General features: G+C 49.7%; 1 long non-coding RNA gene across 1 annotated transcript; it reads left to right on the forward strand.

Moving 5' to 3' along the window:
- Nucleotides 1-26311: 26311 nt before the first annotated feature.
- LOC142244321 (uncharacterized) lies at nucleotides 26312-30425 on the forward strand. The gene is made up of 4 exons (XR_012724506.1): nucleotides 26312-26391; nucleotides 28774-28849; nucleotides 29898-29945; nucleotides 30355-30425. It is a non-coding gene; the product is annotated as an uncharacterized LOC142244321 (long non-coding RNA).
- The last annotated feature ends 41664 nt before the right edge of the window (nucleotides 30426-72089 follow it).

The following is a 72089-nucleotide window of genomic DNA, read 5'->3' on the forward strand; positions in this document are numbered from 1 at the left end:
AAGGAGTCCCTAATCCCTATAGCGCTGTGTAGATTGCACTGTATGTCTATAGCGCACACAGCAGCAGCAGCAGCGGGAGCGGTTACTGTCACCCACCCACAGCAGAGAGATAATGGCGGCGACGGGGAAAATAGCCGGATCTTATAGAGCAAAGACATGTGACATGCACAGCCTATGACACATGCCCTTGCTTGTCTGGCAAAAATCCACTTTGCAGTGTGTCTCTCTGTGATTTGAGCACAAGAAGAAAAAGACATTGCACATATCCGCACAACCCAATTATAATATATATCACCTTTATTTAGTACACTTGTACACAATAAAAACAATTAAAACGTGAAAAAAACACCAACCTGGCACCCACGGATATTATAATGGAATCAGCTTATAACCATGCAGTTTAAATGTATACTGCCAAGATGAGAGAGGCCCGCGTCCCCCTGTTTAGCAACTCATTGTTTGCTAGATTTCATATACTGAGTTGCTTAACAGGGGGACGCGGGCCTCTCTCATCTTGGCAGTATACATTTAAACTGCATAGTTATAAGCTGATTCCATTATAATATCCGTGGGTGCCAGGTTGGTGGTTTTTTCACGTTTTAATTGTTTTTATTGTGTACAAGTGTACTAAATAAAGGTGATATATATTATAATTGGGTTGTGCGGATATGTGCAATGTCTTTTTCTTCTTGTGCTCATTTATAACTCTCATTGCATTTCCAGCACCCTTCTATCGTATATATATACATACATGCTGCTGTGGTGCACTCCTCTCCCTCTTTCTCTCTCTGTGATTTGTTGACAGCCTGGCCAGCCCCACTGTACGCGCGGTTAGGGGGAAAAAAAAAATGGCGATCAGCATTCTTTCAGCACTCAGCAGCAGCACTGATCTAAACCCTGTCCCCCCCGCACACTATACGCTGAATTTTTATAATAGCATGATTCACAGTGACTCACACTATTACAATGAAAAGCCAGCTAGTAAATAGCTAGGCTTTTTGTTGATCGAACCATTCTCGAACGTAACTCGAACTACCGAACTTTTACCAAATCGTTCGAGTTTGTCGAATGACTCGAACAGCCCCCAAAATCACTTGAACATGAAATTGGCGAACCTCGAACATCGCTCATCTCTAGTAGCAACACCAAAGTGACAGGACCCATAACCAAGGAGGAGCGGGTACCATGCAGAAAGGCAGATTGCACGGCACCCTTGTGACGACCTGATAGGCACAAGGCGTGGACTACAACAGAGTGATGTCAGCACAGCGGGGACATCCAGACTTCAGGTTCCATAAAACATGGGTTTATTCACAGGACACGGAAGGACGTCAGGTATATCACACAGCAGGATAACAGGTAACACAGCAGGGCTTCAGGTACATAACACGGCAGGATATCAGGGTACATCACATGGCAAGAACACAAATACGGAACACAGGACCAGGCTGGAGTACAGGGGGAATGCCAGTAACCAAATATGCCGGTCCTGAATATGCAGATGCCTAAAGAGAATGGTTAACTGGACTGCAAACCAGATACCAGCTTCAAGCAGGTGACCTGACTCAGGGAGTTAACTGGACTCAGGAACAGACGACACCAGCCCTTCAAGAATACATAGCAGGTTACAAAGACACAAACAAACCCATAAAAAATGCGCTTCCCCACCTATCAGGAGGAGGAGCCTTAAATATCTGGTGCCTCCCAGCAATAGGCTGGGGACACATTAGCAAAGTGCACACATCTCTGTAGAAGAGATGAGGAAGTGTTTGCGCGTGCCCCCTAGGCTGGAGAGCAGGAAACCCCACACAACATGTGCAGAGCCTGCAGCCTAGGTGGGAGCAGAGCTGAGCATCACATGGGCAACTGTACCACCCCCGCGTCAGCAGCCTGCCGCCACTGCTCGGATCCGGATCCTTGGTGGCTCGAGAGGTCTCTGGACCCGGGGGTCGGGGTCGCGCGGCCACTCGGAATAAAGGGGGGAAATATTTGCAGGGGATTTTATGGACAGTTTGTGACGCCACCCGTGGTGCGTGGTAAGGTGTAGTACCTCCGCTGCAATAGGGAGTACCCGGTGGTGATGGTGTAGGCAGCCAGATGTTTAACCCCTCCACGGGTAGGGGGAAATGCCCCGGGACTCGGTGTTGGTGGCAGGGAGGTGCCGTCGGGACGGTCAGGGAACGTTTTAGTACTCACTCAGTCCAATAATGCTGACACCGACAACCGTGGTAAACCAAAGTTCGTAGTACAGCTGCAGTAGGGAGGGAGCTTGCCTGGATCCTGTGCCTCATGGTGTTGCTTGTTAGCCTGTGGCCTTTTCCGTGGCACCACTCTTCTAAATGGTCCCTTTAGCTTAGCCATACTGGTGAGCGGGACCCGATAGTTCTAACTAGGTGAGCTTGCTCTCAGGGTTCACGCTTGGGATTTTCTGGACTATGTAGTGGGAAAGTCCTATCCCCCTCATTGTGCTAGTACCCCGATTTTGGAGCGGGTGGAGAACGGATCTTGAAGGCTCCGTCCTCGTCGGGTAAATTGTCAAGACGCTTGAAGCTCTTTCTCGACCTAGGGTCCACGTACCCCGTCGTGCCCTGACCCCTGCCTGGTGATGGCACAAGGTCCTCCTTGACAGTCCGTGCCCCTTGTCACGATCCCCCTGCGACTGGGGTCAGGCTCCTACCAAGCACAGACCAAAGTCTGCCACCTAGTAAACCAAGGAGTCCAGCTCCTGACCTCTCCTCTTGAGAGTCACTCCACAACTCAGTTGTGACCTTTCCTCTTGAGAGTCACTCCACAACTCAGTTGTGACCTCTCCTCTTGAGAGTCACTCCTCCACTAACTGTCTCCTAACACTTCTGACCTCCCCTTACTAACCCCCCAAGTGGGCGACCCTATTCCCTTCAAGTCAGCCACTGGTGTGTCTGGTGGCTGCTCCTAGGATTTTTATTTGCCTGTTCTTAGCAACACCAAAGGTCAAGGACCCGTAACCAAGGAGGAGGTGGATACTGTGCAGAAGGACAGATTGCACAATACCCTGTGACGACCTGATAGGCCAGGGCGTCACACATCCACCGAGAATAACAGCTTGGGATTGCACTTTTACGCGGCCTGCAGCGAAGAGAGAAGCTGGTACACTGCACAAGGTAGAGAATGACGCCAGCATCCCTACTATGCCGGCATGACACTGGACAGGAGATGCAGTATAAAAGTATGGAGTATACCAGAATCAAATGGCCAAGAAAATCCCAAACTAATGCTCGAAATGATCTTCAGCTCAATCCTGAGGGACCCTCCATTCTCAACCATTGTAATGCTTGCAGGTGCGAGCAGGGAGTGTACCTACTGGGCCAAAGCACACAGAAAACCTAGAGGGGCTTTACTATGGAATCTCACCAGGTTTGCACCAGAGCCTCTAAAGGTGTTGGTGTTGCATTGCAGATGAAAAACAGGTTCCTCTAAGTAAGACTGCAGCTGTGACAGCTGGTCCCAGATATGCACACGGATAATCACTGATATTATAGGTGCAGCAGACTTGGCCGACAGGGTATGATGCAGTAGCAGCAGATATGTCAGGTACTGAAACACAGAATTAGCAATGTGGAACACAGCAACATATAGACCCCCTTGCCCATCCACTTCACATGAGTGGAAGTTGCCTTAAAAACCTGATGCCTTACAGCCATTGTGTTAAGGCCGCTTTACACACTGCGATATCGTGACCGATATCGCTAGCGTGCGTACCCGCCCCCATCGGTTGTGCGACACAGGCAAATCGCTGCCCGTGGCGCACAACATCGCGCAGACCCGTCACAGTACTTACCTGCCTAGCGACGTCGCTGTGACCGGCGAACCGCCTCCTTTCTAAGGGGGCGGTTCGTTTAGCGTCACAGCAGCATCACCGAACCGCCACCCAATAGAAGCGGAGGAGCGGAGATGAGCGGGACGTATCATCCCACCCACCTCCTTCCTTCCTCATTGCGTGCGGCTGCCGGTAAGGTGAGGTTCCTCATTCCTGCGGTGTCACACATAGCGATGTGTGCTGCCGCGGAGTGATGAACTACTTCGTACACCAAGCAGCAGCGATATTCGAGAATAGGGGGCATGTCACCAATGAGCGATTTTGACCGTTTTTGCGACACTTCAAAATCGCTCATAGGTGTCACACGCAAAGACATCGCTAAAGCGAACGGATGTGCGTCACAAATTCCGTGACCCCAACGAGATCGTTTGAGCCATGTCGCAAAGTGTAAAGCGGCCTTTACTCTTGGTATGGGGAATTACCAGATGAATGGCAAAAGTGAGGGGAAGACGGAAAACCTGTCTCTAGGGAAGGGGAAGACGGTGACCCCCAGAAAACCGAGAAAAAGGAGATATCCCCGGCACACTGTTATGTTTCCCAAATGAAGTCCAAGAAAGAGTCTTGATATATATTCCAATTTTTATTTTTCAGAGAAGGGAATGATAGTACAATTTGCAGAGAGTCCGCCTAAAAACGTTTCGGCCTAACCTCGGCCTTCATCTGGTCGGACAGATTGACTAAATATGTGGGAGATCCCTGGGGCAGAATGCTAAATACGTGGGAGATCCCTGGGGCAGAATGCTGGTATGAGCGAGGATATCTAGTTATAAGGATAGATAAGGATAGTCAGTAATAGAAATTTATCATAGTTATCATGATTCTGTATATGAGAAAGGGCTACCGCCTCTGCTTATGTGCACGTTTTCGTGTCCGTCAAGGTAAGGCAGGATAACAATCTTAGCATGTAACTAAATACCTTTGCAGGAAAATGCAGAAAAATGAATCTAAAGTTGCCTATAGTCAGGCGCTCAGTGTCCAGGATACAGGGATTGAACAATACAGTGGAAAGGTATAGCAGTTGCTAGGAATACCTTTGCCTCTATGCAGGCATACATGGAAGAGGTGAACCATGTGAGGGCCCCTGGCGTCTGGTGAGGTACTATTATTCCCTTCTTCTGAAATATAAAAATTGGAATATATATCAAGACTCTTTCTTGGACTTCATTTGGGAAACATAACAGTGTGCCGGGGATATCTCCTTTTTCTCTGTTTTTTTTCCCCCTGAGCACCTGTAACAGGTGACGCTAGGTCCTCCCACACACCCCCAGAAAACCTACTGCTGGCCCCTGGCTCCCCTGACTTCCCTGGATACATTCCGCACCTAGGCCCGGGCAGACCCTGAAATAGGCCCTAGGTAGTGAGCGGATGGGATGAGCACTAGTCAACCCACTAAGATCTAAAGAAGATATAGGGAAAACAAACAGGGGCACACAAATAGACAACATATCTGCAAGATGACTTTGGTAGAACAACAGCAACATACAGCAACATGTTACAACAGGAGATTTGAAACCATTCTTTCAATCTGGACTGCTTAGGAGTAAATGTGCCGCCCCTGCAGCGGTCGAACCACTCGGATCCGGGGTTTCCTGTGGCTTGAGGGTCTCCGGACCCGGGGGCTCGCGGCCACTTCAAATGAAAAGGGGGTATTTACAGGGGATAAGAGTTTGTGACGCCACACGTGGTTTACGGTAAGGGGAGTTGCAACCGCCGCTGCTGATGTGAGTACCCGGGGGGAGATGCAGTGGGGCAGCCAGATGACGTTTCCCTCCACGGGTAGTGGAGGCCCCGGGACTCTAGATGCTGGGATGCTGGTGCAGGGGAGCGCAGGGTTAGCAGAAAGCAGGGGAGCACTATGTACTCACTCAGACGGTATCGGCGATGGAAAGCAAACTCTGACAACAAAGTAAACCAAGTCTCTGGGTGCCGCTGCCCTCTTGGGGGAGCCCGTCCGGGTATCCGTCCCCTATAGTACTGCTGGGTGGTCTGGAGCCTGCCTCCGTGTACAAATTAGAAGTGTTCTGGGGGCCCGTTGGCATAAAGCTGTCCAGGCCCCGCTCCCTACTTGTTAGTAGTGGAGCTGTGCTCTCAAGGGCTTACGCTTGGGATTTCTGTGGGCTGCATGGGTTGGAAAGCCCTATCCCCCTTGTTGCGCTAGTGCCCCTGATCTCTCAGCTTCTTGGGGACAGTCCGTAAAGTCACTATCCTCCACAGGTTAATTGCCGGATTGCCTGAAGCTACTCCCCGACCTAGGGTCAAGTACCCCGCTGTGCTTTCGGTCCCGGACCGGTGATTATACTCGAGCTGCTGACCATCCTCCAAGACCAGATCTAGGCACCCAGACTCAATCCCCTGCGACCGGGTCTCCGAATCCTCCGGTCCCAGACCACCGTCTTTGACCCAACCTGTAACTGCCCGGGAGCCACACGCTCCCCTAGCTCCTCACTACTCGAGAGCTACTCTTCACCTGCTTCCTCTCCCTTTGCTCCCCTGGAGCCGACTGTCCTGTTCTACTTCCCTCCCACCAGTCTGCCTGACCTCTAGGTGGGCACCCTATTCCAGCTCAGCAGCCCACAGGTGTGTCTGGCAGGGTGTGGTGTGAGGTGTGGTTGGAATTTGGATGCTGATGGAGGCTGTACCATAGGTTGGGAACCCAGAACAATGGGGGTTTGAGTCCTGCACTAAGAAGTAAAGAGCGTGCAGTACCCTGTGACGCCCTGACTAGTCCAGGGGCGTCACATAAACTCTATCACCGATAACAAACTAAAGAGAAATGCAGGTGTATATATAAGACACAAGGAGTGGAGATAAGGATTTGCAGCTGAACTGCCAAGAAATCTGCAGGGTCCAAAAGGGAAAGAGTTAACCCCAACAGAGAAGACACATAGAACGCCATTCACACCAAGGAAGAAAAAATGGAATATCATGGGGCAGTTTGTGCAGCTAAACACTGCAGCTGGACACTACAGAATTGTCTGTCAACCATTACACACCCATGACACGTAGGCTAAGAGGCACTTCCGGGTTAGGGCATACTGGCCCTTTAAAGGCAAAGCATGGGCACCATAAGAACCCTTAGAACCCCATTTCCTCTGAATCTCTTAAGGAGAGAGGCATTGATATTCTTGCTGGGCACTCATGATCTCTCTTCAGGACAAAACCCCCTTCCAGTCCACTAAGAGGAAAGTTTTACCTCAAACCCTTTATACAATGAGGATGGATTTTACCTCAAAGATCAAGAGTGGCAAGGTGACTGGATCCCTGTAAGAATGGCTCAGGATGACGTGTCTAAGAAGGGACACATGGAATGAGTTGGGAATACGTAAGGAAGCCAGGAGCTTTAACTTGTATATTTAAATCTGCTGGAGCAACTCAAAGGAGGCGATAGAGTAGGGACCCAAATTGTAGGCTGGCAACTTGAGGTGAACGTACCTGGATGAGAGCCATATCTTGTTTCTGGGTCAGAACGAAGGAGGGTCTAGGCATCTCTTATTTGCATGCCTCTTCATTCGGATGGAGGACCCCTCCAGGTAGCACTTGGTCTCTGCCCAGATATCAGAAGAAGTCTTGATGAGAGCATCTGCCACTGAGTTTCCAGAGGTGATCGCTACAGAGAACAGGATTTTGGGCTGCTGTCTACTATGTGAAATGGAGACTTAGCAGAGGACTCACTCACATGGTTATTGTATGAGAACTCCACCTATGGAAGGAACTTGACCCAATTGCTCTGATGCTCATTGACGAATTGCCGCAAGTAGTAATCAGGATGTGGTTAACCCGGTCTACTTGACCATTGGACTGTGGATGGTAGGCCAATAAGAAGTACAAGATGACATTGAGAAGCAAACAGGTGGCTCTCTATAACCGAGATGTGAACTGGATGCCTCTGTCCAACACAATGGAAAGCAGTAGGCCGTGCTGGGTGCAGAGGGCAAACCAGTCAGCGGAATAAAATGGGCCATCTTGGAAAATGTGTCCACTACTACCCAGATGATGGTTCAGCCAGAGGACTTTGGAAGGTTAGTGATAAAGTACATCGACATATGCTGCCAAGGAGTGGATGGCACTGGTAGGGGCAGTAATCATCCAGCAGGAGCTGCTTAGGGGTCTTGTTGCAGGCACATGAGGGACAGGCAAGCAACAAACTCCAGGACATCTTGAGCAGCGTTGGCCACCAGTCATGCTGAGAGATCAACTGAATGGACTTCTTCTATCCAGTGTGGCCAGCTGGTGAGGTGGACTGTTGGACAAATCATCTTGCCTGGTTCTAATTAATGTACTCAAACATGGCTTGGGTCTAAACCTGTGACAGAGAGTAAATACAATCACGAAGAGGAGTGGAACCAGAAAGAAGATCGATGGGGCAGTCATATGGGCTATGTGATGGCAGAGTCTTGGCCTCCTTGTCGAAGACATCTGTGTAAGCCCATAATGCTGATGGCAGATCTAGTAGATTAGATGGTTTCACAGTCGGCCTAGCAGGTTGCAAGGAAATGAGACAGCTTTCATGCTTCCGAAGCCACTGCAGGCCCACTAACAATGGATGTGACATTACCGGTAATATATGGAAGGTGATTCTTTCCGTATTTAGCATTCCGACCTGAAGGTCAACTTGCTTTGTGATGAACTGGAAAGCTTCAGACAAGGGCTTTAGATCCATGCATGACACAGCAATAGGAGTTTGAAGCTGATGGTCAGGAATCCAATACTGATCCACTATGGCCTGCTGTATGAAATTCCCGGCGTAACCAAAGCTCAGTAGGGCCATTTTGGTTAATTGGGTATCGCCACTAGTTACGGACACAATCATATATAGGTGTGGATAAGACTTGCTCTCACCTAGGGTAGCCTCTCCTACCAACCCCAGGCTGAACAGTTTCCCGGCTTTTTAGGACAAAGCGGATCACGTGCGTAGGACTTCTGCAGTAGCAGCACACCCCTCCTGTGTGAGCCTCAAGGTAGGGTTTGTTGGATGCACTTGATCAACCTCCATGGGCTCGGAAGGAGTCACATAGACCGCAGGCGTGGCATGACGGGTCTCTAGAACGAAGGCACCAGGTGCAATAACCACTTCTCCTGGTTCATCTCTCTAGATCTTGGAACCAAAGGTCGATGCAGATTGCCAGCAATACTAGGTCGTCCAGAGAAGATGGCGTATCACAACCAGACAGCTTGTCTTTTATCCTTCCAGATAATACTTCCCAGAATATAGCCACCTGTGCTTTATTATTTCAGCCCAGTTCAAAGGACAAGGTGTGGAAATGGACAGCATACTGCCCTATGATGAGACTCCTTTGGCGGAGTCTAAGAAATGCAAGCAGTTTTTCCCGAAGGTGGATCTTTCATCCTTCAGTGCCAGTGCAATCCTCATGCAGAATTCAGCTACAGGTAAAGGGTGCTTTACATGCTGCGACATCGCTAGCGATAGCTAGCGATGTCGTGCGCGATAGCACCCCCCTTCGTTCGTGCGACATTTGGTGATCGCTGCCGTAGCATACATTATCGCTTTGGCAGCATCACACGCACATACGTTTTCAGCGACATCGCTGTGACCGCCGAACAATCCCTCCTTCAAGGGGGAGAGGCATTCGGCGTCATTGCGACGTCACTGCGGCATCACTAAGCAGCCGCCCAATAGCAGAGGAGGGGCAGAGATGAGCGGGATGAACATCCCGCCCACCTCCTTCTTTCCTCATTGCGGACGGCCGCAGGTACGAGGTTGTTCCTGAACGCAGGAACGCTGCGGTGTCACACATAGCGATGTGTGCTGCCGCAGGAACGACAAATAACCACGCTACTGACCAGACAACGTTTTTTGGTAAGTAAACGACGTGTCACAGACCAACGATTTTTGCCTCTTTTGCGATCGTTTAAGGTCGCTCATAGGTGTTACATGCTGCGATGTCGCTAACGATGCCGGATGTGCGTCACAAACAACGTGACCCCGACAATATATCATTAGCGATGTCGCAACGTGTAAAGCACCCTTAAGACTATAACATGCGGATTCTTTTCCAGGGCCTCCTCTCTGGCTGAGTGCAACTACTCAATTGCCAACCAAGAATTGCTGGCAATTGCCACCTCCGACAGTTTTAGTGATGACTCAGCGGCTGATCCAATTCCCTCCTCCAGGCCAATGAACGGTGCTTGCGGTCCAGTGGACCCACTAACCCCATGCTCATCCTGCGAACATAACATTGGGTCATCCTTTATGGTCTCAAAAAAGGCCAAGGCTAGACAACCCTTGCCACCTATGCGAACTGCAGACTTGCGACTGCTGCTGGCCACAGCCAGAGTTGTGGCTGAGGATGCAGTGCTTGTGGTGCTTGCATCAATCCGTGTTTGTGTTGTAAGCGTCAACATAACCTCTTTATCTCACTCCTCCACTCCTCTGCTGAGCTACTCAGCTGCGTGTGTCGCGGACCGGACGGGTGCCGCCTCTGCTGTGGCAACCGGGGCTGCTCGAGTGGCGCTCGGTTCTGGGATAGTGTCTGGGGCTCGAGTGGTGACCGGACCCGGGGCTCGCGCAACCGCCCGTCCACGCACACAGTGAAAGAGGGGGGTATTTACAGGGGAGATTGTCTGTGACGCCACCCGTGGGTTGCGGTGATGGGATGGTGGCAACGCCGCTGCCTCTCGGGGCCGACGTCCGGGACTGGTGATGTAAGGGGGCAGCAAGGTGGTTCCCCCTCCACGGGTAGGGGTTGGTTGTAGTCCCGGGGCCCAGGTGTGGGTAAGAAGCAGGGCTGGGGTGTTGTCGGCAGGTTGGACCGGGTGACACCGGTGTACTCACGATTATGAATAATCCACACAGAGTCCGTACTGTAAACCAAGGCCAGATGCCGGTTGCCTCTGGAGGGGTGTGCTGGTCCCGCACACGGGTTGACAATGTACGGGCCCTTCCTCCTGCACTTGTGTCTTTTGGTGTGTGGATTAACCCTGCTTGGAATGGGAGAAATCCGCTCCTCTGCAGCTTTGAACGCAGACGCTGACCCATGGGACTTCAGTGGGTTCTTGACGGACACCCTGTCCCCCGCGATGGGCTGCTGGTCTGCTCTATCTGGGCTTCTCTCCTCGGGAACAAGGCCTGGTACCTTGTCCCGCTGGTCAATTAACAAGGTGAAGCTTGCCTCATCCTAGGGTCCAGGTGTCCCGCCCGTGCACGGTCTCTGGACCGAATTCCCTCCATCGGTACCGGCGGGCTACGACCCTACCCCACTCCACTTTGGGTTTCCCGCGACTGAGTCGCCATCTCCTGTGGCCCTACAGAGCCGTCTGCCACCTAGTCAGTTCTCCTGTGGTCCCAGGGCTCCTGACAAACTCCAAACTGACTGGTTCCTGCCCCGTGTCACTTCAAGACTAGAGATGAGCGAACCGGTCGCGGTTCGGCTCGAGGTCGGTTCGCCAAACGGGGGTCCCGTTCGAGTTCGGTTCATCGAACGTTCGACGAACCGAACTCGAACCAATAGACTATAATGGGAGGCAATCACAAACACATAAAAATGCATGATAAATGTACACAAACAGTTAATAAACATTGCCATAACACTTACCGGTCCCCGCGATCCCTCCTGCACTCTGTCTCCTGCCGCTATTCCATCCGATGATCGCCGAATCCTCCCGGTGACCGGCACTGCCAGCAGAGAAGCAGGACCTATCGTGACGTCAAAATAGCCATGTGACCAGTCACGTGGCTATTATCTCATTGGCTACAGACTGGTCACATGACTATGACACGTCATGTAGGACCTGCGAGTGCATCTCTCCGGTACACGGTGCACATTTGTGTATCGCCATGTACCGGCGATATGCTCTAGCACACGGTCGACTCCCCGTTCCGTTAGGGACCGGCTGACACAGCCGGTCATTAACGGAGATCACCGTTGCCATAGCAACTTAGTTAGCGGTGACGTCACCGCTAACCGCGGCTCCGGGAGCACCGTTGCTATGGTAACGCGTCTGTCAGCGTTACCGCTGTTACCGCTAGCAGCGCTGATCACTCACGGAGTGACGGCTGCACGCTGCTTCCCGATTGTAGTGAGGATGAGGTGCCCCAGCCCATGATGGGCTGGTGCACCTCATCCTCACTACAATCGTCACTACTACTACACTAGTGAGGATTGTAGTGAGGATGAGGTGCCCCAGCCCATGATGGGCTGGTGCACCTCATCCTCACTACAATCGTCACTACTACTACACTAGTGAGGATTGTAGTGAGGATGAGGTGCCCCAGCCCATCAAGTAATGGGCTGGGGCACCTCATCCTCACTACAATCCTCACTACAATCCTGAAGTGCAGTTTCTTCAAATTCATTTAAAGGCACTTGGAACGCTGAAATTGCTGCTTATAATTTAAGCCTCTATTAAAAACCTCTTATCAGTGCTGGTTTATTGGGGATTTATTGGGCTGACAGGGGGTAATAAAGATGGAGTCTCTAATGTGTCTGTGTATTTATTTCTATTAAAGTATTTTTTCTCTGTGTGGTGTCTTTTTTTTAACCCTTTATTGGAGATTCTTAATGGCCGGGTCAAACGTGCCTGACATTAAGAATCTCTGGCTTAATACTGGCTAGTAAAACAAAGCCAGTATTAACTCATGATTACCCAACAAGCCACCCGGCTCCAGGGCTGTTGGAAGAGTTGGATACAGCTTCTATGAGAGCGCCATTTTCTGGGACGGCTGCGGACTGAAATTCGCAGCAGAGGCGCCCAGAAACCTCGGGCTAACCTGTGCTGCGGATTCCAATCCCCAGCTGCCTAGTTGTACCCGGCTGGACACAAAATGGGGGAAGCCCACGTCATTTGTTTTTTAATTATTTCATGAAATAAGTGAAATAATTAAAAAAAAAAGGGCTTCCCTATATTTTTGGTTCCCAGCCGGGTACAAATAGGCAACTGGGGGTTGGAGGCAGCCCGTGGCTGCATGCTGTACCTGGCTAGCATACAAAAATATGGCGAAGCCCACGTCATTTTTTTGGTGGGCAAAAAACTTCTGCATACAGTCCTGGATGGAGTATGCTGAGCCTTGTAGTTCTGCAGCTGCTGTCTGCTCTTCTCCATACAGACACACAGCAGCTGCAGAACTACAAGGCTCAGCATACTCAGCATACTCCATCCAGGACTGTATGCAGAAGTTTTTTGCTGAAAAAATTATGTTGGGTTCGCCATATTTTTGTATGCTAGCCAGGTACAGCAGGCAGGTACGGCTGCCCCCAACCCCCAGTTGCCTATTTGTACCTGGCTGGGAACCAAAAATAAAGGGAAGCCCTTTTTTTATTATTTCATGAATTTGATTAAATAATTAGAAAACAAATGACGTAGGCTTCGCTCCATTTTTGTGTCCAGCCAGGTATATCTAGGCAGCTGGGGATTGGAATACGCAGCACAGGTTGGCCTGAGCTTTCTGGGCCCCACTGCTGCGATTTGCAGTCTGCAGCCGCCTCAGAAAATGGCACTTTCATAGAAGCGCCATCTTCTGGCGCTGTATCCAACTCTTCCAGCACCTGCCTGCTATACCTGGCTAGCATACAAAAATATGGCGAAGCTCACGTCCTTTTTTTGTAGTTTTTTGGCCAAAAAATTAAAAAATGCTTCCCTGGATTTTCCATTGCCAGTGAAGGTAACACCAAGCAGTGGGGGTTAGCAGCCAGTAGCTGCTTGGATTACCCTTAGCTAGCAATACAAAAAATGCAGCGGGAGCCCATATATATTTTTTTTAATTATTTATTTAAATAACTAAAAACAAAATGGGCTTCCCTGTATTTTGATTGCTGGACATCACAGTGCTGTAAAAATAAATCTTTAAAAAAAATGACATAGCGCTCCGCGGTATTTTTGATTCTCAGCGCAGATAAAGCAGACAGCTATGGGTTGCCACCCCCATCTGCCTGTCGTTACCTTGGTTGGCAATCAAAATACAGGGAAGCCCATTAATTTTTTCTATTTAAAAAATAGTTAAAAAAAAAATGACGTTGGGTCCCCCCATTTTTGATAGCCAGCTAGGGTAAAGCAGACGTCTGTAGCCTGAAAACCACAGCTGGCAGCTTTACCGTGGTTGGGGATCCAATGTGGAGGTCCCCCCAGGCTCTTTTTTTATAATTATTTTATAAATATTAATAATTACACAAAAAAAGTAGGGTCCCCTCCAAATTGGATCACCAGCCAAGGTAAAGCGGACAGCTGTGGTCTGGTATTCTCAGGGTGGGAAGGTCCATAGTTATTGGGCCTTCACAGCCTAAAAATAGCAGGCCGCAGGTACCCCAGACGTGGCGCATCCACTAGATGCACCAATCCTGGCGCTTCACCCCAGCTCATCCCGTGGCCTGGTGCAGTGGCAAACGGGGTAATAAATCGGGTTGATACTAGCTGTAAAGTCACCTGAGATCAAGCCCAGCAGTTTGTGATGTCATGGCGTCTATTAGATACCCAACATCATAAACTGTCAGTACTAACAAAAAAAAAAAAATAAGAAAAAAAATAAAGGGGTCCCACGACGACTCTGGACCGTCTAGAATATGGGGGGGAGACACTCAGGGAATGTATCCTCCATTTTCTAGGAGTGCGGACCCTTCATGTGAGGAGTGTGAGTGCAATGAATCTGCACTCACTCTCCCCGGGTCCACAGCAGCAGAGTCCATGTCATAATGGTTGCTACCAAAGCTGCAATGCCCTGCTCATGAGGTAAGGGCATGCCTAATCAGGAGAACTACTGTAGAGGAAGCTCTGCTCACTGGTATATAGGTGCTCAGAGGTAATAATAGATAAAATTAGTGAGTAACCTCGGCACTCTATATCTCCCAGACTAAGTCAGTAAGTCACAACGGATAGTAATGCAAAATCACTCTTTATTGGTCCGTATTAAGAAAAAAAATTTTTTCATAAGCATATATGTTTTTGTCCAAAACAAGTTACAAATGACGTTTCGGCCTGAGCCTTCGTCAGATTGGACTTATCTGCATGTAATCATGAAAAATGACATAAACTCGAACAATGTAGAAGTACAATTGGGATGCAGCAAAAAAATTGCAACACAGCAAGAAATGAAACACATGATATAAATGTCATAATACAGTACAAGGACAATGTAGTAATGACAAATATGGGGTCAGAGTAGGCTTAGACAGCTCTGGTACGAAAGAGATGTCAATCATAAAGTAACATGTGCAGTAGGTGTAGAGCTACACTATGCATGGCAGAGCTAATGGGTAGACCGACCATAGAAAAAGTGGAGAAAAAGTGGAGAAAAAGTGGAGAAGAAGTGGAGAAGAAGTGGGGAAGTGGAGAAGAAGTGGAGAAGAAGTGTTTGTTCATGCCAGATGGGAGATAAATAATTTTTTACCGGCGCTGTCATTTACTGTAACGTGATCATCGGTGTACGGTGTATACCTGTGATCACGTGAGCGGGGACCGGAAAAACCGTCCTGAATCATGATCTCCAGGGTCTCAGCTAGCCCTGAAACCCCGGAGATTTTCTGACGCTGGGGGGCGTTATTCACTTATTTCTGCCTGCTGTTTATAAACGGCAGATCAGAATAAGGCTACATTAACACGACCGATCCATTTTTGTGGTCTGCAAAAAACAGTCCGTTTTTTTTCACGGGTGCATCCGTGTGGCATCCGTTTCCGTTCCGTAGACGGTCCGTATGTCATCTGTTTGTCATCCGTGTGCCTTCCGTTTTTTTTGTGTACTGCAAAAAAACTGAATGAGGGTAAATGCATAAATTTACCCAGGATCCATAGCTTCATCCTACATGAGGCGGTCACATGTTCACTCCAGTGCCATTTTCTACTGATTTTCACAGCGTAGCGCGCTCTGGTGATTTTCTTGTGCTTGTGCACTTCATATCAGTCTTTTCTGTCATTATAATGGCAGAAAGACACATAATGTCCCACTCTCCTGCATTTTGTAATTTTGCACCCTTTGGTGCCTTTCATGTGGCACTAAGGGGTGCTTAGCTTTGTATTTAGCCAAAAAAATGAAAGAAAAAAAATGACGTAGGGTTCCCCCTAGTTTTGTAGCCAGCTAGGGTAAAGCAGACGGCTGCAGCCTGCAGACCACAGCTGGCAACCTCACCTTGGCTGGTAATCCAAAACTGAGGGCACCCCACGCTGTTATTTTAAATTAAATAAATAATTAAAAAAAAAAAAAACACGTAGGGGTCCCCCCAAAATTGGATCACCAGCCAAGGTAAAGCAGACAGCTGGGGTCTGATATTCTCAGACTAAGGAGGTCAATGGTTATTGGACTCTCCCCAGCCTAAAAATAGTAGGCCGCAGCCGCCCCAGAAGTGGCGCATCCATTAGATGCGCCAATCCTGGTGCTTCGCCCCAGCTCATCCCGCGCCCTGGTGCGGTGGCAAATGGGGTAATATAAGGGGTTAATACCAGATGTGTAATGTCACCTGGCATCAATCCCTGGGGTTGGTGAGGTCAGGCGTCTATCAGATACCCGACATCACCAACCCAGTCAGTAATAAAAAAAAATAGACGACAAACACATTTTTATTTGAAAAAACACTCCCCAAAACATTCCCTCTTTAATCAATTTATTAGAAAGAAAAACAAATCCAGGTCTGGTGTAATCCAAGGGGTTGCCATGACGATCCACACTGTCCCAGTCAATGAAGAGCAGGATGTTCCCCATTGGCTGGGAGAGCAGTGCAGTGACCTGAGCTAACATCAATGGGTCAGCTCAGGTCACTGCAGGGCATGACAACTGCTGCTGTCAGCGAGGTACATTACCTGCTCTGATCTCCAGCACACTGACAGCCCCTGTCACTGAGTTCAATGACCGCCGCCTTCACAGCCAAGTATCGCGAGAGGCTCGTGACGTCACCGCTAGTCAGTCTCGGGTCGGAAGCGAGAGGTGATGTGACAAGCGGCGGCCATGGAGGACAGTGACAGCGCTGAGGTCGGGATGGCGGGACTTCATCACCGCAGGTAAGCCGAGCGGGACCATGTGTGTGTGTGTGTGTGTGTGTGTGTGTGTGTGTGTGTATGTATGTATGTGTACATGCCGTGGGCAGGAGGGGGCGGAGCGAGCTGAGCGGGGAAGTGTGGGCTTCCTGCACGTAACTAGGATAAACATCGGGTTACTAACCAAAGCGCTTTGGTTGGATACCCGATGTTTATCTTGGTTACCAGCTTGTGGCAGGCTGCCAGCGATGGCTCCTGCACACTGTAGCTGTAAAAAGCGCTGCTTTTTGCTGCTAGAACCGTTCTCGAACGTATCTAGAACTATCGAGCTTTTGCAAAAAGCTCGAGTTCTAGTTCGATCTCGAACAGCCCCCAAAATCACTCGAGCCTAGAACTGGAGAACCTAGAACCGCACTCAACTCTACTCAAGACCCCTAGGAAGGTGTTCCCATCTGCCTGGTCCCGCCCACTGGTGTGTCCTGTGTGTCATGAGGGGGGCGACTAGGATTTGTGCCTGATATTCCCCTGTTTGTGGGATGTGTGGTGTTAATTCCCAAGGAGGAGGCAATTCCTGTACCCCTGCTGGGGGGTGCAGTCATCTGTGACTACTTGCTTTTACCAGGGCGTTACACTCCCCCTCGGTAAAACACAGCCCGTCCGCGGGCTGTCCGGCACCGGTATTTTATTTTTTTAGGAACTGGAAAAAGGTAAAAACAACATGTAAAACATTTCTTCTCTTTATGGGAGGCACAGTGCTTAAACTTTACGTAACCGTTGCCATCTCAACTTTCTTCCCCACCCAAAACACCTGTACCCTCCCTTGGTGCCACCACTAGTCAGGTGCCACACCATCCTGGGTTTTGGTGGGTGTCTTTGTTGGTGTCCAGGTCAAAGTTCAGCACCCATTATTGCCCCAAAGGGTCCTATGGACCGGAACCCTTTGGGTCTGGAGGGTAGTGACCGGTTTCAGTGGTGACTGGACCTCGGCTGACTCCACCGAAGGCCCTTCCTCCAATCTTCCTCTCCAGCGGGTGCCACCTCCTGGCGGTGAGTAACAAGAAGGTAAGTGGGGGGTTATTTACATGACCCAAGAAAGTTTTTGGGGCGGTGTCGCCAGTTCTGACACCATGGTCCATTTTTAACTATTAACCGGGGATAAAACAATTTTCATAACAATTGTAAATCAGGTGAAGTACGCAGTTAATTGGCATTAATATTTGCTTACACATTACTATTTACATAGGCATACAGGTTTCACTCATTCCCTGTATCTGAGTGGTGGGTGACCTAGGTTAGGGCGTGTGGACCTCCTAAATTCTCTCCTTGGCTCAGTGGGGCTAGACTATTTACGGGTTCCCTACTCCTTGTATCAGGTAAGGTGGGCAAATACCGCCAAGTATGGGGCATAGGTATTGGTGCTACCCTAGATGTATGTCTAGGTGCAGGTTCAGCAGGCCTCTCTGGTTCTGGCTCCTCCATGGGTTGTGGGAATGTGAGGACGGGGACAATCACGGCTCCGTTTTGCATAGGCCAATCTGCTGGGAAGTCACCTAAGACAGTGTGAATCACCTCTCTCCTTCTTTCCGCACCTGGAACTGAAGTGGGCACTTCTTCCACGACCTTCAGGGGTTCTGAGCACCTTTTCAGGTGATCCTTCGAGATGGTAGCTGTAGTCTTCCCTTGGTCTCGACTGAAAAGATAAGTCTTTTGGTTCCCGGGATCAGAGGGCTATATGACATAGGGGACTTTCTCCCACTGGTCATCCAATCTATGTAGTCTTCTCTTCCTCTTCAGTACCACGTCTCCCAGTACAAAGGGGGCAGCTTTCACCTGTTTGTTGAAGTGCTGCTCTTGCCTTCTCCGGCTTTGGTCCAGATTCTCCACCACATATTTTTGCATCTTACGTTTGGAATTCTAATCTGTAGTCGGGGGGATGGTTTCGGGCACTTCTACATCCATGTCCAGGTCCACTGGTAACCTCCCGGGCCTCGCCCTCATGAGGTAAGCAGGCGTACACTTAGTATAACTGACTAGAATGTGGTGTACATATCTACCAGATCGGGTAACTTCTCAGGCCACTGACTCTGCTCTTCAAGGGGTAGGGTCTTGAGCAGGTTAAGAACTAGATGATTCATCTTCTCACACATCCCATTGGTTTGGGCATGGTAAGGTGTAGTGCATATCTTCCTGCATCCATACAGACTGCAAAATTCTTTGAAGATCTCTGCTTCAAAGGCGGGGCCTTGATCTGTAAGGAGCTTTTCTGGATATCAATGTGGTCGGCAGAAGTGCGCTTGGAAAACTCTGGCTGCAGTACGGGCTGTCAGGTCTTTAATGGGTACTACAACCATGAACCTCGAGTAGTGATCCACTATGGTGAGGGCGTATGTGTTCCCGCTCCAGCTCGGCGGCAACTTAACATAATCTAGAGCAACAAGTTTCAACGGCTGATTGGTGATGATCGGCTGCAGTGGGGCCTTCTGGCTGGTACCATCTTTTCTTCTTAATACAGAGGGACCACAATCCAGACACCATGCTTCAATGGATTCTCTCATTCCAGCCCAATAGAAGCACTCCCTGAGCAGCATCTCCAACTTCTTCTAGCCAAAGTGTCCAGTTCCATCATGATAGGCTTCCAAGACCACTGGTACATATGCTTGAGGTATGATTATCTGACAGATCTTCTCGTGCGTCTTGGGGTTGATCAGTCCTCGGCACAACCGGCCCCTCTCTTTCCACAACCTTCGGGCTTCTGCCGGGGCAGTGGGTTCTAATCTGAAACCAGCCTGTGAAATCAGCGTCTTGACTAGACTGACAGCAGGATTTTTATCTTGTGCTTCTCACCAGCTGTGATGGGATAACGGGTTGAACGTTGCCTCCTGTTGTAGTGCTTGATATTTTCTGACCTGTCAGGTTGATGGAATGCTGGCAACTCAATCTCTTCCAGCTCTTCTTCGTCGATTCCACCATCAGGCAGGTGTGGCATCCTAGACAATGCATCAGCATTGGTGTTCTTCCGACCGGCTCTGTATTTTATGGTAAAGTCATAGTTCCCCAGCCGGGCTACCCAGTGCTGCTCTAGGGCACCAACCTTTGCTGTATCCAAGTAAGTTAAGGGATTGTTGTCCGTATATGCGGTGAACTTAGCAGAAGCCAGGTAATGCTTGAACATCTCTGTCACAGCCCAAACGAGTGCCAGGAACTCCAACTTGAAAGAACTATAATTCTCCAGATTTCTCTCTGTCAGGCAGAGCTTCCTGCTTGCATAAGCTATCACCTTCTCCTTGCCATTCTGCATTTGGGACAAGACGGCCCCTAATCCTACCTTGCTGGTGTCTGTATACAGAAGACCGTAGTTGGGGTATGCCAGGATCTCTTCACCAGTCAGGGCTGACTTCATCTGTTGAAAGGACTTTTCCTGCTCCTCATCCCATGTGAATGTGGACCCAGAAGCTTTGCCATGCTGATTCTGCCCGACTAGGAGGTCCTGCATAGGTCCTGCATAGGAGTTGCCATCTTGGTGTATCCCTTGACAAAGTGGCGGTAGTAGCCCATCAGGCCCAAGAACTGTCGCACCTTTCTGATGGTGGTAGGTCTCAGACAGTTCTGGATGGCAGTTATCTTCTCCGGATCCGGGGCCACACCCTCTGCGCTCACCACATGCCCAAGATATTTGACCTTAGGCTTCAGCATGTGGCACTTGGACGGCTTCAACTTCATTCATTCCATACCTGGAGAGGGCTTCAAAGACTTCTGCTAGGTGTTCTAGGTGATCTTCGTACGACTTTGAATAGATGATAACGTCATCCAAGTATAACAGTACTGTTTCGAAGTTGCGGTGTCCCAAGCAGTACTCCATCAGCCTCTGGAAGGTTCCGGGTGCATTGCACAGCCCAAAGGGCATGCTGTTGAACTCGCAGAGTCCCATTGGGTGGCGAAGGCGGTTTTCTCGCGGTCTTCTCGCGGTCTTCCTCAGCAACGGACACTTGCCAGTAGCCACTAGTGAAACCAAGGGTTCTTCAATATGGGGGAGTGGATACGCGTCCTTATGGGTGATCTGATTGATCTTCCGATAATCCACACACATCCTCATGGTACCATCCTTCTTTTTTACCAGAACCAGCGGCGCTGCCCAGGGGCTACAGCTATCTCGGATTACCCCTGCCTCCTTCATGTTCCTCAACATGTCTTTGGCACACTGATAGTGCACGGGTGGTATCGGCCTATACCTCTCTTTGATGGGTGGATGTGTACCTGTAGGAATGTGGTTTTGGACCCCTTTGATCCTCCCAAAATCTAATGGGTGTTTGCTGAAGACCTATTTGTACTCTTGCACTACCCTGTAGATCCCCTGCTTGAGGTGTGAAGGCATGGAGTCAGTGCCTACATGTAGTTCCTTGCACCATTCCCTTGACTGGCTTGGTGAGTCTTCACTGACCGGTGGGGATGTGGGTTTAGTGGATGCTGCTGCTGCTTGGATGGCGTGTGTGTCTACTATGAACAGATTGGCAATAGTGGCATATCTGGGTAGCCTAACCTCCTCCTCTCCGCAATTCATCACTCTCACGGGCACTCTTCCCTTCCGGACATCAATCACCCCTCTGGCTGCCAAAACTGTGGGCCAGTGTTCTGAAGGCAGGGGCTCCACCACTGCCTGATAATCCTGTCCTCGGGAACCTACAGCTGCCCTACACCAAATCATCATCTCACTCTACGGAGGCACTAAAGAGGTGCTGCATCCAACACTCGCACACCGCCAATCTCTCCACCAGACAGGTTCACCTGTTGCCGCTGCAGGAGGGCCCGGATCTCACGTTGCAGAGCCCTCTGCCGGCCCACTCCTGTGGTTGCAGACAGCTGCTGAAGCAAGTACAACACTTCCCCCATGCAATTCTCAATTACATTGGTCCCTAGGACCATTTCCGGGTTACGGTCACTCGGCTCATTCCGCACCACTATGAGTCCTTGGTGTTCTAACTCCACCCTTCCCACCTTAAGAGTCACTTCGTTGAACCACACTTGGGTCATAGGGAGTCCTATGGGTGCAATGATAGGCCAGAATCTGGCGGGGTAAGGTCGTCATCAGACCAGTAACGCTTGTACAGTACATGAGGTATAGTCGTTACCTGTGAGCCAGTGTCCAGGAGCGCGAATGTCGGGATCCCATCCACAGTGAGAGAGATGATGGGGCGGCCCCCGACATACCGCTCTCGCCAATCAGCTGGGCCTTGTTGGTCTATTCCTGACAATTGGCCCTTGGCCTCACTGGTGGCCCGTTTAAAGGACACCGACAGGAGTAATCGCCAGTCTGGTTGCACCTGTAACAAACGGGTTGTCCATACCGGTTGTTGTTTCGTCTCTGCATCCAGGGGACATCTTCAGGGCTGTCGGCGAGCTGGATCTTCTCCAGCGGCTTGGGCTTTGGCTTTAGCTGCATGGCCTCGAGGATCCTGGCGACGTCTTTGCTCAGCTGCTGAGTTCAGAGTAGAGCTGGGCTCAACTGCGGGTATGAGGGAGGTGCTTAAAGGGAAAATAGTTACAATAGTTAAATTAATCCCAAGCACACAATCAATTGCAACAGGGTAATGCAAAAAGTGATTTTTATTATAAGCAGAAAGAGAATGCCACTACCGAAAAAAGCAAAGACAGAGTCAAGCCAACGTTTCGGCCTTCACAAGGCCTTTATCAAGGACTTGCCTGTAAAGAAATAATAAAGATTATATACACACCAATGAGTGAACATAATGTACATATTTACATATTTACAAGGAGTATATATACAAACATACGTGTATCAAGAAGTGACGGGTATAGACGGATTAGACGTCAAATGGGTAAACCACAGGTAGGGCGTTCTGCTCTCAAAGCACAACTTGCTGGATGGAGAGAGGGATACAACAACAATAAGCACCATGAGAAGAATGGCAAGCAGAACGTACAGTAACGGCAAGTACGCGCTGGTACATAGCTTGATCAAATGGTGATGCCAGCAGGCAGTGAAATCATAAGATGAATACAATCCGTTCAGAACCATCGAAGATGGGTGACATAGTAGACAATGCAGGACATACTGTATTAGCAATACAGATATACGTATAGCACTTATTACTGGACGGGCAGAACCAGGAGGAGGCAGTGGATTAAACAGTACACTTGCTATGTTAGTGGTCAGGCGCCTAAGAGTAACGCTAAATGTAGCATGTATAAACAATGCTAGCCATTGTCTATAGATAAGCAGTATACAGTATAACAGCGCAGTAGACAGTATGAGGTTAAAAAACCTACCCAGAGTCAAGGAGGCATGAAAGGTGAGTGGGTGGATGGAGGAAGTGCCTATGGAAAGACAGGATACATTAGTATACATAGCCATACATGTGGAAACCAGGCAGGTAGAGGTGCGCATTATAGATAGTGTATTTACCTTACAGGGCACAAGGGCAGGGGGACAGGGTCCCAGGGGTGCAAGCAGCAGGCGTGTGGCAGTGGGGGTCTGTGCAACGGCAGCTATTTGTAGCCAGGGCATTACTTCCTGGTGTGAGTCATGGGGGCAGGAGCGCAGGTGCCCGTGACGTCAGTGATGACGTGGGCTTACTACTGCGCATGCGTCCGGCGTCAGTGGGGAGCAGGAAAGGTGCTGTTTGCAAGCACCTTAGTGCGCATGCGTGCAGGACGTCACGGAGGGGGCGGCAACCAGGGACAGGATCCCTGTCAGTGTGGGTCACTAGACTCGGCGCGCTTGTGTGCGTCGCGTCACAGGGGGGGCGGAGTAAGGGGAGTAACTCAGTGTACCTGAGTAGACCATTGCCATGCATTATGTTTTATGTATTTATTTGATGCTTGCATAACCGTTTTCTTAACCTTTCTCTTTTTTCTTTTAGAGATACTGATCACCTGCTCCACCGATCGGATCCCACCCATGCACCCTTTCCACAACTGGCACCTCCTCTTCACCAGGTAGCATCCTTACCCTATCACCATTCCCTCCCTTTCCAATAATTTCTTCCCCCCCCCTTCCCCCTCCCCTCCAACACACAACACTATCATACATATACTACTTCTCTCCTTTACACCCAAGTCAACCATTACATTCCTTTCAACCCTTTCTGTATTATCCCACATATATACACTTCTACCACAGTACTTTTTGCCTATTCCATGCATATATCAGCACCACATATCAGCCACATCCCAGCTTATTGTCCATTCCAGCTATATACCAGCGGTTTTCGCCAATCTATATCAGCTATACACTAACAGCCTCATATTAGCAATATATAGCTGTATACTCGTCCCATTTATGTTTCCAGTCCCCCTTTATAGTCATATATAACCTTCCCTTTTACATCCTATATACTGACTCAACACCCATAGACCACACATACATTATATACACAGTCATACATAATGTGCTTCCCCACTACACATATCCTGGTTCCACGATTCTTATGAGCCGGTACATACCAGCACAATAACCACATACAGGTACTTTAACCTCTCTATCACATCCGGCCCCCTATGTGACAACATAAACACCCATACCCCCGTTCACAGCCTGTTACTCCCCTTACCCCGCCCCCCCTGTGACGCGACGCACACAAGCGCGCCGAGTCTAGTGACCCACACTGACAGGGATCCTGTCCCTGGTTGCCGCCCCCTCCGTGACGTCCTGCACGCATGCGCACTAAGGTGCTTGCAAACAGCACCTTTCCTGCTCCCCACTGACGCCGGACGCATGCGCAGTAGTAAGCCCACGTCATCACTGACGTCACGGGCACCTGCGCTCCTGCCCCCATGACTCACACCAGGAAGTAATGCCCTGGCTACAAATAGCTGCCGTTGCACAGACCCCCACTGCCACACGCCTGCTGCTTGCACCCCTGGGACCCTGTCCCCCTGCCCTTGTGCCCTGTAAGGTAAATACACTATCTATAATGCGCACCTCTACCTGCCTGGTTTCCACATGTATGGCTATGTATACTAATGTATCCTGTCTTTCCATAGGCACTTCCTCCATCCACCCACTCACCTTTCATGCCTCCTTGACTCTGGGTAGGTTTTTTAACCTCATACTGTCTACTGCGCTGTTATACTGTATACTGCTTATCTATAGACAATGGCTAGCATTGTTTATACATGCTACATTTAGCGTTACTCTTAGGCGCCTGACCACTAACATAGCAAGTGTACTGTTTAATCCACTGCCTCCTCCTGGTTCTGCCCGTCCAGTAATAAGTGCTATACGTATATCTGTATTGCTAATACAGTATGTCCTGCATTGTCTACTATGTCACCCATCTTCGATGGTTCTGAACGGATTGTATTCATCTTATGATTTCACTGCCTGCTGGCATCACCATTTGATCAAGCTATGTACCAGCGCGTACTTGCCGTTACTGTACGTTCTGCTTGCCATTCTTCTCATGGTGCTTATTGTTGTTGTATCCCTCTCTCCATCCAGCAAGTTGTGCTTTGAGAGCAGAACGCCCTACCTGTGGTTTACCCATTTGACGTCTAATCCGTCTATACCCGTCACTTCTTGATACACGTATGTTTGTATATATACTCCTTGTAAATATGTAAATATGTACATTATGTTCACTCATTGGTGTGTATATAATCTTTATTATTTCTTTACAGGCAAGTCCTTGATAAAGGCCTTGTGAAGGCCGAAACGTTGGCTTGACTCTGTCTTTGCTTTTTTCGGTAGTGGCATTCTCTTTCTGCTTATAATAAAAATCACTTTTTGCATTACCCTGTTGCAATTGATTGTGTGCTTGGGATTAATTTAACTATTGTAACTATTTTCCCTTTAAGCACCTCCCTCATACCCGCAGTTGAGCCCAGCTCTACTCTGAACTCAGCCTGCTATTTTATGCTGGTGCTCCTGCACAGCACCCTTAATGTCTCTCCCAACACTTTCGTACAGTAACGATCAAGCGGCGACTGTCCTGGCTGGGATATCCGCAACTAATCGTTTTCTCACTGTACCCACGGAGGAGCTCCGCACCAGGGATTATCTCAAAGAGTTGAAGCGACACACGTCGCTTGAACTCCACGCAGTGACCCTCGCGGAGTATCACCGGGCTCAACGCATCCCCAGAGGACTTAGAGTCCCTCTAAGGCCAACTCTCTTTGCTGATAATCCCGCATACTGCGATCAATTCGAGGGTATCCTCAATAAGTGTTCTCTCGATATTATCATATTAACACTTGATTACCTGCAGAAAGAGATTGCCACTGTTGATGCTAGCATTAAGACCATCGAGGAACAGCTGTCCCAGACTCTCCCTGCTGCTGACTTCTCCTCCCTGAAAACTAAGAACCAAGAGTCCATCACGGAGTTCCAACAGACTCTACAAACCCGAAAACGTTCGAAATTTATTCGAGATCAAGACGACTACTTGAGAAATCGAGTTTACAAATGGCGCACCTCCTTATTTCCATCGGAACGAAGGCCCTCCTATCGAGGGAATTACGCAAGCACGTACAGCTCGGACAGCGACCAGAGTTTCTCCGGTCCCAACCCTTCTTCTTTTTTAGGTACCGGTCCCCAGACAAGAGGCAAACCAGGAGGGGCAAGAAACAGGGCTCCCCCGCACAGGATCAACACACGGTCCCAGGTAGGGAGAATATCGTGTATAATATCTCCTCGCTCTCCCTTACACCCACAGAAACCCGGGTCCTACAAAAGGGGCTCAGCTTTTGCCCCACGCCCCCACTCAACACCTTCACCCTGGAGCAAGAACTGAATAGATTCTTCAGGAATCTTCGGCTAAAGGCCCATTTTGCCACCCCTCATGATGCTCCCGGCTCCAACCCCGCAGTTCCCATATCGGACTCTTGTCCGACAACCTCTCTGTCATTACGTGAATTAGGCCTCTCCAATCCAAGCACCTTTCAACCACCCAGGCGCTACCATCCAGTAGAGACGTACATATCACTAGTCACACGTGACATTGATAAGATTAAAACCAACATAGGACATGGACAGCTACACCTCCGTCATAACATGACAAATGAGGAATCTAAGGCCCTCCTCGCACTTAAAAACAATCCTCAGCTGGTTATAAAACCTGCCGACAAAGGGGGTGCCATCGTGGTCCTTGATAAATCTTATTACGTATCTGAAATTAAGAGCCAACTCAGTGACCTCACAACCTATACCCCTATTCCACGGGACCCCACTGCAACCATCCGCTCTACCATCAAAAATTTGGTCGACCTCTACACCAGCAACGCCACGATTGATAGCAAACTCTCCAGTTTCCTCATCAACAACCATCCCATCACACCCGTATTTTACACTCTCCCCAAAATACATAAAAATATCACCTCCCCCCCCGGCCGTCCAATCGTCGCCTCCACTGATTCCATTTTGTCTCCACTTGCCCGTACCCTGGAAAAAATACTCACACCGCTTATCCCGAAAATCCCCTCTTACCTCAAGGACACCACTCACTTTCTGGAAACCATATCCAGTATCAACCGAATCACCAATAACGATCTCCTGGTCACCATGGATGTGACCAGCTTGTACACTAGCATCGACCATCAAGGAGGTCTCCTGGCGATTGAGTGGTTTCTCAATACACATACCGACTTCGACCATCTGAAAAAGCGATTTTGCCTGGACACCCTCAGGGTGGTCTTGGAAAATAACTTCTTCCTATTTGAAGATACGTTCTACATGCAGCGGAAAGGGACCGCAATGGGTTCGAACGTAGCACCTCCATATGCAAACATATATATGGCTAAATTTGAGGAAGATTTTGTTTATCCACATCCCTCCTTTCCCATCAACATCCCCATTTGGAAACGCTATATAGATGACATATTCTTCATCTGGACCGGTGGTGAAGAAACACTCACTAGTTTCTTCAATGACATCAATACCATCTCTCCCAATATCTCTTTTACCCTCCACTACGATCACGATTCCATCAACTTCCTTGACACCCTTGTCATCCGGGACCCCAACAGTAAACTAGCCACCGACATATACTCAAAACCCACAGATAAAAACAGTCTTCTTCTCTACAGTAGTTGTCACCCGAAACATACCAAGAATTCTCTGCCCATCTCCCAACATTGTAGAGTTGAAAGGATCGTCTCCAATCCCACAACGCGCACACTTAGACATCAAGAAATGAGCAGTAAATTTCAAGCCAGGGACTATCCACACCATATTGCATCCAATACCTCCCCCAGACACAGCCCAGAACCCAACAAAAAACAACGCATACCATTTGTGAATACGTATCACCCTTTCTCCCCTTCATTCAGCCAGGTTATTAAAAAACATTGGCCTATTCTCGGCAGCGCATACCCGGACATTGAGGAATTTCAATCTCCACCTTTGATCTGTCATAAACGTCCTCGCAACATCAGAGACACTTTGGTCCGGGCTGACATAGGTTCATCCCTAAACCGGGACAGACAGAGCTTTTTGGCCACGCCACGTAAGGGCACATTCCCGTGCCTCCATTGTGTACAGTGCTCTAACGTCACCAGAGGGGAGTTCGTTACACACCCCAGAACCGGTAAACGATATCCCATCCGAGGTTTCTATACATGTGACACGAATTTTGTCGTTTACCTAATCAAATGTCCCTGCGGTCTCGGATATGTTGGAGAAACTACCCAACATATCCGAGACCGCATTAGTAAACATAAATCGACTATAAGGTGTGGCCTGACTGTACTCCCCATTCCGGCTCACTTTGCGGCCAGAGGTCACTCAGTCTCCCAATTAAGGTTTCAGATATTAGAACATGTCCCACTACCCAGAAGGGGTGGCAATAGGGTACAAATTCTCCGGGACCGTGAGGCATACTGGATACATACCTTACAAACCCTTGAGCCGTGGGGTATGAATAGAGAGTATGAAACTAATTATTAACCCTGCCTGTGTACCTGAGTAGACCATTGCCATGCATTATGTTTTATGTATTTATTTGATGCTTGCATAACCGTTTTCTTAACCTTTCTCTTTTTTCTTTTAGAGATACTGATCACCTGCTCCACCGATCGGATCCCACCCATGCACCCTTTCCACAACTGGCACCTCCTCTTCACCAGGTAGCATCCTTACCCTATCACCATTCCCTCCCTTTCCAATAATTTCTTCCCCCCCCCCTTCCCCCTCCCCTCCAACACACAACACTATCATACATATACTACTTCTCTCCTTTACACCCAAGTCAACCATTACATTCCTTTCAACCCTTTCTGTATTATCCCACATATATACACTTCTACCACAGTACTTTTTGCCTATTCCATGCATATATCAGCACCACATATCAGCCACATCCCAGCTTATTGTCCATTCCAGCTATATACCAGCGGTTTTCGCCAATCTATATCAGCTATACACTAACAGCCTCATATTAGCAATATATAGCTGTATACTCGTCCCATTTATGTTTCCAGTCCCCCTTTATAGTCATATATAACCTTCCCTTTTACATCCTATATACTGACTCAACACCCATAGACCACACATACATTATATACACAGTCATACATAATGTGCTTCCCCACTACACATATCCTGGTTCCACGATTCTTATGAGCCGGTACATACCAGCACAATAACCACATACAGGTACTTTAACCTCTCTATCACATCCGGCCCCCTATGTGACAACATAAACACCCATACCCCCGTTCACAGCCTGTTACTCCCCTTACCCCGCCCCCCCTGTGACGCGACGCACACAAGCGCGCCGAGTCTAGTGACCCACACTGACAGGGATCCTGTCCCTGGTTGCCGCCCCCTCCGTGACGTCCTGCACGCATGCGCACTAAGGTGCTTGCAAACAGCACCTTTCCTGCTCCCCACTGACGCCGGACGCATGCGCAGTAGTAAGCCCACGTCATCACTGACGTCACGGGCACCTGCGCTCCTGCCCCCATGACTCACACCAGGAAGTAATGCCCTGGCTACAAATAGCTGCCGTTGCACAGACCCCCACTGCCACACGCCTGCTGCTTGCACCCCTGGGACCCTGTCCCCCTGCCCTTGTGCCCTGTAAGGTAAATACACTATCTATAATGCGCACCTCTACCTGCCTGGTTTCCACATGTATGGCTATGTATACTAATGTATCCTGTCTTTCCATAGGCACTTCCTCCATCCACCCACTCACCTTTCATGCCTCCTTGACTCTGGGTAGGTTTTTTAACCTCATACTGTCTACTGCGCTGTTATACTGTATACTGCTTATCTATAGACAATGGCTAGCATTGTTTATACATGCTACATTTAGCGTTACTCTTAGGCGCCTGACCACTAACATAGCAAGTGTACTGTTTAATCCACTGCCTCCTCCTGGTTCTGCCCGTCCAGTAATAAGTGCTATACGTATATCTGTATTGCTAATACAGTATGTCCTGCATTGTCTACTATGTCACCCATCTTCGATGGTTCTGAACGGATTGTATTCATCTTATGATTTCACTGCCTGCTGGCATCACCATTTGATCAAGCTATGTACCAGCGCGTACTTGCCGTTACTGTACGTTCTGCTTGCCATTCTTCTCATGGTGCTTATTGTTGTTGTATCCCTCTCTCCATCCAGCAAGTTGTGCTTTGAGAGCAGAACGCCCTACCTGTGGTTTACCCATTTGACGTCTAATCCGTCTATACCCGTCACTTCTTGATACACGTATGTTTGTATATATACTCCTTGTAAATATGTAAATATGTACATTATGTTCACTCATTGGTGTGTATATAATCTTTATTATTTCTTTACAGGCAAGTCCTTGATAAAGGCCTTGTGAAGGCCGAAACGTTGGCTTGACTCTGTCTTTGCTTTTTTCGGTAGTGGCATTCTCTTTCTGCTTATAATAAAAATCACTTTTTGCATTACCCTGTTGCAATTGATTGTGTGCTTGGGATTAATTTAACTTTTGCTCAGCTGCTGAACTTGGGAATTCAGATCACTGGGAACTCCTGGAGACTCTGTTGGTACTCCAGGTGCTGGTATAGCCTGTAGCTGGGGCTTCATCAGCAAGTGGGAGGTGCCTGCCGGCCAGGATGATGATGTAGGGTCACCGGCTTCAGGGGCCTGCAGAGCCTTTATGGCTCAGTCCTATAAAACTGCATAGTCTATGTCTGGATGCTCCAGGGCCCACAGCCGCAGCTGTTTACGGTCCTCTGCTGACCCCAGCCCCTGCAGGAACTGTTCCACCAGCATTTTGTTACTCTCCGGCTCGCTGATCGGATCTACGAGCCTTAGGGTATGCAGAGCGGTCTGTAACTTTAGGGCGTAGTCACGGATGCTGCCTGAGGACGCTGCTTGCAATTATAAAAGTTCATTCGTAGCTCCACCTCCGTACAGGTTTCGAAGGCTACTTGTAGCTTATCAAATATGGAGGGTACGGAGGCCCGATGCTCATCAGTCCATGCCTCAACCTCCTGCTCTGCTGCACCTGTCATCTGTCCGAGCACCATGGACGCATGCTGTCCTCCAGTCATTGCATACATATCGAGGACAGTGCATATCTTTTTCTTGAATACCTGCAGGGCGTCAGGTCGGCCATCATAATGGGGCAGCCAGGCGCAGCACTGGCACATAAGGCACAGTAATCTTCATGACTTGCGTGACCGCCGGGATCGAGGGGTCCACCGCTCTTGCGACCGGAGCAGGGTCTGCTGCGTCTCCGTCATCCTGTACGGCAGCGGGAGCCGCGGCTCCACCATCACTATCAGGCGCCGACATCTTTTCGTTCTTTCCCCCTTGGTTTTCAACAGCAGTCTCGCGAGACCCACTGTCCTTTGCAACTTCCTGTCTTGGGAGTCACTGGGTTCCGCCCGCATTCTTAGGGAGCGGGGCTTTGGCTTCGCACCTTTTTCAGGGAAGACAATGACATTATTGTTGTTTTGGCGCCAAAGATGGCGGGCAAGATGGCGGCAGTTCAAGATTTTGGAGCGTTTCACGGCTTTCAAAGCAATGTGCACAGTATCTACTGATTGGGTAAGAATCCTGTTCAAGACGCCAGGTTTTGTGTTGTCGCGGACGGGTGCCGCCTCCACTGTGGCAACCGGGGCTGCTCGAGTGGCGCTGGTGTCCGGGATCGTGTGTGGGGCTTGAGTGGTGACCGGACCCGGGGTTCGCGCAACCGCCCGTCCACGCACACAGTGAAAGAGGGAGGTATTTACAGGTGAGATTGTCTGTGATGCCACCCGTGGGTTGCGGTGATGGGATGGTGGCACCGCCACTACCTCTCAGGGCCGATGTCCGGGAGCGGTGATGTAAGGAGGGCAACAAGGTGGTTCCCCCTCCATGGGTAGGGGTTGGCTGTAGTCCCGGGGCCCAGGTGTGGGTAAGGAGCAGGGCTGGGGCGTTGTCGGCAGGCGATTCCTGTACCCCTGGTGGGGAGTACAGTCTGTGAACTTCTCGGTGGGTGGGGCCAACCGCCTGGCTCCACCCCACCTGGTGTGGACATCAGCCCCTGGAGGGAGGCAACAAGGGTTTTTCGTTGACTGGTGTAACTATCCAGGGGAGGGGTTCTGTATGGTGTTATGTCTCTGACTACCTGGCTAGTCCAGGGCGTCACATTCCCCCTTGGTGAAATGCAGACCGTCCGTGGGCTGCCCGTCCATCACCGGTTTTATTTTTCTGTAAAATATAAATTAACATGTAAACATTCAACATGGGCATATTTTCATTCTTCCCTTACGGGAGGCTCGGTACTTTAACGTTGCAAACGGTAAACATTTTTATTAAAACGGACGGGTTCATGGTCATCTGCTCCCCTACCCAAGCAACCTAAACCTTGGTGCTGCCCCTAAGAAACGGGCAGAACCCCTCTTCCCCAGTCCTGGTCCAGGTTACCCGAGCGGTAACGGGCACGGTGTCTCGCACCCGGCTGTCACTTCAGGGGACCCCACGTCCAGGAGGACCCCTGACCCCTGGAGGATGGCCACCGGTCCTGGTGGTGGCCGGACCCCAGCCTGCTCCACTGTGGGTCCCTCCTCCAATCTGCCTCTCCGGAGGCGGCACGGAACGGAAAACAGCCCACCAATTATTTAAAAACCCACAAGTTCGTGAGTGGCCTGCAAGTTCTCGGCCATGTTCATGAGCAGTTTCTCATGTGGGCGGTATAACACACAGAGTCCAAACGGGGACAACTTGCCGGCGACGGCCGGGTATCAACTGGTTGATGATCAGATGATAAACTCAGGTGATTGGTATTCCTTCATTCAATATTTACACAATCAACATGCTGCGGCCCTAGATGGTAGTTTCCCTGTACCTAAGTGGGGGCCTACCTAGGTTGGGGCGTGTGGACCTTCTGGGCCCAATGTCATCAGTGGAAGGCAAGGGGACAGAGAAGACAGGCAGTTCCTCTTCCCGAATGGCAGGTACGGCAGTTGGAGACCCACGGGGGTCGGGTATAGGTGCTGTTATGATCCGGAACCATGGAAGATCACCACAAATCATTGGCAAAAAGGTGACAAGTGCATTGGCAACTAATCTGGCCGCCATCCCCTTACTAACCAACACAACTAGAAGTAGCCGAGGGGTGAACTAACATCCTGTGCACCGCGAACCCAGCCGGAGAACTAACTATCCTAAAGGTAGGAAAGATGAATAACTCTCTGCCTCAGAAAATAGACAAGAATAGCAAGCCCCCCACATTTAGCAAAAGGTGAGGCCCCCGCTGACTAAAATAGGAAAAGACAGGAAAGGGACTGATGGTAGCCAGAGAAAAACCCAACAAAATACCAACTTCCTGATAGTACAAAAAGGCCCTCAGATCGCTCGATCTGAACTTCGTCCTATACCAGGTGCCCTTGTCATACCAATGAACAGAAAACAAGAATTATAACAAATTCAACAAGCCATAAACACATGGACCCAAAGGAGCTATACTCCACACAGAACTGCAGGGAGTTCCTCTACAATCCACTGAGGGGGAAAATCCCTGGAAGGAAATAAACTGAAACCAACCACAACAAATGACAAACCCAGATAAGCAAAAGAACAAGGCAATAAATAAAGAGCAAGAACTTATCTGGAGTGGATGTGATGTAGAGCAGGATTAAGCAGGCTGGAGATACAAAGAACAACTGAATTCCAGCAACAGCCTGCAATCAGACCAGGACTTAAATAAGCAGAGAGTTAGTAAAGGAAACACCCACTGCACAACACACCTGGTCTCTGTCCAAACCCTTCCTAGCCACCAGAGGGAGCCTCCCAGCAGCCAAGACATAACTAACATTCACAACAGTACCCCCCCCCTTGAGGAGGGGTCACCGAACCCTCACCCACGCTACCGGGTCGCTCGGGATGAGCATGATGGAAGGCGCGAACCAACCTGTCCGCATGAATGTCAGAAGCCACAACCCAAGAGTTATCCTTCTGCCCATAACCCTTCCATTTCACAAGGTACTGAAGCTGACGCCTACTGCGACGGGAATCCAGAATTTTTTCAACCTCATACTCCAGATCCCCTTGTACCAAAACAGGGTCAGGAGGCACTGCTGCAGGAACTGCCGGCTCCACATGTTTCTTCAACAAGGACTTATGGAAGACATTGTGAATCTTAAATGACGCAGGCAGAGTCAAACGGAAAGATACAGGATTAATAATCTCCGAAATCTTATAAGGTCCAATAAATCTGGGCTTAAATTTAGGAGACGGAACTCTCATAGGAATATTTTTAGAGGACAACCACACCATGTCCCCTACTTTAAACCGGGGACCAACAGTCCGACGCCGGTTGGCAAACTTTTGGGCAGTTTCTTGGGACTGAAACAATTTATCCACTACCTGCCCCCAAATCTGCTGCATTCTGTTGACCACCGAATCCACCCCCGGACAGTCAGACGCCTCAAGCTGCCCTGAGAGGAACCTAGGGTGATACCCAAAATTGCAGAAAAAGGGGGACACCAACGTGGTAGAGCTAGCTCTATTGTTAAGGGCAAATTCAGCCAAAGGCAAAAACGAAACCCAGTCATCCTGATCCGCAGAAACAAAACACCGTAAATAGGTCTCCAGGGTCACCCAATTTGGAGCAAAAAATCCTCCAAAACCTGGATACAAACTGCACCCCTCTGTCAGAAACAATGTTTTCGGGAATACCATGCAAACGGACAACATGTTGCAAAAACAAAGGCACCAACTCTGATGAAGACGGCAACTTAGATCGGGGAACCAAGTGGACCATCTTGGAGAATCTGCCACAGATCACCCAAATCACAGTCATTTTCTGAGAGATGGGAAGCTCTGAAATAAAATCCATAGAGATGTGCGTCCAAGATTTCTTAGGTACAGGCAAAGGCAATAATAGCCCACTAGAACGTGAACAACAGGGCTTAGACCTAGAACAAACTCCACACGACTGCACAAAACGACGGACATCTCGGGACAGGGAAGGTCACCAAAAAGAGCGTCTCACAAGATCCCGAGTACCAAAAATGCCAGGATGACCCGCCAAAACAGAGCAATGAACCTCAGAGACAACTCGGTCTCTCCATTGGTCTGGGACAAACAGTTTCCCTGTAGGACATCTCTCAGGTTTATCCCCCTAAAATTCCGCCAGTGCCAACCGCAGATCAGGCGAAATAGCCGAGAAAACTACACCATCATTCAGGATAGTAGACGGTTCGACAACCTCCAAAGAGTCAGCGCAGAAACTCCTGGAAAGGGCATCGGCCTTAACATTCTTGGTGCCCGGCAAAAAAGAGACCACAAAATTAAACCGGGTAAAAAACAAAGCCCACCTGGCCTGCCGAGGATTCAACCTCTTGGCCGATTCCAGATAGATGAGATTCTTGTGGTCCGTAAGCACCACAACTTGATGCCTAGCCCCCTCCAACCAATGCCTCCACTCTTCAAATGCCCACTTCATAGCCAATAATTCCCGGTTCCCCACATCATAATTCCGTTCAGAAGGAGCAAACTTCCGAGAGAAAAAGGCACAGGGCTTAAGTTTACCCGAAGTAGCGTCTCGTTGAGACAGAACAGCACCTGCTCTGATCTCTGAGGCATCGATCTCAACTTGAAATGAGCGAGACACATCAGGTTGCTGCAGAACTGGGGCAGAAGTGAATCGCCTTTTAAGCTCCTGGAAGGCCACAATAGCCTCAGGGGTCCAATGCTCAGCATCAGCTCCCTTCTTTGTCAAATCTGTCAGAGGTTTGACAATGGCAGAAAAATTGGCTATAAATTTACGGTAAAAATTAGCAAAACCCAAAAACCGCTGCTGGGATTTTAGAGAAGTCGGTTGCACCCAGTCGTAAATAGCCTGAACCTTAACCGGGTCCATTTCAATAGTGGAGGGAGACAGGATGAAGCCCAAAAAGGAAATCCTTTGCACCCCAAAGAGGCAGGCACTTTGACCCCTTAACATACAGTGCATTATCCTTAAGTATCTGAAAAACATCCCGTACTTGCCCCACATGAGAGTCCCAATCATCAGAAAAAATGAAGATGTCATCCAAATACACAATCAAAAATTTACCAATAAGGTCCCGAAAAATATCATTCATGAAGGCCTGGAAGACGGAGGGTGCATTAGTGAGCCCAAAAGGCATCACTAGGTACTCAAAATGCCCCTCAGGAGTATTAAAAGCCGTCTTCCATTCATCACCCTCCTTAATACGGATGATATTATACGCACCCTTGAGATCCAGTTTCGTAAACCATTTGGCACTCTGCCTCTGATGTCTGATCTGTTCTCTAGAGTGCAAAGGGTACTGATATTTGACTGTAATTTTATTAAGAAGATGGTAATCAATACAAGGCCTCAACGAACCATCTTTCTTAGCAACAAAGAAGAAGCCAGCACCCAAAGGAGAAGATGAGGGCCGAATGTGCCCCTTCTCCAATGATTCCCTGATGTATGACCGCATGGCATCATGTTCGGGCACAGACAAGTTGAAAATCCGCCCCTTGGGAAATTTACAACCGGGCACCAACTCAATGGCACAGTCACAGTCCCGGTGTGGGGGCAGAGAATCAGATTCCTGGTCATTAAATACATCACGGAAATCAGACAAGAAAGCCGGAACATCAACTGCCTGAGCAGACGTGGACAACACGGAAAGGTCCTGATGCAAACCTTGACAACTCCAACTAACTACCGACAAGGATCTCCAGTCAAGAACCGGATTATGGGTCTGCAACCACGGAAATCCCAGTACCAAGGTATCCTGTAGATTATGCAATACTAAAAATGTACAAGTTTCCTGATGCGCTGGTGCAACTCTCATAGGCACCTGGGTCCAAAATTGGGGTTTATGTTCTGCCAAAGGGGTAGCATCAATGCCCCTTAAAGGAATAGGAGTTTGCAAAGGAACCATGGGAAAACCACAATCCATCAAATTGAGCGCTGCCCCTGAGTCCACAGAGGCAAATGCAGAAAAGGAAGACAATGAGCAAATCAATGTGACTGACAAAAGAAACTTTGGTTGCAAAGAACCCACAGTAACAGAAGTAGCCAATCTCCTTTCACGTTTAGGGCAGACAGAGATGTTATGAGAAGCGTCTCCACAATAGAAGCACAGTCTTTTCTTCCGTCTGAACCCCTGCCGACTAGCATTAGAAAGGACCCTATCACACTCCATAGGCTCCAAAGGCTGTTCCACAGGCACAAAACCAGCAGGTATCTTCCTGCGCTCACGTAAACGCCTATCAATCTGAATGGCCAAGGTCATAGAGGCATCAAGACCAGAAGGGACGGGAAATCCTACCATTACATCCTTCACAGCATCCGCAATACCCTTGCGAAAAAAAGCCGCAAAGCGCATCATCATTCCATTTGGTAAGGACCGCCCACTTACGAAATTTCTGACAAAACGTTTCTGCAGAATCCAAACCCTGAGTTAAGGACAACAAGACCTTTTCTGCTTGGTCCACAATATTGGGTTCGTCATATAATAATCCCAAGGCCTGAAAAAAGGAGTCCACATCATTGAGAATCGGATCATCAGACGCTAAAGAGAAGGCCCAGTCCTGAGGGTTACCACACAGCAAGGAGATGACAATCTTAACCTGCTGTACGGGATTCCCTGAGGACTTAGGGCGCAGGTCAAAAAATAATTTACAATTATTTTTGAAGCTCAAAAATCTCGACCTATCTCCCGAAAAAAATTCAGGAACGGGAATTTTAGGCTCTGCAAGGGGAGTCTGTGCAAGATAAGACTCTATACGACGAACCTTAGCATCAAGATGAGCAACACACTCACCCAATTCATCCATGCTAGACAAAAGAAATCTTCCACAGAACCCAAAGAAGAAGAGGAAAAACACCAAAAAAAAAATAAATTCTCACAGCAGTTTTTTTTGTTTTTTCCCCTTCTTAAGAGTACCCTTTAAATTTGTTTGGCCGGATGTACTGTTATGATCCGGAACCATGGAAGATCACCACAAATCATTGGCAAAAAGGTGAGAAGAGCATTGGCAACTAATCTGGCCGCCATCCCCTTACTAACCAACACAACTAGAAGTAGCCTAACTAGAACTAACATCCTGTGCACCTCGAACCCAGCCGGAGAACTAACTATCCTAAAGGTAGAAAAGATGAATAACTCTCTGCCTCAGAAAATAGACAAGAATAGCAAGCCCCCCACATTCAAAGACTGCGGTGATATAGGAAAAACACAATACACAGGTAGATGACAGGATTAGCAAAAGGTGAGGCCCCCGCTGACTAAAATAGGAAAAGACAGGAAAGGGACTGATGGTAGCCAGAGAAAAACCCTGCAAAATACCAACTCCCTGATAGTACAAAAAGGCCCTCAGATCGCTCGATCTGAACTTCGTCCTATACCAGGTGCCCTTGTCATACCAATGAACAGAAAACAAGAATTATAACAAATTCAACAAGCCATAAACACATGGACCCAAAGGAGCTATACTCCACACAGAACTGCAGGGAGTTCCTCAACAATCCACTGAGGGGGAAAATCCCTGGAAGGAAATAAACTGAAACCAACCACAACAAATGACAAACCCAGATAAGCAAAAGAACCAGGCAATAAATAAAGAGCAAGAACTTATCTGGAGTGGATGTGATGTAGAGCAGGATTAAGCAGGCTGGAGATACTATGAACTGAATTCCGGCAACAGCCTGCAATCAGACCAGGACTTAAATAAGCAGAGAGTTAGGAAAGGAAACACCCACTGCACAACACACCTGGTCTCTGTCCAAACCCTTCCTGGCCACCAGAGGGAGCCTCCCAGCAGCCAAGACATAACTAACATTCACAACAAGGTAAATCCCTGGGCACTGGTTCACGCGGTTCGCTGGCGGTTCTCTCCGTTTCCATTTCTTCCACGGGTCGTGGGAACATTATCACCGGAACAATCACCGCACCGTTCTGCATAGGCCAGTCTGCTGGAAGTCACCCATCACCGTGTGGATCACCTCTCTTTCCTTTTTCTCGCTCGGTATCGGGACCGGAACTTCGTTAGCCAACCTTAAGGGGGATGGACATCTCTTCAGGTGGTCTCTGGAAACCGTAGCCACCGTTTTTCCTTGGTCGCGACTAATCCGATAGGCTTTCTCATTCTCCCATCCAGTGGGCTGGATGACATACGGGGTCTTCTCCCACTGGTCATCAAGCTTATGGGTTCTTCTCTTCCATTTCATCACCACATCCCCGGGCTCAAAGGGGGGTGGCTGGAGCCCGCTTGTTAAAACGCTGTTCCTGCTTTTCTCGGCTCTGACACAGGTTCCTCTCCACATATTCCTGAACCTGCCGGTACTGCGCTTGCCGCCGGACATCCCAGTTTGCGGTCGAAGGGAGGGCCTCTGGGGCTTCCAAGTCCATTTCCAGATCCACTGGCAGCCGGCCCGGTCGGGCTGTCATCAGATACGCCGGTGTGCATTTGGTAGACCCACAGGGGATGTTATCGTAAATGTCTACCAGGTCAGGCAGCTTCTCCGGCCACAGGTTCTGCTCTTCCAGCGGTAGTATCTTGAGGAGATCCAGAACCAGGTGGTTCATCTTCTCACACATCCCATTAGTCTGGGCATGGTACGGCGTGGTTGTGATCTTCTTGCAACCGTATAATTGGCAAAACTCTTGAAACACGTCCACTTCGAAAGCCGGACCCTGATCCGTAAGCACCCTTTCCGGGTATCCGTGTGGTCGACAGAAGTAGGCCTGGAATGCCCTAGCCGCAGTACGGCCGGTCAGATCTTTGACTGGAACAACCACCATGAATCTCGAGTAGTGGTCCACGGTGGTCAAGGCATAGGTATATCCATTCCGGCTGGGTGCGAGGTTGACGTGGTCCAAGGCAACCAACTCCAGCGGTTGATGGGTGACGATCGGCTGTAGAGGAGCTCTTTGGCTGAGTTTGTGACGGGGTGTACATCAGAGCAAAGAGAGACAACAGGCCGAGGATGATCCAACAGGTTTACTAACAGGAATACAGGAACAGCACACGACAAGTCCAAATAAAACAGATTCGGGGGCACCTCCCGATAATCCAAAGTGCCAGATCACAACGTAATAGTCCTTTTCAGAGTCCCAGAAATCCCACACAATCCACTGGACGGCGAGGTCTGTCCGCAGATTCAGATCTCGCTCCCTTCCTCTTCAAAAACTCAACTCCCAACTGCACTTAGAAACAGGAGTGTATTGTCTGAGCTCGTGGGCCCGCCCCTCAAGGGTAGGGGTCTATGCAATGGTTGGGCCCACTAGAAGATTCTAGAAGGTTGGCTCCGAGATGTCTACAGGTTTGTGTAGTTGGCGTTATCCACTGCTTACGAAACAATGAGAAGTTCCCCTGGCTGTGTGGACAAGAGATAATTGCATTATGGGCCCAGAGACACAGGAGATGGGGGGAAGGTATGGTTACTTACATCCCAAGACATTTCAAAGTGTTCAGTAAGTACAACCAAAGGAAAGTGACATCACATCCTGACATAGTATTACAGCAAATACAGTGAGAAGGTAAAATACATCATGACAATTCCTTCCCCTCCCAACTTGTGTACGTACTAGGGACCTCTACAGGTCGCTGGTTAAGTACACGCAGGCATGGCTGACAGGACTCAGGGCTCCTCTTGCCTGGACAGTCCATCTGCATTTTGGTGTTGGCTGCCCCTTCTATATTGTATGGTAAAGTTATAGGGCTGCAGAGCCAGGCTCCATCGCAGTAAGCGTCCATTGTCCCCAGAGACTCTGTTCAGCCAGGTGAGGGGATTGTGATCAGTAACCACAGTGAATTCCCGTCCATACAGATACGGCCGTAGTTTCTTAAGGGCCCACACTACAGCCAGACATTCCTTCTCAACAGTTGCATAGGCCACTTCTCGGTCCAGCAGTTTCCGGCTGAGATAGGCGATGGGGTGCTCGTCCCCAGCTGCATTCACCTGGCTGAGGACAGCTCCCAGTCCATAAGCAGAGGCATCCGTTTGCACAATGAATCTCCTCTTGTAGTCTGGAGCAGCCAGGACAGGATCGCAGATCAAAGCATCCTTCAGCCGGTTAAAAGCCTCATCACAGGCTGGAGTCCAGATCACCAGCCGGGGCATTGTTTTCTTGGTCAGGTCGGTAAGAGGCTTGGCCACAGTACTGAAATGAGAAACAAATTTTCGGTAATAACTGGAAGTGCCCAGAAAAGCCATAACTTGTTTCTTAGTTTGGGGTACAGGCCAGTCTCAGCCTGGATTTTGGCAGGCTCAGGTCGGAGCTTCCCTCCTCCCACTCTATGTCCTAGGTACTGGACTTCCCCCATCCCCAATTGGCATTTATCGGGTCGAATAGTTAGGCCGGCTGCAAGAATCAGGTCCAAAATAATGGCTACTTGATTCAGATGTTCCTCCCATGTGTGGCTGAAGACGGCGATATCATCCAAGTAGGCACAAGCAAAGTCATCACATCCCCGGAGGATCTGATCCACCATTCTCTGGAAGGTGGCCGGGGCATTTTTCATTCCAAAAGGCATGCTTAGAAATTCATACAGACCAAAGGGGGTTATAAAAGCGGACCGTTCTCTCCCTTCATCCGTTAGAGGGATCTGCCAGTATCCCTTACTGAGATCCAAGGTAGTGACATATCGGGACCCAGCCAGTCGGTCTAGAAGTTCGTCAATACGAGGCATTGGGTAAGGATCGCTGACGGTATGGTCGTTTAGTCGCCGATAGTCCACACAAAATCGAGTACTCCCATCCTTCTTGGGTACTAACACCACAGGGGAGGCCCAAGGGCTATGGGAGGCCTGGATTACCCCAAGCTGTAACATCTCCTCCAGTTCGTGCTGCATGGTGTTTCGAACTGATTCAGGTACCCGGTAAGGAGCCAGTTGTATGGGACGGATGCCCTGAGTGTCCACATGATGTTGGGTGACGGTGGTTCGACCTGGTTGGGATGAGAAAGCAGCCCGTCTCTGTTGAAGCACTTCCAGCATCTGGATTTTCTGTAAGGAGTCCAGGTAATCTCCCAGGGGAACCTGTTCCACAGTGGATGGGGCTCTCGCTGCTTCCACGAGATCAGGTAGAGAGTCCTCATCCTCTTGACCATCTTCTGAAGCCAACCGACAGCTTGCTATCATTGGAATGTTCCGGTCATGGTACTCCTTAATCATATTCACATGGACAGTCTTTTGCCTTAGCCCCTGATCATCTAAAGCAAGAAGGTAATTGGTATCATTCAGTTTTCTGAGAACCCGGAAGGGACCCTCCCATGTGGTCTGCAGTTTATTCTGCCGATGGGGAACAATCATTAAGACTTGTTGTCCTTCTACAAACTCCCGATAGCGTGCGTTACAGTCATACCATGTCTTCTGTCTGGTTTGAGCCATACGCAAATGACTCTGTGCAAAACTAGCAAGTTGGGCCAAGGTTTCTCGCAGCTTTAGGACATAAGGGACAACAGGGGTTCCTGTATCTTCAACTTGCCCCTCCCAGTATTCCTTGAGCAGGGTTAAGGGTCCTCGGACCTTTCTTCCATAGAGTAGTTCAAAGGGGGAGAACCCAGTGGACTCCTGGGGAACTTCCCGATAGGCAAACAAGAGATGGGGTAGGTACTTCTCCCAGTCTGAATCTCGGTCCGTGAAGGCCCTCAGCATATTCTTCAGAGTGCCGTTGAATCGTTCACAAAGTCCATTTGTTTGGGGATGATACGGGGTCGTTCGGATCGCTCGTACTCCACAGGTGCGCCACAGACACTGGACCAACTCTGACATAAACTGGGAGCCTTGGTCCGACAAGATCTCACTGGGGAATCCTACTCTGGTAAAAATAATAACCAAGGCCTCGGCCACCTTGGCTGCAGAGATACTTGACAAGGCCACGGCTTCTGGATATCGGGTGGCGTAGTCCACAACAGTGAGAATGTACTGCTTTCCAGATTTACTTGGTTTAGCCAGTGGTCCAATGATATCAACAGCTACTCTTTGAAAGGGTTCTTCTATTATAGGGAGCGGTTGCAGGGGTGCCTTTGGGTGATCTCCGGGTCGCCCTCTACGCTGACATATGTCACAAGTTCGGCAGAAATGCGCCACTGCTTGGGAAATCCCCGGCCAATAAAAAGTTTGAGTCAATCGTCTCTCGGTGCGGGTTTTGCCTTGATGGCCAGCCGTAGGAATGTCATGAGCCAGGTGTAATAGGGGAATTCTGTACTTCTGAGGAACAATCAGCTGTTTGCTATAAGTCCAGGGCTTATCTAGGGAGTCGGCATTGGCAACCCGATACAGAAGTCCATTTTCTCTGATAATTCTTTCTCCGTTTTCCCCTAGCTGCCCTATTTCAGCCCGAGTTCTAAAACTAGCAAGGGTGGGGTCAGTCTCTACTTCTTGTCTAAACTGAACTTTATCCCAAGTAACATTCATATTATCCCCACAAGAAGAATCACTCACCGGCTGTAATGGCAGTTCTGGTGGCCTCAGTTCCATGGATGGGTTGTACACGTCCACATGGGCTGCTCTCTTGGCTTGACTTCTGGTTACCGCACCGACAAAGTGGCAATGAAGATTCCCCACATCATTTCCTAGAAGAACGTCTGCAGGGAGGCCGCTCATCACACCGACCACACATTGTTTTGCCCCAAAGCCATAATCCAGGGTCACACTCGCTCTTGGAATATATCTCTGGGTACCTCCTGCCAGTTCAATGGCAATTCCTGGTCCCTTTTGAATTGCTTGTGGTTGAATTACTCGGGGATCGGCTATGGTGAGGAAAGCCCCAGTGTCACGGAAGCCAACAACTTTTTGGCCATCCAGCACGACCTCCTGTAGATGTTTGTCCTGAAGATCAGAACAGGTGGCTGGAGCTCGCACCCCATAGACTCCGGGTAGGGGAGCCAGGATATCTGAGTCACTTGGCAAGTCATCAGGCACAGAATCCAGCTCTTCTCCTGGTGAAGGTGTCTGTAGGTAATGAACAGGCAAAGGCGGTCTGTAGCTGTTCTGTCTACGAACACCTGGACATTGGAATTGCATGTGCCCAGGCTGCCCACATCCATAACATCTGCGCTCTGGGATTCTTCCTCCGCGTCGTATTCCCAAAGGTGGAGCATGAGTAATGCAAGGCACAGTCACACGAAGGTCCCCATGAGTTGACGGTCTAGGGTGATGGTGAACATTGGGGCCAGAAGGACCAGGGGCCACCAGCGTTGGGGGGTTGGTGTTTTTTTTCTCACTGGGTAGTAGTTTTTTCCACTGAGGCTTGATGGTGAGAGCCTCATCAGCTAGAGCTGCAGCTTCCTCCACAGTGGCTGGTCTCCTTTCACGCACCCATTCCCGGATCTCAGCGGGGCACTTGAAGTAAAACTGCTCTTTTAGGAGGACCTGGAGGACGGTCTCCAAGGTTAAGGCCTCCTCTGCCTCCAACCAACGATGCCACAGATGTTTGAGTTTGTGGGCATACATCTTGAAGGACACTTCCTCATCACATGCTAGAGTACGGAACTGAGTCCTGTAAGTGTCTGGCGTTACAGCATAATGTTCTAGAATAGTCTGTTTAATATCCGCATACTCACAGTTCCACCGAGGGTCCATAGCTCTATAGGCTGCAGCAGCTCCACCCTCTAAGAGCCCAACCAGATGCCGGACGCGCTCCCTTTCTGGGACTTCCATTAATCGACACTGATGCTCAAAGTCCTGGAAGAAGCCCTCAATGTCACCAGCAGCCTCATTAAACTGCTTGAAGTCTTTGCGGGACACTCTGGGAAGTTCCCTTATGATGGGTGCTGGGGTTACAGTCTGTCTGGAACCTCTCGCGGCTTCCACAGCGAGCTGCTTATCCAGCAATGCCATCTCCTCCATCCTGCGCTCCTTCTCTTCAGCTCCACGCATGGCCTCCCTCTTATCTTCTATGGTGGCCTCATCTCCAAGCAGTGCCATCTTTTCCTTGTACCACACAACCCATTGACTTTTTTGGGTATTCACCTCCGGCTCCCGTCTTTGCTCCCCTTGCTGTGGAAATTGTTCCTCGGTGCCATCTTGCAGGCAAGCGTGTTCCAATGCCTCAATTAGTTGCTCCTTAGAGAGTCCTTTGTAGCCGACACCTAATTCACGGGCCTTTGTTTGTAGACTCGCCACAGTCCAGTTCCTGTATCCTGAGGTTCTGGTTTCAGACGTCGATTGGCTGATGTCCTCCATTTCTTCTGCTCTGATCCCGCCGCTGCCACCAGTTTGTGACGGGGTGTACATCAGAGCAAAGAGAGACAACAGGCCGAGGATGATCCAACAGGTTTACTAACAGGAATACAGGAACAGCACACGACAAGTCCAAATAAAACAGATTCGGGGGCACCTCCCGATAATCCAATGTGCCAGATCACAACGTAATAGTCCTTTTCAGAGTCCCAGAAATCCCACACAATCCACTGGACGGCGAGGTCTGTCCGCAGATTCAGATCTCGCTCCCTTCCTCTTCAAAAACTCAACTCCCAACTGCACTTAGAAACAGGAGTGTATTGTCTGAGCTCGTGGGCCCGCCCCTCAAGGGTAGGGGTCTATGCAATGGTTGGGCCCACTAGAAGATTCTAGAAGGTTGGCTCCGAGATGTCTACAGGTTTGTGTAGTTGGCGTTATCCACTGCTTACGAAACAATGAGAAGTTCCCCTGGCTGTGTGGACAAGAGATAATTGCATTATGGGCCCAGAGACACAGGAGATGGGGGGAAGGTATGGTTACTTACATCCCAAGACATTTCAAAGTGTTCAGTAAGTACAACCAAAGGAAAGTGACATCACATCCTGACATAGTATTACAGCAAATACAGTGAGAAGGTAAAATACATCATGACAGACTTCATCCTTCCTTCTCAGCGCACAGGGGCCGCACTTTCGGCACCAGGCCTCCACAGATTCTCGCATCTCACTCCAATAGAACCACTCTCTCACAACATCTCCAGCTTTTTCCAGCCGAAATGCCCGGCGCCATCGTGATATGCCCGTAGGACTTTGGGCACGCTGGCCTGAGGGACCACCAGCTGACGAACCTTCTCGTGAGTCTTCGGGTTGATCAGCCCTCGATACAGCTTCCCTTCGTGCAGGTATAGCCGGGCTCATTCCTTCCACAGCTGCTGGGCCTCAGAGGGAGCTGCAGGATCCATTCCGGAAGAGCCCTGCTCAATCATGGTCTTGACTAGCTGGACGGCAGGGGCCTGGTCTTGGGCTTCTTGCCATCCCTGGCTGGGTAGCGGGTCCAGGTTCGCCTGTTGCAGTTTGACATATAGTTTTTCGACCGGTGGCCGATGGAATGCGGGCAACTCGATTTCTTCGAGGTCGTTGTCTTCCGGCCCCTCATCCGGCAGGTGGGGCATCCGGGATAACACGTCCGCGTTGGTGTTCTTATGGCCAGCTCTGTATTTGATAGTGAAGTCGTAGTTAGACAGCCTGGCCACCCACCGTTGTTCCAGCGCGCCCAGCTTAGCCGTGTCCAGATGGGTCAACGGATTATTGTCCGTGTAGGCAGTGAATTTTGCCACTGCGGGGTAATGTGGGAACCTCTCGGTGATTGCCCACACCAGTGCCAGGAACTCAAGCTTGAAGGAGCTGTAGTTTTCGGGGTTCCTTTCCGTGGGCCGGAGTTTTCTGCTGGCGTAGGTTATCACCTTTTCTTTCCCGTCCTAGACCTGGGATAGGACTGCCCCCAAGCCCACATTGCTGGTATCGGTGTAGAGGACGAACGGGAGGCTGTAGTCGGGGGAAGGCCAGGACGTCTTCTCCTGTCAGGGCTGTCTTCAGCTGGTGAAAGGACTCTTCATGCTTCTCTTCCCACACAAACGGGGGCCCAGGGGCCCTGTCACCCTTGGTCTGTCCCACAAGGAGGTCTTGCATAGCTGCAGCCATCTTCGTATACCCCTTGATGAAGCCGCGATAATAGCCCACTAGGCCCAGGAACTGTCTCACCTCTCTCACCGTGGTCGGTCTCGGCCAGTCCTGGATAACAGTGATCGTCTCGGGATTTGGGGCGACACCTTCTGCGTTCACCACATGTACGAGGTACTGTACCCTCGGCTTCAGTAGATGGCACTTGGAGGGCTTCAGCGTCATCCCATATTTGGCAAGGGACGCGAACACTTCAGCCAGGTGCTCCAGGTGGGCCTCGTACGTCTGGGAGTATACGATCACATCATCCAGATACTGCAAGACAGTTTCGAAATTGAGATGTCCCAGGCAACACTCCATGAGCCGTTGGAAGGTTCCAGGGGCATTGCACAGCCCGAACGGCATGCTGTTGAACTCGCAGAGTCCCATGGGAGTGGCGAAGGCAGTCTTCTCACGGTCCTCTGATGCGACTGCCACCTGCCAGTATCTGTTGGTAAGGTCAAGGGTAGAGAAGAAGTTAGCAGTTCTCAGTGCAGCTAGCGACTCCTCGATACGGGGGAGAGGATAGGCATCTTTATGCATTATCTGGTTGATCTTCCGGTAATCCACACACATCCTCATGGTGCCGTCCTTCTTCTTCACCAGCACCAGTGGGGCTGCCCAGGGACTACAACTATCCCGAATGACCCCTGCCTCCTTCATGTTCCTCAACATGTCTTTGGCGCATTGATAATGTGCTGGCGGGATGGGCCTATACCATTCTTTGATGGGTGGATGTAGGCCTGTAGGGATATGGTGTTGAACCCCTTTAATCCTCCCGAAATCTAATAAGTGCTTGCTGAAAACCTGTTCATACTCCTGCACTACCCTGTGTACCCCCTCTTTGTGATGCATGGGTGTGGCTTCAGTGCCTACATGTAGTTCCTGGCACCACTCCTCTAACTGTTCGGGGGGTATATGGTTACTGTCTGGGGGTGCTGAGGTAGGCGGGGCGGCTTTGTGAATGGTGTGAGGGTCCAGGGTAAACAACTTTGCATGGGTAGCGTAACGGGGAAGCCTAACTTCCTCCTCCCCACAATTCAGCACTCTCACAGGCACTCTCCCTTTTTTGACGTCAGCCACCCCTCTGGCCGCCATCACCGTGGGCCAGGGTTCAGAAGGCGTGGGTTCTACCATCACCGGGTAGTCGCGCCCCTGGGGGCCTACTGCTGCCCTACACCAAATCATTATCTCGCTTCTGGGTGGCACTACCAAGGGGGCCACATCCATCACCCTTACTCCACCAATCTCTCCACCCGTTGAATTCCCTTGTTGCCGATATAGGAGGGCCCGAATCTCACGCTGCACAGCCCTCTAGCGGCCTCCTCTGGCTGTGGCGGCCAACTGTTGCAACAAACTCAGCACCTCACTCATAGAGTGCTCCATCACATTGGTCCCTAGAATTACTTTTGGGTTATGATCACTGGGTTAATTCATCACCACAATCATTCCTTGGTGCTTTAACTCCGCACGTCCCACGGTCAGGGTCACTTGTTTGTATCCCACTTGGGTTAGAGGGAGTCCATTGGCCGCGAAAAGGGTCAGGCTATCATCAGAGGGGGCAAGTTTGTCAGTACCCCAATACTGCTGGTACAGTGTATATGGTATAGTGGTTACCTGTGATCCTGTGTCCAATAGGGCCATGAGCGGGATGCCATCCACTGCCAGAGGGATGATGGGGCGAGCTCCGACATACCGGTCTCACCAGTTGGGGGGGCCATTGGTGTCTACTCCTGAGGATTGGCCCTTGGCCCCAGGGGTTGCTCGTTTAACGGACATCGCCTAGAATAGTGGCCAGGCTTGCTGCACCTGTAACAAATAGGGGGCCCATACTGCGAGTCATTGGTCCTTCTCCGCTGCATCCAGGGGACGTCCTCCGGGCTGTCGGCGAGCTGGATCTTCCCTGGGGGCTTGACTCTCGTCGGAAGCTGGAGTGCGGCGAGGATCTTGGCTAGGTCTCCAGCCATGCGGCAGACCTGGGCAGCTAGCTACTCCATCATCCCGACGGGCGCTGCAGAGGCCGGTAGAGCCGGGAGGGGAGGTGCCACCGTGATGGGAGCAGTTTCAGTCGGCCATGGGGCCGCCTCAGGAGCGTCTGGCGTTGGGGCCTGCAGGGCTTTGATGGCCCGCACCTTCAATACTGCAAAGTCCAGATTGGGGTGTTCCAGGGCCCACAGCCGTAGCTGCTTGCGGTCTTCTACAGACCCCAGCCCTTGCAAGAATTGTTCCACTAGCATCTTATTGCTGTCCGCATCATTAATAGTGTCCACCCGCTTCAGCGTACGGAGGGCTGTTTGCAGGCGCAAGGCATAGTCTCTTATATTATCCGTAGGCCGCTGTCGACACTGATAAAACTGTATGCGCAATTCTGCCTCCGTGCGGGTCTCAAAAGCGATTTGGAGTTTCTCAAAAATGGTAGTCACCGAGGCCCGGTCCGCGTCGGTCCAGGTCTCCGTCTCCTGCTCAGCCGCGCCGGTTAGCTGCCCTAGCACTACCACTGCCCGTTGCCTGTCAGTCAAGGGATATAAATCGAGGACTGGGCTAATCTTTTTCCGGAACACCTGCAAAGCATCAGGTTTCCCATCGTACTGCGGCAGCCAGGTAGCACCAGGCACATAGGGCAGGGAGAACAGCATCACCTGGGCGACCGCTGGACCCGCGGCCTCCCCCGTTCTTGCGGCCGGAGCACGGGCTACCCCATTTCCATCTGTGGGCGCTGCTGTGGCTGGACCGCCACCCCTCCAACGGCTCCGTTGAGCGCAGAAATCTTTTTCCCGGCCCCCTTGGTTCTTTCTAGCACTTCCCTCTTCAAGGGGCGGGGCTTCGCTTTCGCGCCTTCCCTGCCTGGGGAAGACGCTCGAGCAGGAAATCTTCGCGCCAAAGATGGCGGCACTTCAAATTTTTCGTCCGGACGCCGCCGGCGGGGACTGCAAGGTGCACTTCTACCGGTAGGTAGATCGGTTCTATCCTGTTCGCAGACGTCTAGTTGCCACGGGCGGAGGGACGCGCTCGTCACGCTCGGCTCCGGGGCTTCTGCTGCTGCTGCTCGATGGCTCGAGCGGTGGGCCGGACCTGGAGACTCGAGCAGCGCTCCTCACCCGTGAGTGAAAAGGGATGGTTTGTTTGGGGAGATAGTTTGTGACGCCACCCACGGGACGTGGTGATGATGGCACCACCGCTGCTGGTGATGGAGATCCCGGGAGCGATGGTAGGGACCAGCTAGGTTGTTGTCCCCTCCGTGGGTAGGGGTTGGTGTTCCCGGGGTCCGGTGATGATGCGGGGAGGCTGGATAGCTGGGATGCAGGGTTGCAGGGGCAGCGCGGCGCGGTACCGGATGGCACTGTTGTACTCACTCAGACAGAAAGTCACAAAGTCTCTGGTAAACCAAACGGCCGGATGGACGGGTCCCGCAGCCGTCTGCAGTGTCTTTGCTCTCCCCGGACAGGTGATGGTGGCTGTCTTTCCCTGCACCTGTGTAGAATGTGTTGACTCCGATGGTTTCCCAACGGTAGTCCGCTCCCCGGCGTACTGGTATCATAGGAGCCCTTTTGCCCGCAGGTGCTGGCCCTTGGATCTCTAGCCTGTGGCGGTGGCTGTATATCCTCACGGTGTGGACAATTGCCTTCTAGCGGGACTTGGGTGTTAGGAAACCCCTGGGGTTCCGGTCACTCTCGGATTTGACCGTTGTCGGCGGCTCCAAGCCTAGTCAGGGTCCGATGGCCCTGCCTGTGTGCTTAACTTCACTCCGCTCCCCGGTTCAGTACCGGTGGGCCACCGCCCAACCCCGGTCCTATGGTTCCACAGAGATCCGCTAACTCCTGCAGACGGCCCCCACCATCTGCCGACCTTGCTGTCAGTGCCTGGGCTTCTACCCAGGCACACGCAGACGTTTTACTTCTCTCACTTTCACCTCCAAAATCCATCTGACTCCTTTTCCCGCCTCCAGGCCTGTGAACTCCTCGGTGGGTGGGACCAACCGCCTGGCTCCACCCCACCTGGTGTGGACATCTGCCCCTGGAGGGAGGCAACAAGGGTTTTTAGTTGACTGGTGTAACTATCCAGGGGAGGGGGTGTGTATGGTGTTATGTCTGTGACTACCTGGCTAGTCCAGGGTGTCACACCTCCACCAGCAGGGGGTTAACGTCTGGTGACAGAGGTCTGGATTCTGCTCAGATGCTCAGACTCTACTTCATCTGACCCCAGATCCAACTGAAAAAAATATTGGGCATTGGTGCAGATACTTTCTTCGCCTTGAGTCTGTGAATCTTTGCAGCAGACCTCTGATGCCAAAGCAATAGAATGTGTGAAAAGCAGTGGAAACATGCCTATCTGTGATTCCCCACAGTCAGATGAGCAGTTGGAGAGTTGTGATGTGGGGGTAAACAAAGGTAATTGAGGTGCCACCTCTGAGGACTGTACTGTGTGTGATGTTGAGATGGAAGAAGAGGAGGAGAGGCTATTTGATACTGTGCGTTCCAGTCACTATAGCACATTCTCATTCTGGTCCTCATCTACAAGTCGTACAGCTGTGCAGCTGCCAAAGAAAGGGAGTCAAGGAGGCCATCCAGTAACAGAAATTGTCAGTTGTCTTTGGCTAGGAGGAGCCAGTGTATGTTTAGTAGACCTTTCTGTAACATTAGCACCTACCCCATGTATACCTCGAACACCACAACTATTCCCCCTTCCACAACGACCTCGGGATTTCCCACTCAAATTTGATTTACGCTTCCCCTCTTTTAATCAGCTGTTTCACAACCTTAGGTCCTCACATAAGTAGATATCCCAATTTAGATGATGAAATGGCAATTTTTGGCTAGACCACAGAAATAGAAATCACTATTTAGATGATGAAATTACAATTTGGGCTGAACCACAAAAGTAGAAATCACTATTTGCATGATGAAATCGCAAATTGTGGCTGGACCATAGAAGTAGAAATTACGATTTAGATGATGAAATGATATTTCGATGATGAACTGGCAATTTTTGGCTGAACCACAGAAGTAAAAATCACTATTTAGATGATGAAATGGCAATTTTTGCTGGACTACAAAAGTAGAAATCACTATTTAAATGATGAAATGGAAATTTTTAGCTGGACCACAGAAGTAGAAAGCACTATGTAGATGATGAAATTGCAATTTTTGACTGGACTATAGAAGTAAACTCAGTGAACCAAGAAGCACGCAGCTGAGTAACTCAGCCGATGAGGAAGAGGAGGAGGAGGAAAGCAAGGAGGTTACGTTGGCGATTCCTGCCCAAACAACCATTCGAAGCACTGCATCTTCAGCCACAACTCTGGCTGTTATCTGCCAATGTTGTAAGCAATGACTCAGTAGAGGCAAAAATTCAAATCATTTGACTACTACATGCATGAACCAGCACATGCGCAACCAACATGTATTACTGTGGGAATCTTACTGCACAAAAATACGGACTATGGGTATACAAAACCACCCGTTGACAAATCAACCACTTTTGCTGCTTTTTCCTCCTTCTGCGTCACTGTCAAAACTATTCTAACATATGTCTCTGAACGGCAGCTGTTACGGAAGTGACCATGCCTGATGTGTTTGACCCATATGAGACACAGTAGCCACATACTGTGTGTTGCATGGACCATACCTCCCTGCTCAGCAAAGACACTATGGGGAAATTGATGCCACTGTCCTTCTGTCTGCCTGAAAGGTTTTTACATATCAAATGTCCAAGATGGGTCTCCAAGTTGTGTCTTGTCTGTACTGGCAGGAGTATGTGAGCACGAGCCCTACAACTGTCTTTCATCTACCTTAATATTTCTTATGTCAAAAGTCTAGGAAGCTAATGGCTATGCCAAAACAGTAGGGCTGCACTGTAAAACGTATTTGTGCTGTTGTGGAAGCTTTTTGACCCACCTAAAGGTGATTTCTGTGCCTTGGGTTTGGCCTCCCTTTGAATCCAATGAAGTTTGAAAAGGTTCGACGAACAGTTTGGTGAATGTAGCGTTTGTTTGATCAGGCTCGGCGAACTGAACTTTGAAAGGTTTGCTCATCTCTAGAAATCACTATTGAGATGATGAAATGGCAATTTGTGCTTGGACCACAGAACTAGAAATCATTAGTTAGATAATGAAAAGGCAATTTTGGGCTGGACCACATAAGTACAAATCACTATTTAGATCAGGGGTGGGGAACCTTTTTTCTGTCGGGGGGCCATTTGGAAATTTCTACCAACCTTCGGGGGCCGCACAAAATTATCAATGTTTAAATGACCCTGCTATATTGGGTGAAGCAATTAATTAACTGGGGGCATGGGGCTGGGGGCACAGACACCACACGTGGGGCTGGGGGCACAGACACCACTGGAGGGGCTGGGGGCACAGACACCACTGGAGGGGCTGGGGGCACAGACACCACTGGAGGGGCTGGGGGCACAGACACCACTGGAGGGGCTGGGGGGCACAGACACCATTGGAGGGGCTGGGGGCACAGACACCACTGGAGGGGCTGGGGGCACAGACACCACTGGAGGGGCTGGGGGCACAGACACCACTGGAGGGGCTGGGGGGCACAGAAACCATTGGAGGGGCTGGGGGCACAGACACCACTGGAGGGGCTGGGGGCACAGACACCACTGGAGGGGCTGGGGGCACAGACACCACTGGAGGGGCTGGGGGCACAGACACCACTGGAGGGGCTGGGGCACAGACATCACTGGGGGAGGGGGCACAGACATCACTGGGGGGAGGGGGCACAGACATCACTGGGGGGAGGGGGCACAGACATCACTGGGGGGAGGGGGCACAGACATCACTGGGGGGAGGGGGCACAGACATCACTGGGGGGAGGCACAACCATCACTGGGGGGAGGCACAGACATCACTGGGGGAAGGCACAGACATCACTGGGGGTGCTGCACACAGGACTGGGGGTGCTGCACACAGGACTGGGGGGGCTGCACACAGGACTGGGGGGGGCTGCACACAGGACTGGGGGGCTGCACACAGGACTGGGGGAGGGCTGCACACAGGACTGGGGGGTTGCACACAGGACATTGGGGGGCTGCACACAGGACTGGTGCACACAGGACATTGGGGGGCTGCACACAGGACTGGGGGAGGGGTACACACAGGACATTGGGGGGCACACTGTGCTGAGAGTTTCATGCAACTCTGGGGGAGAAGGTTTACAGAACTGGTGTGGGGAGGCACAAAGCATTGGGCAGGGCACATAGCAGCAGAGGGTCGGCGCTGGACTCACAGCAGCATTGCATTCACATCACCGGAGTGCAGGAGCCGGACACACTGCATCAGAAGGAGAAGGCAGGCACTGATCTCCGGAGGGCAGGGGGCGGACACACAACGCTGGAAGCTGTGAGGCTGCTGTAGACCCGCCCACAATTGGCACTGGCCGACGGGAGAACACATTGCAGCACAAACAGCAATGTGTGGATTTAAAGGGCCGGCGGCAGCAAGACCGCGGTGACAGCACTGCCTCCCCCGGGAATCTGCCCGGGGGCCACATAAAAGGTCATGGCGGGCCGCATGCGGCCCGCGGGCCGGAGGTTCCCCACCCCTGATTTAGATGATAAAATGTTCTTTCTTAGGCTGAGACCGCACTTTGCGTTCACCTACTTGCAGTTCTAAACGCACGTTTTGGGCTTAATTGATTTGACCAAAGTTGCCTTTTTCAGAACTTTAGCGCTGAAAACGCATGCGTATTTACCGCATTTTAGATGCGTTTACAGCGCTTTTTACATGCTTTTTCACCTGCGTTTTGACAGATGTGTTTTGAACATCAAGACACTGCTAAATAAAGTTTAAACAGTCAAACACAATAAAAAAAGAAAAAAAAAAGAAACACAATTTTAGAAATAAATAGAATTAATGATTAAAATTATAGCGGTAATATACTATTTTTTTGAAAAATAGCAATAATTTATTATTTTTCTTTAATTTAATTGTCGGACTATGTGTGTGTGTAAAGGGACATATGAAATCATTATTTTGATGTACAAAATGCATGCGTTTAAGCAGGTTAAATGCAGGAATTTGTAGGAATCTTGGTTTTTGCCATTTTTCATTGACTTCAATGTTAGCAAAACACACCTAAAATGGCAAAAACAATTGACATGCTGCTTCTTTGAACACATGGTTTTTGCCACAAAATATGAAAATTAAACGTAGCATTGAGAAACGCAAAGTGCGGTCTGAAAATCCCCATTTTCCATAGACTTTGCTGTAAAATCAAAACGCATGGCTTTTGGCATGAAAAAAGTGCATCTCAAAACGGACCTAAAAAGCACCTGAAACGCAGGATGAAATGCAAAGTGCGGTCTCAGCCTTATTCTACGCTGTCATCTTGCTATATATCTGAACTGGCTAAAATTAAACCCCCTAGCTAAGTTAACTAGCAATCAGAAAATGGCGCTGACACCGCATGTTCACTTTTTATATGCAGAGGGACATGTGACTTAGGTAGTAAATGACACAAGTCCTTGTGTCTGAACGTTATGGATGGTTTTTGCACCATGATTGGCTGCAGGAGCATCCACACATAAGCTTAAAGGAAGGGTCGCATTTTTTTATTTTTGTATTAATAATAGTGATTATGAAATCAAGTATTTTTAATACAATATTAGACTCTCTGTTTCTTTTGTTTTTATTTAATTCTAGTTTTACTGAAGCACTGGGGGCTGTCATATTGGATTTAGTGTTTGTAATGACAGTTACTCACCTCCTTTATGGCAGCACCCTGGGCATAGAGGACAGTGGTCGGAATCCGATCCCATTTAGTTACATACAGAAGGTGTCTGCTGTGAAATGGATGTGCCCCCTGGGCTCACTCCATGTTTAAGACCGAATAGGTTGAAACGCGTAGGACTAGGTCCATACCCGCGTCCCTCACTGTGTGCCCCAATGCCCTCGTGTGTGTTATTCTGGTTTTAATGGACTAAATAAACCTCTTAAGTTTTAATACATCTCTCCGATGCTGGGAATCTTTTTTCTCTATGCACGTGGTCGGAATCCGACCCCATTTAATTACATACAGAAGGTGTCTGCTGTGAAATGGATGTGCCCCCTGGGCTGTCCAGATCACAGCAGAGGGAGGAGATCAGCGCCATCTTTGTGGAGCACACAGCGTGTGCACTTTCCCCCTGTCACGCGCCGGGATGGACGGGGTGAGCACCGCCGCCGGGCAATGGTGATTGCACCGTTACTGATCCTGGCGTGCTGCTCCCTACTCTACCGTTCACCCCCCCGCACTCTGCCACGACCGCACCTCCCGCACTCTGCCGCGGACCCCCCTCCCCCCAACTATGCCGTGGACCCCCCTCCCCCACACTCTGCCGCGGACCCCCCTCCCCACATGTGCTTACCTCGGGCCTCAGCTGCTCGTACTGTGATGTCTGACCAGACAGGCTGCCAAGGCACAGGTCTGAGGTGAGTGCATGTAGCATTGGGATACAGTCAGCGAGCTGAAAGAGGCTTTGGAAAACAGTCAGTAGGCAGTGTGGGGGCATGAGGATATGTGCCGCCCCCAGGTCAGTAGCAGCCGAGCTGGTTGGATCCGGATCCACAGTGTAGCTCAAGGGATTCTCTGAACCAGGGGGTCACGCGGACATTCCAAATGAAAGGGGACATATTTGTACGGGATTTGCCGTAGTCAGTCTGTGACGCCACCCACGATGTGTGGTGAAGTGTGGCACCACCGCTGCGGTTGTGGGGCACCCGGGGGCGATGGGATGGCAGCTGGTTGTTAACCCCTCCGTGGGTAGGGATGGTTGGCCCGGGGCCGGTGACTCGGTGCAGGGGACGGTGATGGCAGGGGCCAGCGCGCCTGGTCAGACCAGGGAGTCTCAGTTTACTCACGATTAAATAAATCAGACAAGTCCAATGGTTAACCAAGGTGCTAGTGGCCGTCCGCCGCGGCCGGGTGTACTCTGGTCCCTCACCCGGGGTGATAGTCTGTGTCACTTTCCTCTGCACTGTGTTGTGATATGGTGGGCTTCCCGGTGTGGAACACGGGAGTCCGCTCCCGGTACTTCTGTTGGGAGCCGTGCCCGCTGACGCTTACCCGTGGCATCTACCGGGCCCTGGCGGATGCCCTATCCCTCTCTGTGGGTGGTTGTCTGCTTTTGGGACTTTGGTTGGGACAGGACCTGTAATCCTGCCCTCAATTGGGTAATTAGCTAGGCCCTTGGTTCCGGTCCTGGCTTCAGGGTCCAAGTACCCCCTCTGTGCACGGTTTCCGGGTCGGTTCTCCAGTGTCGGTACCGGTGGGCTCAAACCCTGCCCCGGTCCACCTCGGATCTCCGGCTGCCGTCTTCCCATCTCCTGACAACAATGGACCACCGTCTGCCACCTAGCCAATACACCGGGGCTCCAGCCACGGGGCGCCTCTGCTCTCTGTCTTAGCCTTCACTTTCTCCTCCTCAACTACTCCACTCCACTCCACTTGAACTTCAACTCTCTACTACTGCTTTTCCCGCCCCGGGTTCTCCAGACCCCTAGGTGGGCGTTTTCCATCCGCCTGGTCCCGCCCACTTGTGTGCCTTTCCTACCCTGGGGGATGTGACTATGGTTTCAGGTTGGCAAGGTTTAACCCTGTGAGGGAAGGTGTTGTGCGGGGGCCTATTGTGTGTGACCACCTGGCGGTGCCAGGGTGTCACATTCCCCCTTGGTTTAATACAGACCGTCCACGGGCTGTCCGACCACCAACATTTATTAAAAAGCATCTGTTCTGGATGGGAAAAAGATGTATTTCAACAGTAAAACATTTTAAATATTTAAACACTTCTTCCCTTGACGGGAGGCATGAATCTTAAACGTTACGTAACGGAACGGACCGGACCACCTTCTTATCGCCCCCGCCACCCAAAACAACCTGTTCCCTGGTGCCACCACTAAAACAGGTGTGCACCCCTTTGCCCAAGTCCAGGAACAGGTCCGGGTAGCGCCCACACGGGCTGGGTAAAAAGTTCCTTACCCGGCAGTCCTTGTTACGGGTTTCACGGTCCGGGGACCCATGGTCTGGAGGGTAGTCGCCGGTTGCAATGATGACTGGGCCTCGGCCTAATCCACCGCAGGCCCTTCCTCCAATCAGCCTCTCCAGAGACCGAGTCGGTGCTAACAGGAAGGTGGTTTTTGGGTCTATTTACAAAGCCCAAAAGTTCTTGGGTTGGCATGCCAGTTCTCGGCCTTGGTCCATGTTTGAAACTGAAGGCCTGTAGAACTGTCCTAACGGGGACACATAACTGAGGTAGCCGGGAATCCGCTACCTATTCATTCTCTGCTGCTGGAGATGGTGAAGGGGGGTAGAGGCACAGCTGCCCTTCAATGTTCACCCATTTCTTTATGTTTAGGGTGAACCATCCCCTTTCTCCGCAGTGTCGGGTGTAGGAGACCAGCTGTCCGTGCTCTAGGTCTCGATCCGGGTGTCCTGTGGGCAGGTGAGGGGCTACATCCCTCTGGGACACAAAAATCTCGGCATCCATGCCCGGCTTGTATATGAACCCCCACCCCCGCTCGGGGTTAAAGTGGTGGATCTGCCCACGATAGGTTGGACCCCGCACCCGGAAGGTGGATTGCCAGAGGTGATCTTTCTCTAGGTATATTCGGGACAGCACCTCCGCTTTTCTCTTCTCTCGGGCAGCAATCTCTTTTCTGAGTTGTTTCTGCTGCCGCTCCCAGTATGGAGTGCGGTCTTCAGGCTCCTCCCCCTGCTCGGGAGCTCGGCTCAAGCGAATGCTCTCACTGCCGGCCACAAATGGCTCCATTCTTGGCTGAGGGCTCCGCTCCATAGCCTGCTCCGCTCCCCGGCAGGTACACCCCGGCTGCTCCACAACCAGGACTGGGTACGGGTTGATGCTGGGAATCACGACCGTGACTGACTTCTGGGTCGGCTCTGTCTCCGATGCGGCCGGGCGGACTGCCGGGGCCGGTCTTGTCGTGCGCGTGGCCATCCTCGTGGTGGGGGTGATGTCCTCTTTGGCGTGGCTGGGCTTGGGGCCAGAAGAGATGTCTTCCGGGCTTTGGGCTTGCTCGTGGCCGGTACGGGTGGGGGAGCGGTGGTATGTTCTTGGCCTGAGGACCCCCTTGCTGGGTCTTCGTGGGCAGATGTAACGGGTTCCGCTGCCATGACTTGGGCCAGCGGACCGATTAGGTCACTAACTGCAGGTGCGGGCGGCGAGGGAGGCGACGTGGTGGATGGGGGCAGACTGAGCTCCTCAGCCTGTTGGGCCGGTTCCGGTGGGACATAGGGGCATGGGTCACTTACCCTCTCCTCCGAGGCCATCTCCTCATCTCGGCCGTCCATCTCGCCAACAGATAATTGGCCTGGGCTTGAATCTTGCGGCACATCCTCGCTGTCTGGGCTTCCACCCAGTCAGCCGTCCCAGGAACAAGTTCCTCCATAGTCGGGTTGCCGGATCAGTCAGACATCTCCTTCCACGATGGTGTCCAGGAATAAAAGATGGCAGAGTCCTGGTGTCCGTGCCTCTTATCTCCTCGGGTCACATGCTGCAGCTCCTCCGCCTGCCCCCCTTGGTCTTTTGCGAGCAGTCTCTTCACGTAGCTTTTAGTTTCGTTTTCGGCCTCAGGAGTCACTTCCTTCAGGCCCTGTTCCCAGGGGGCGGGGCTTCAGTTTCGTGCCTTTTCTCTGGGAAGAAGATGCTGGGTTGTCGTTTTTTGCGCCTAAAAATGGCAGCTTTTCAGAATTTTGCAGCTGAGCCCTGCTGACAGTCCAGTACAAGGCGCACTTCCACCAGGTAGGTGGATGGGTTACAATCCTGTTTGTGACGTCAGGTTTTGAGGTGTGCCGTCCCCACGTCAGTAGCAGCTGGGCTGCTTGGATCCGGATCCTCTGTGTGGCTCGAGGGATTCTCCAGACCCAGGGGTCACGCGGACACTCCAAATGAAAAGTGACGTATTTGTACGGGATTTGCCGTAATCAGTCCATGACGCCACCCACGGTGTGTGGTGAAGTGTGGCACCACCGCTGCTGTTGTGGGGCACCCGGGGGCGATGGGATGGCAGCTGGTTGTTAACCCCTCCGTGGGTAGGGATGTTTCCCCCTGAGCCGGTGACTCAGTGCAGGGGACAGTGATGGTGTGCCTTGTCAGACCAGGGAGTCTCAGTTTACTCACGATTAAATAAATCAGACAAGTCCAATGGTTAACCAAGGTGCTGGTGGCCGGCCGACGCGGCCGGATGTACTCTGGTCCCTCACCCGGGGTGATGGTCTGTGTCACTTTCCTCTGCACTGTGTTGTGATATGGTGGGCTTCCCAGTGTGGAACACGGGAGTCCGCTCCCGGTACTTCTGTTGGAAGCCGTGCCCGCTGACGCTGACCCGTGGCCCTGGCGGATGCCCTATCCCTCTCTGTGGGTGGTTGTCTGCTTTTGGGACTTTGGTTGGGACAGGACCTGTAATCCTGCCCTCAATTGGTTAATTAGCTAGGCCGTTGGTTCCTGTCCTTGCTTCAGGGTCCAGGTACCCCCTCTGTGCACGGTTTCCGGGTCTGTTCTCCTGTGTCGGTACCGGCGGGCTCCTACCCTGTCCCAGTTCACCTCGGATCTCCGGCTGCCGTCTTAAAGTCTCCTGACAGACACGGACCACCGTCTGCCACCTAGCCAGCATGCCGGGGCTCCAACCCCGACGCCTTTCCTCTCTGGCTTCCACTTCAAACTCCAACTTCAACTTCCACTCTCCACACTCTGCATTCCACTCCACTCTCTACTTCAACTTGTACTACTTTTCCTGCCCCGGGTTCTCTAGACCCCTAGGTGGGCGTTTTCCTTCCGCCTGGTAACGCCCACTGGTGTGCCTTTCCTACCCTGAGGGGGGATGAATAGGGTTTTGTCGGCTTGGTGTAACCCTGTGAGGGAAGGTGATATGTGGGGGTCTATTTGGTGTGTCACACCTGGCGGCGCCAGGGCGTCACACAATCGTGAACAGTTACCAAACTAAGCCAAACTTTGCAGATTTTTGAGAAAAGTGTTCATGAATCCGATCCTGAATCTGAATGGGCAAGCCTTGTGCCAAATTTGAGAATGGCGAACCTTTTTCGAACATGTTCGCTCATCTCTAATCCAAACTCTAGATCAGGAGGGAATAATCTGCTATTTTACAGGAGATTTTTTTTCATGCTTTACAGTTGTACTTATTAGTATTACCTTTCCCTTTATCCCCACCCATTCCTTACGTGACCTTGATGGACGTGTAGATTGAATTTATCAGAAAAAAAGAAAAACAATAAACCCTAGGGATCAAATCAATCAGCAAACCAAATTTAATTCCCTATTTTTTAAAAATTGTCTTTATTCAGTCATCTATTTTAAAAACTGTCAATACAGTGCACAAAAAATAGCCACTAAAAGGTGGATGAATTGGTGAGTTTTGGGACAAGTGCGCCACTCGAGGATATACTTTAGATATTTTTTTGGTTTAGGTAGGGGTAGGCTAATGCTCTCCCTATTCAACTTCCCTCTACCTACCAGCGGAGTGTAAACACCCTAATACTTGGTGCCCCCGCTCCTCGGCGGCTGTCCCTCACTGACCCTTAAATCCACAACAAACTACCACCATCACCACAACCATGTTCGTGCAGCGTGCAAGTCACTAAGATGTCCAAAAAACGTCCTGAGGTCAATAATCATCAAAACTTAATAGTTTCTTGCATATACAGGGATGTATATTATATACCCACTGGAACCATCATCACATACTCATTTAGTAGGATGTTTCAATACCAGTACATTAGGCAATCCACTGTTCATACTTCATATTCAATAAACCTCAAAATTATGGTACATCTATTAATACACTGCAAATACTCATCACTCGTCCCATCCCAACGCGTTTCTCCCTCAGGGTGTCTGGGGGTTCATCAGGAGATGTTCTATTTTCTCCGGCCACACAATGGATGTCCGGGTATAGCGACCGGTGGAGTTACTAGTAGCCTCCAAATTGAGGTCTTCTCATGGGTGGTGTCAGAAGCAATGTCTCACCATATAATAAACCACCTTCCTTAAATAGCCATTAAATTGCCCCCACATGAATAATGTACCGCCTCCGGAAGCTCACCTGTCCATGTAGTATTGGACACTTCTCCTTCGGCGCGCGTTGTCCCCTGAGGCGGGCCTGCATGATGTTCACAGGATGCAAGCGATACCCATAATGCCGCGGTCCTGCCTCCGTGCCTTGCGTCATGCCGGAAGTTGCGTAATATGAGATGTGTACTGCGCTCCATATCTATTCCTCTCCTATTCGCAACCCGGACATGACGCTCCGTGGAACACATACTGGTTCCACAGTTCACTTTCGGCAGCCAACGGACCAACGTCATCCAGAACCGGGAGTTACCAATATATCGGACCTTAAACATCATACCGGAATTGTATGGTGTGGGATCCATAATGCGTTTCCCGAACAATCCCCCTCCATTCTCAAACCGGAAATGACGTACCATGACGCGTATATTGCATTCCATCAATAATTGGTTTTAAATACTCCACTTTTAAAATAATAGGGGGCAAAGAGGTACTATCTACAGGCTATTCTTCAAAATAATACAAAGCAATAATACCGGCAACCTTATTAAGTTGTTGAATGAAAAATGCTCGTCCAATCAGGACAATAAGCCAGTCACGACACTTTTATCAGGGCTAATCTCAAAACAATAACAATCTAGATATATATACCGGGGGAGGGTGTCAACTCCAAAAAACTCATACTCAAGCATAAGATGTTATTCCATGGATTTAGATAAAGCTAGTAAAATTTAGCTTTTCATTAATCCCCCCAGGGCTCATACTTCACAAAAGGTAGATCCACCTCGTTTCCCTTTGGAGGATAATCCTATTCCAGTCGCCAAGCCGTTCATGTTTTTGGACTGTCTCGACTACTTTAAATAGAATACTTTTTATGTCCCCATTATGTTGCTGGACCACATGTCGAGCCAAAGTCGTGTCCCTCTTATGTAGAATGTCACCAATGTGCTCGCCTATCCTCACTCTTAGCTTTCTCTTGGTCTTGCCAACATAGTTTTTTGGACATTGGCAGGTGCACTCATAGACTACGCCAGCAGTTCTACAGTTCGCGAAGTCCCGATTATGAAAGATCCTCCCTGTTACAGCACTGGTAACGTTTTTTGAGGGATCAATAAATCTGAATGAAAATGCTGGAGTAGATTGGTTACCAAAAGATAGAAAACCTGGTCCTTATCTTTATGACTCAGGATCCTCATAGGTTCCAAACAATCGTCCAGCGGTGTGCATTGTTCTCCCAATGCGTTTCTTAAATCATCAGGGGAGAGATATACTCAAAATATCCCGGTCAGAAATGACCCACACAAAATGGCACAATCATTTCATCAATCGCAGGATAATCCTGCACCTATTCCAGCACCTGTGCTTTATCAAGTAGGGAAGGGTTTATTCGGCAGATGGGGTAAGACCGTTTCCTTTCTCTTCTTTGCTGCATAATGGCGGTTTTGTTGTAGTGGCATTTTTTTGCTTATATCACATTATTCTGGGGCCATCCCTTTGGTAAAAGCAGTTGATCCGGCATATAGGGTCTCTGTGAACGAATTATTGGCTTCAGGAGTGTTTCTATGTTATTGTCTTTGTCCATTTTACCACAGGTCATAGATTGACCTTTTTATTCTTGAAAATATTAAAAGCTATATTTTAGGCGTTTTTTCTACCATTCACTTTGCTATATTGTGGATCAATAAATCTGCAAAAACTACAGGTCCCACATTTAAAAGTCCCAATGGGTCTCCTGTCTAACCAAGTACCTACAGGTTTGGGTGGCTCAAAGTGGCGGAAGTGTCCAATACTACATGGACAGGTGAGCTTCCGGAGGCGGTACATTTTTCATGTGGGGGCAATTGAGTGGCTATATAAGGAAGGTGGTTTATTATATGGTGAGACATTGCTTCTGACACCACCCATGAGAAGACCTCAATTTGGAGGCTACTAGTGACTCCACCGGTCGCTATACCCGGACATCCATTGTGTGGCCGGAAAAAATAGAACATCTCCTAATGAACCCCCAGACACCCTGAGGGAGAAACGCGTTGGGATGGGATGAGTGATGAGTATTTGCAGTGTATTAATAGATGTACCATAATTTTGAGGTTTATTGAATATGAAGTATGAACAGTGGATTGCCTAATGTACTGGTATTGAAACATCCTACTAAATGAGTATGTGATGATGGTTCCAGTGGGTATATAATATACATCCCTTTATACGCAAGAAACTATTAAGTTTTGATGATTATTGACCTCAGGACGTTTTTTGGACATCTTAGTGACTTGCACACTGCACGAACACGGTTGTGGTGATGGTGGTAGTTTGTTGTGGATTTAGTATCAGTGATGGACAGCCGCCGAGGAGCGGGGGCACCAAATATTAGGGTGTTTACACTCCGCTGGTAGGTAGGGGGACGTTGAATAGGGACAGCATTAGTCTACCCCTACCTACACCAAAAAAAATCTAAAGTATATCCTCGAGTGGCGCACTTGTCCCAAAACTCACCAATTCATCCACCTTTTAGTGGCTATTTTTTGTGCATCGTATTGACAGTTTTTAAAATAGATGACTGAATAAAGACAATTTTTAAAAAATAGGGAATTAAATATGATTGACTTTATGCCTTTTTCTTCAACTTAAACTATGTTACAATTTCATTTCTTTTTACTATCTTATGTTCTGTGGAGAGAATTGCATAAGGATTGCTTTTACTTGTCACATCAAATCAAAACAAGAATAGATCTTGTGGTTGTTAAAATGAGTTATGTGGTCTACAATTGATTCTCTGTGGTAAAATGCTGCTTTTCAAATGTGCTAATGTATATTGTGGGTAACATCAATTATGAAAACTCAAGAGTGTTGTGGGTATTATACTAGCCAACAAGATATGTTTTGATGGAAATCCGTTTTGTATTGGAACATTTAACTCCTTAGTGACGGAGCCAATTTTGGCCTTAATGTCCAGGCTCAATTTTTGAAATCTGACCAGTGTCGCTTTATGTGGAAATAATTCTGGAATGCTTCAACATATTCCAGTTATACTGAGATTGATTTTTTGAGACACATTGTACTTTATGTTCGGACCTCAGTCCTTACTTATAGGCATAAAAAACATACAAATGACACACACTTTTAAAACCCCATAGTCGCGGAAGTTTGATTTCAATCAGAAAATTAATTGGTTGGATACATATCAGCTGTTGTTCCTTAGCATTGACAGAGAAAAAGAAGAACCTCTCCATAGAGCCTAAAGACACTTAGAATCATAGAATGGTAGAGTTGGAAGGGATCTCAAGGGCCATATCGGTACAACCCCCTGCGAGTGCAGGCTTTCCTAAAACATCCCAACTATATGTTTATCCAGCAAAGAATCATAGAATTCATAAGGCCCGGCTTCCAAATACATGTGCTATTTTAAAAAAAACGAAAAACAAAAGTCAACCATTTTCACATGCATGTAAGTTTAAGAATGTTCAATAAATTTTATTGTATTATATCATATTACTTCTGGAAGAACATATCATATTCAACAGTTTATTATGCAATCTAAACCCTGCTACAGCATGTGTTAGGCAGATTGTCTACCTGAGGATATTCATCAGGGAGAATGACATGTTCCATTGTCTATGGAAGTAAAAGATCAAATCATGCCTAAATTATTAGTTGGTCTCAGTGAAGAATCTGATTTAACTTGAAACTATTTTTCTTATACACAAAGCGTGTATTTTCCTAACCCAGTTTATTATGCACTTTCTTACAGAGTACAGGTCATGGACATTTTTCAAAATGTCTTAGAAAGAGGAATTAAAAATGTGTTTGATAAGGATAAGGAGATACCAGTTTCACATAACCTTACACGCTCCCTGAGAATAGCTGCGGTTGTCCAATCAGGCAAAATTTTCGCCCTCATTGACCAATTTATACATGTATGTAAGTGAAACCAAATATATCCATACTATGGATCATCCTTTTTTCCCTAAGATCAGATGGTACAGGAGATAAATAGATGACCTGATAATTTTATGGCAGGTCACCCCCATGTGTCTCCTGATAGCTAGATCAATTCCTTTGGAAAGTATATTAATGACAATCACATGAATTTGAAATTCACAATACAAATTCATGGACATTCAGCCCCATATTTAGATCTCCTTTTGATGTGTGATTGCAGTATGGGTGTAACGCCTGCCTGGAGCCACAGACACAGACTGGCTGTAAAGAAAAGCTGCTCACAAAGCAGGACTCCGAGAGCTCTGCAACCCTTTAACCCCTATACAGGGATTTGGAATTACACAGAGCCCCAGAGATCACCACCTGTGGTAGGCTGTAGTCTGTGGTAGTCAGGCAGGGTCAAAAACCATGCTAAACAGTAACAGAATCGGCAGGCAAGGGCGTAGTGAGGAGACAAAGTAGAAGTCAAATCTGGAATTGGCAGCGAGGTACGAAAACGACAGGCAGGAGGGTAGTCAAAAAACAAGCAAAGGTCAGTGCACAGGAATCAAAATACAAACAGCACAGGAGCCAGGAGTACAGAATTATCTCTGGCAGTGGTCACATGACAGGAGGGGGAATAAGAAGGGTGTGGTGTCTTCCCATTGGCTGCAGATGAATGATGATAAACTTCAGCTGGAAGACACATGCCACTAACAGTCAGCCAGTGGTACTGCAGGTCCCAGGGAAACCCAGCCTAGTGGATGAGCGGAGCCTGCACCTAGCAGAGCCACTGGCACCGACTCCCCTCCCATCACTAGCACCATCCACAGTGGGAACACGGCGTCGCCTGGTGATCGGAGCAGAAGTCGCAGAGGTGGACTCCAGGGGGACATGACAATGCGCACTATATGCACATTTTTGTATAGGAAGTCAATAGGCAGAAACTCCGTCTTACATGCAGACAGCTGTCATCCTTCTCATGTTAGACATAATCTTCCCCTTGGAGATCTTATACAAGCAAGTAGAGTTTGTTCATACACAGAGGATTATCAAGTAGAGAGTGAGAACATCTCAAAGTCCCTAAATAAGGCATGCAAGATAGTGGATCACAATTCGCAGTAGTCTCTGCTAACCTCTCAGCAGTCTTAAAATCTTAAACAAAAATCAAGCAAACAACTGTTGCGGGCGGGGGACAGACCACGACAGGGGAGTCTGCTCGAGACACTCGGATCCGGGCGGTTGCTGTGGCTCGAGTGGCAGCTGAACCCGGGCTCGCGCAGCAGTTCATCGCCCACAACTGAGAAAAAATGGGGTATTTACAGGGGAGAGTTTGTCAGTGACGCCACCTGTGGGTTGTGGTGATTGTTGGTGACACCGCTGCTGCCTTGGTATGGGGTGCCTGGGGCTGATGGAGTGGGGACGCAGGATGGTATACCCTCCACGGGTAGGGGAGGTGTAGTGCTGGGACACAGTCTGCAGGGCTGGACCGGATGATACCGGTGTACTCACTGTTTTGGATAAAGTCACACAGAGTCCAGGTAGTAAACCAAGTGCCGGATACCGATAGCCTCCGGAGAGGTGTGCTCGGGTCCCGCACACTGGTAGACAGGACTGGGGCATTTCTCCCATAATTCTGTGTTGCTGTCTTGTGTGTTGACTAGTCCACATGAAACGGGGAAAGTTCACTCCCGGGGACTTTCCTGTGGGAGTTGTGGCTCGCGAGAGCTGACCCTTGGGATTTTAAAAGGCACTTGTAGATGCCCTATCCCCCGCGTTGGGCTTCCGTCTCACTCTATCTGGGCTGGTAGTGGGACAATACTTGGAATCTGGTCCCCTTCTGGTTGATTAGAAAGGTGCTTGTAGTTGTCCTCACCCTAGGGTCCAGGTACCCCGACTGTGCACGGCCTCTGGACCGGATTCCCGCTTTAGGCACCGGCGGGCTACAACCCTGCCCCGGTCCATTTAAGGTCTCCCGCGACCGGATCTCCACCGCCTGTGGCCCTGCTCTGCCGTCTGCCACCTAGCTACAACCCAAGACTACCACGTCACTCCTCTCACTTCCACTGTCCAAACTAAACTGTCTTGTTCCCGCGCCTTGACACCTCAGGACCCTAGGGGGGCATCACCATCTGCCTGGCCCTGCCCACTGGTGTGTCCCTATTGTCCTGGGGGGGTGACTAGGCTTTTGTGGCTGGTGTATGTACCTGTGTGGGGTTGTGATGGAGGGACAAGGAGGACGGAATCCTGCAACTGGAAGAGGGGTGCAGTCATCTGTGACATCCTGATTTTGTCAGGGCGTCACACAATAAATCCCCACCTTTTCAACCCCCTATAGTGTAAACTACACAGGTATCACAGCATTGATGCATAACTTTTTACCAATAGTACATCAAGATACCCTTCTATCCAAAATGCTCTGTAATGGGTTTACGTTTTTGGCCAAAAGATCAAGAAACACAGGCAGACAAATTTCTCCAAGTTTACTGCTAAGCCACAATAGAGATACACACCTACATGGTTAAGATACACATGTGTGTGTGTGTGTGTGTGTGTGCGTGCGTGCGTGCGTGTGTGTGTGTGTGTGTGTGTAGTGAGGACCTGGAAGCCGGAGCATCATGGGGACAGCATCGGGACTCATCAGTTCCCACTGAACTCTGATGAACCCGGAAGTCACCGTCCTGACACCTGCTGTAGCGCGGATGTCGTGGGGGTGTCATCAGGATGTCATTAGAGTTCATTGAATGACCTCCTGAATGTCACTGCACACACACTGCTTTGTGAATACTCACCTGTCCCCAGGATGCTGACCCTAGCGATGTGGTCCCCAACACTGAAGTCCACAGTGATGCTCTGGCTTCCAGGTCCTGAGTGCGGTGAATCAATGAATATAATGAGCGGCGGTCAGGAGCGGGAGGCAGCAGAGCCGAAGAAAATACCGAAAACACCGCTGTATACAGGTGAATATAGAACATCTTTTTATTTCATGGACACGTGTTTACTCCGGTACGTGTAATACGTATGTGTAACGCCCTGGCAAAACCAGGTTGTCACAGAGACTGCACAAATCTACCAGATGCAGGCCTCCATCCTCCTTGATTAATCACAAATGTCCAGTTCTAACTATTCACACTTCAATCAGACTTAGGCTAGTTTCACACTTGCGTTCAGCGCATTCCGTCACTATGGAGAATAGCGCGGTCCGTTAACGGACCGCGCTATTCTCCTTAGAGTTGTATGGACGACGCACTGTAACGCAAGTGTCTGCATTGCATCCGCTGGAAGACGCAGCGGCGTTATTTTGACGCTGCGTCTAGCGGATTGAACGCAGCATGTAACGTTTTTTGGAGCGTTAAAATAGCGCACCATGACGGATTCCGTTGGAATCCGCCACGGTGTCTAATGATTGTCTATGGTGGCGGTTTCCGCCGCTATGCGCTAAGCGGCGGAATCCACTGACGGATTTCGTCACGTTCTACTGCACATGCTCAGCATGTCCAGCAGAACGATCGAAATCATTTAAAATCACTCCTGGTCTCTGTCCCTCCTCTCCCTCCTCTCTCCCCTCCTCTCTCATACTCACCGATCATGGGCGCAACGCTGCACAGCTGTCACACTGCTCCGGTGGCTTATCCTCTTTTGAAAAAGCCGGCCGGCCATTATTCATTCTCGTATTCCCTGCTTTCCCCGCCCACCGGCGCCTATGATTGGTTGCAGTCAGACACGCCCCCACGCTGACTGACAGCTGTCTCACTGCAACCAATCACAGCCGCCGGTGGGCGTGTCTATATCATGCAGTACAATAAATAAATAAATAATTTAAAAAACCGGCGTGCGGTCCCCCCCAATTTTAATACCAGCCAGATAAAGCCATACGGCTGAAGGCTGGTATTCTCAGGATGGGGAGCCCCACATTATGGGGAGCCCCCCAGCCTAACAATATCAGCCAGCAGCCACCCAGAATAGTCGCATCCATTAGATGCGACAGTTCTGGGACTATACCCGGCTCTTCCCGATTTGCCCTGGTGCATTGGCAAATCGGGGTAATAAGGAGTTAATGGCAGCCCATAGCTGCCACTAAATCTTAGATTAATCATGTCAGGCGTCTCCCCGAGATACCCTCCATGATTAACCTGTAAGTTAAAGAAAATAAACACACACACCCGAAAAAATCCTTTATTTGGAATAAAAGACAAAAAAACACCCTCTTTTACCACTTTATTAAAATCCCCAAATACCCCTCCAGATCCGACGTAATCCAGAGGTCCCGCAACACATCCAGCTCTGCTACATGAAGCTGACAGGAGTGGCAGTAGAACACCGCCGCTCCTGTGAGCTCCACGCAGCAACTGAAGTGAATGGCGCTGTCAGCAGGGACGTCACTGAGGTAATGCTGGTGTGTGTGTGCGGTGATGATGGGTGCGGTAGTGTCGGGATGTGTGCAGGAATGATGAGGGCTGTAGTGTCGGGCTGTGTGCGGTGATGTCGGGCTGTGTGCGGGGATGTCGGGCTGTGTGCGGGGATGTCGGGCTGTGTGCGGGGATGTCGGGATGTGTGTGGGGATGTCGGGATGTGTGTGGGGATGTCGGGATGTGTGCGGTGATGTCGGGCTGTGTGCGGGGATGTCGGGCTGTGTACGGTGATGTCGGGCTGTGTGCGGGGATGTCGGGCTGTGTGCGGGGATGTCGGGATGTGTGTGGGGATGTCGGGATGTGTGCGGTGATGTCGGGCTGTGTGCGGGAATGTCGGGCTGTGTGCGGGGATGTCGGGCTGTGTGCGGTGATGTCGGGCTGTGTGCGGGGATGTCGGGCTGTGTGCGGGAATGTCGGGCGGTGTGCGGGGATGTCGGGCTGTGTGCAGGGATGTCGGGCTGTGTGCGGGGATGATGGGTGCTCTCTCTCTTGGCCCAAAGAAAACTTAACGCAATGCGTTATTTCACTGGAATCCGTGGCCTTTATTATCACACTTTTTGCAAGGCATCCGTCACATGCGTTACACAACGCAATGTGACGGATGCTATTCAACGCAAGTGTGAAACTAGCCTTAAACTACCACAACTTGGCATCGGAATTAACCAGCCAAGAAAGAAGTGATTCAATACAAAGTTGCTATCAAAATCTTAAATATTTTATTCATAGTGAATTCATACAATAAATATGTAAACAAGAGAGCCACCTGGAGGGCACATGGTTCCAGAATTGTTTATTCATCATATCCTATCCATTATTCAGCATAACGAAAAAGTGACCATGCATCACATCAGTCAGGTATAGTGTTCCATACCATATTAAATAAATCCCAATAAATAGATGCTAATATAGAATAAGGGAAAACGCATTTAAACTGCGGCATTAACCACTATGGTGCATATCTTAAACCATAAGAGCATACAAAATAGTCATATATGACTTTAAATGTCAGTAAATACTAGTATATCTTACTATATATATATTTATATATCTTACGGCATATCTCTGCCATCATTATGGTATTATACCCTTATATACTGTGGTGATCGGTGGGATTATATGATAAAAAATGGTATACTGACCGATATATTAAATAAAGGGATGTAGATAATTCCCATTTATATTTCCAGCCACACCCGCTGGCAATTTTTAATATCAATCAATTACCGTCAATATACATATACATAGTACATCAGTGCCACCACCTGGCGACCATCCACAGTACCTCAAATGCTAATACAACCACCTGTCAGACTATGATGCACGATCACTAAATAATATACCAAAATTGCAAGGTGCAAAATGCATACCAATCATGGATAAGGAGTACTTACATTAGTAAATAAGATGCCTAGCCATGCGTCCCGCCACCCCTGACGTACGTTTCGCCGCTCGCTTTATCAAAAGGGGGCGTGTCAGGGTGGGGGAACGTCCGTGTTTAAGTAGTTTTGCCCAGCCAATAAAGACACGTTTACATATATCCGTCATTGCGCAAAACACACCACTTCCGGTATCACGAGGGCGCATGATGGTGTTGCCGCCTCCCTCTGTGAAGGGGCTTCCGGGCTGCGCGCGCTGACCCGCAAGCATGTCACGCTCTGGGTCACATGGT

Source organism: Anomaloglossus baeobatrachus, chromosome 6 (assembly GCF_048569485.1).
Source record: "Anomaloglossus baeobatrachus isolate aAnoBae1 chromosome 6, aAnoBae1.hap1, whole genome shotgun sequence".
NCBI lineage: Eukaryota > Metazoa > Chordata > Amphibia > Anura > Aromobatidae > Anomaloglossus > Anomaloglossus baeobatrachus.